Consider the following 67684-nt stretch of genomic DNA (forward strand, 5'->3'; position numbering starts at 1 on the left):
CTCTATGCATTAATGCAGTCTGGGGGCCACCTAGTGGTGGAAATTAAAACTACACATGCCCCATAGAGAAAAAGATAATCTAGAGGGCTGAAACAATAAATGACAGTCTTTTATACAGTGATGCTGCTCCGCTGTGTATTTGTTCTTTGCAAATATGAGCATATGAGCCAATGGGTGAGACGGATGGATGGAGGATGGAGGAGCATCAGTGATCTGATTGATCCACAGAGGGTCAACAACACTGTTTAGTTCCAGGAACCAGAGGCTGATGGGAGATCAGATCAACTGTTCATTAGAAGAATCATAACCTCCACCTTTGCAGCACCATCCTGTGCAGAAAGGGCAGCAGCTCTGAAGCTTTCTCCTGTAAGAAGCTGTTCTTCTTCAGGTTGACAGTGATGGTCTGATCTGACGGCTCCTGCAGCAGATAGTGAAGCAGCTCCCAGTTCAACCGGCAGGAGCTCAGGTCTCCACCAACCTTATTCAAGAAGAACAACGTCAGGTCCTGGTCCTGGACCTCATGGAGGAGGACCACAAGCTGCTGGAGAACACCTTCACTCAGCCTGCAGAGATCACAGATCAAACCTGAACTTACCTGGGTTTGGTTCAGCTGATGGAGATGAAGAAGACATTTACCTGACTGTGAGAGGAGCATCATGAAGGAGCAGACTGAAGAGACTCTGAGCAGGAAGGCTGGACTCAGTCAGGTCTAACCTTCTGACTGTCCAGAACCTCAGCAGAGACGCCAACCTTCAGCAAGGTTCTCTGTGATGGTCCAGCTGAGGTGGACACCACAGAAAGCTCTTCAACAACCAGAGGAAAGGTCACTCTGCCTCTTCTCACCCACTGAGACAGGAACAAGGTCATAGTGTTGGACAGTCTGCAATCAGAAAGAGGAGCAGAGATGATGGAGATCAAGAATAAATGGTTCAATATGACAGCAGATAAACGGTGAAGAAGAGACGATGTTCTCCAGGTTCCTGCCTCAGACTGTGGAGCTGTGTTGTAGATCTGAAGAGAACAGAAGCTCCTCTGACAGACATCTTTCTGGCTGTGAGGATCAGATCCACCGTAGATCCACACAGACGGAGAACTCTGCCAAGAGAGCTGCAGGTCTTCCTGCTCAACTGTCCTGTTAGAGGCAGTTTGAAGTTCAGGAGCTGAAGCAGTGACACCAGCTGCTGGACCTCCTCTCTGGATCTGAATGGTGTGGATGAACAAACGATCTGGAAGAACCCTGGATCACAGCTGGAGCACAGAGGAGCCAATGAAACAAAAGAAAGAGACTGAGGGAAAAAGTAGAAAATACTGATGGACTCAGGGAGTTTCGCTATCTTAGCTTATATCAATCAAATCTTGTTAAACAACAAATATGATAATATATGATAATTAGGCTTTTCCCGATCCGATCCACGTATCGGAGCGGACGCCGATATTGGCAAAAAAATGCGTATCGGCAAGGCATGTAAAAATGCCGATCCAGACTGCCGATCCATTTTTAAAAAAAAAATCTGGTCCGTATTTTCCAGTTACGCCGATTGAAACGATCCATTCCACTATTTTGCGCCAGTGTTTCCTTAATACGGTCCGCATTTTCCAGAACACCTTCAACACACCCACAGGTCTTTTTGGGTCTGTGTCCCAGCCTAACTATTAAAACGGCCAGGTGAATTGGAAGATAGCGGGGAAAATGTCAGCCGTGTGTTAATCTGATCAAGCATCTAGCGAAATATCATCATAAAGAACATCAAGAGTTTCTATAGAAAACCGACGACAAGAAAAAGAAAGGTCCTACACAACTAACTCTTGCAGAAACATTTGGGAAGCGTGATATGCTGCCACTTCATAGTGCTAAAGCTCAAGGGATAACAACAGTCATTGCTGAGGAAATAATTCTGGATGACGAGCCGTTATCTCTCGTCAGTAAAGTGGGCTTTAGACGCACCATCCAACACCTGGAACCACGATACAACATGCCCAGCCGTCATTACATCCTCGAGAAAACGATCCCCCAGTTTCACAAAGACGTTCGAGGTTACATTGAAAAACAGGTAGAGATTGCAACTGCGCTTAGTTTCACAACCGACATATGGAGCTGTGCTCACCATCCTTTATCTTTATTAAGTTTAACTGCACACTGGATTGGGCCAGACTTCAACCCCAAAAGAGCGGTTTTACATGCGCGTGAGTTTAGAGGCTCACACACAGCGAATGCCATTACAGACGCCATGGAACATATGTTACTGGCTTGGAAGATTGATAAAAAGAGGGTCCATGTAATTTTAAGGGACAGCCAACATGAAAAAAGCAATGGATCAGCTCGGTGTGCCCAGCCTGGGATGTTTTGCGCACACTTTACAGCTGCTTGTCCGACACGGTCTATTGGCACAGCGAGCTGTAAGCGTTGCCATCGCTAACGGGAGAAAAATAGTAACCCACTTGAAGCACTCCCCCAAGGCATACTCGGAACTCGAAGATGTTGAGGAAGAGATGAATGTTGAACCGAAGCGTTTGCAACAAGATGTCAAGACCAGATGGAGCAGTACAAAGATGATGATTGACAGCCTAGTGCATTGTAAGCGGGCACTGCAGGCCTATGCATCGGATAGCGACAGCAATCTACCAGCCACATTAACAGGCAACCAGTGGTCGCTGCTAGAGAAAACGGCGACAGTCCTTAAACCCTTCCAAGAGATGACCGCGGAGGTCAGTGCTGCCTCTGCCACAGCAGCAGATGGCATCCCATCTGTCCGTGTCCTGACACGCTTTCTGGACAGTGAGAGCGAAGAACACCAAGGGCTTCAAACCATGAAGGCTACCTTACTGGATGCTGTGCACACACGTTTTGACTACGTGGAAATTGAACCCCTCTATGCCGTGGCAACAATGCTGAATCCACGCTACAAAGACAAGTGTTTTTTATTATTATTATTATTATTATTATTTGAGTGAGTTACAAGCTATAGTACAATAATTAAAATATTTTACTCTATAGTCGTCATTTATTTCTAAATAAAAGATTCTCCACTGTAAAATCAATAAAGTGTCCTACCATGACTATGAAGCTGACCCCAGTGGGAAATTAGTCCCTAACTATGTAGGGGAAGTGATAGACATGGGGACTAGAGACTGGCATTTTTTCAGGAATCCCACGGGTCACGGGATTCCCGTAGGATTCCCATGGGATGGGAGTCAGTATTAGTAACGATCACATGATTGGGACGGTACAGGATTAAACATTAACAGGAGCAGACGGGAGCAGGAGCAAACCAATAGTAACTAAAACACTAGGATCGATGCCAAAACATATAATAAAATAGAAAGAAAAAAAATCCAGTACTGGCGCAGCGCCGCCATTTTGTAGTTTTTTTCCTTTAAGCCTACACTATAATGCGAGTCATAAAAACTACACGACTCAAAAACCAACAGTGCTCCCGCTCTGAGTTTTTCACCCGCGCTCAAAAAAAAAAAAAAACAAGAATGGGAGTGGTGCAGGAGCGGGAGTCATTGTGAATGGGAGCGGGATGGGTGTGGGAATAATTTCACCAGGAGTGGGACGGGACAGGATTTAGATTTCTACTCTGGCCCGGTGTAGGTACCAGATTGACTCGGGGGCCTGCGCCTTTTGATGACGTCATGAGCGTCCGCCATCTTAAATGTGGCAAATCTGCAGTTTCTCAGTCACTTAAACAGTATCAGAGGGACTTTAATCTCTGAATATACTTTGTATTCGTAGTATTTTTGTTTTTGTAATATTACAAGTTTATTTTTTGTATCCCTTTAGCTTCATTCTCCTGAATTTATTCTTGTTACAAATGCAGACCGCGGGCTCAATGTAGTTTGTTTGAGTGGCGTTGCCATAATGTGACGTCATCGGGAGGCGCAAGGCCCATGGCGAATTCGGTGACGTCATCGGAAGGCGCAGGGACCATGGAGAATTTCTTCGTAAAATTGTCCGTTTACAAACCGCAATCCCGCTTTCGAATAAAACCTACACCCCGCTATAATTACTTTAGTAAGCTGTCCAGACCAATCAAAATGATTTGCGCAATTGTGCAAACGTTAAAACAATTATGTATTGTGACGTCATCAAAAGGCGCAGGCCCCCGAGTCAATCTGGTACCTACACCGTGATCGGGACGGGACATAATTTTTTTCTGTGGGAGTGAGACGGGACAGGAGTGAAAATCCACTCCCGTGTCAGTCTCTAATGGGGACTGACTGCAGTTCTACTGTAAGGTGCCTTGGTAAAGCTGACATGGAACAACCAGACCAGGCATAGTGCTTTAGGTTAATAGAATATATTAATTAGGCTATGAATTCTTCCAAAAAAAATAAAATCAATCGTCCCCATTCTTTTTTTACAACTCGACTGCTGATTATTATTATTATTATTGTTCAGCTATCTGATCTATGTGATCTATTTTGTATGTTACTTGTTTTCATTGAACATTAATATGTGGACACTGGCTGAAACAATATACAATTATTGATACATCTTTATTACATTTTAGCCAAATGTTAAGGTTCTTCACTGCTACCAACCTGGATCAGGCAAAGGAGGCAGTAAAAGTAGAGGTGGTGAAAATGGAACAAGAGCTGAAGACCATGCCCTCTAGAGAAGGTGTGGCTGAACCTGAGACAGCAAAGCAACCACCAGGAATGGAGGCTGGAAGCTCAACCAGCAGCCTGGGCTGCTACTTTGACGAGCAGCAGATCACCCCAGGGGCACTGTTTCAGTTGGAGAGCTACCTCAGTGAGCCTCCACTTGGGCGTAAAAACAATCCTTTTCACTACTGGAAAGACAATCAGGCTCGACTACCCACCCTGGCAGCAACGGCAGCCAAGTTCCTCAGTGCTCCTTGCACCAGCCTTGAAAGCGTCTCACTCATCATTGATGAACACAGGAGCAGGCTGACACCTGAGAATCTTGAAATGCTCGTCTTTGTAAAAAAGAATCTCCCCATCATGCTTGGACAGCAGTCAGGGCAAACAGTTGAAGGGAGTGTGTAGATGGAGACTAGGTGTGGAGGAGATTGGGGAGTATAAGGCATTTTTGTGTAATAGTTCACAATATTATTTGCACTGATTTTTTTCAAGCAGTGTCTTTTTTCAAGAGTAGAGTCCTGATTCTGAGTTAATAGACTATTTTCCACTCTTGTCTGTTTTGCATTTTTATTACAACTTACAGTAATACTTGCGCCTTTAACTGTTCACGGTTTTACTGTTCACTGGGCAATTTTCAGATTGCTATTCATAATTTTTTCCAGTTTGTGTTTATCTCTTAATAAACGGGTAAGTTTGTTGTTGTTACCAATAATTGTGTTTTATTCAATCTCACCTAATTCAGCTGGCTAGAAATTATTAAGAGTACTAAAAGCCTTTTCAACATGAGTCTTACAACTAAGGCTAAATAGTTTAACTTAAACTTAAATACATGCTCGGATAGGCTGGTATCGGCCAGTATCGGTATCGGATCGGAAGTGCAAAAACAATATCGGTATCGGATCGAAAGTGCAAAAACAATATTGGTATCGGATTGGAAGTGCAAAAACCTGGATCGGGACATCTCTAATGATAATATTTACCTGAGCTGTGAGATATAAGGCAGACACTGTAGGAAACTCCTCACTTCACTCTCTCCATGTGAGCAGTCTGTCAGCTCCACTGGTTTCTTCTCTGATTGGAGCTTCAACACTTCCAGGAGGATGGAGGTCTTTCTCTCTGAGAGCTTTATGGTCCAGACTGGAGGAGCTGACTGGAAAACTGACTTTAATGATGGAAGGAGACTCAGACCTGTTTTAGTCTCACTGTCCTTCATCTGGGAGTAAAGATCCAGCAGGAAGTCACTTTTTAGGTAGTTAATCTGGCTATAAACGTCAAACTCCTCCTCATCCTCAAAGTAATGTTCATCAAGTTCCTGAAATATGCGTTGCATCCAAGAGGATATATCAAACTGGCATACTGATACCAACATATCCAGAATCTTCTATCTTGTCTGCTGTTCTCTCTCAGCTGCTGCACAGAACAGATTCACTAAGAACCTGATTTGTTCAGGAGGAGTTAAGCTTTTAAGATCCAACCTGCAAGAAAAAAATACTGTTGATTCTGATTCAAGATAAATAAATTCAACAACATACTGCTGACGGATCATTTTTCCTTATAAAGTGTTTTACACACACCTAAAGTAAGCTTGTCTGCCTTGAATTATAAAACTTCTTCATAATTAATTTCCCAAACAAACCCAAAGTTGTGATGCCACAGTGAACAATTTACAACATTCAAAGAAAGCAGAACAAATATTTTTTTACTGATAAGAACTGTTAAGGTTTTAGCACAGTGGCTTTTTGGTTTACATTTTTAATTTCATCAAATTTGTGTGAACTTTGCTTTTATAGAAAAGGCTTGATTAAATACAACAATAAAAGGGCTATAACACAACGTTGTGTGTGTGTGTGTGATGCAGATGGAGTAATAAATTGGCCAGCAGCTACTTTTGGCTGATACTACCCTTCTTTTTGTGTATCAGTATTGGCTGATATGTACATGCAATGGCTCATGCATTTCTGCTCCCCTGACCTGCTATTCAATATTAACACTTTGTTTGATTTTTTTTAGAAAACATTTTTTTTCCAATTCAGTCTTGTGTAATGCTTTGTGAATTTTATAATTCGAGGAAGGAAAAGCAATATCAGCAGCACATAATGGGGATTGATAAGACTAGTGTCAAGATAATCTATCTCAGAATTAGCCTTAAAACAATCAGTATTAGTCTATCTCTGTTTCAAATCACTCATTTATTCATGACCATCTGAAAGTCATCATGTCATGCAAAATCTAATTTTGTAACACTCATGTGTGTCCAAAAGCCTGTGAAGGAGTTATTTTTTAACCTCTCATTGCCTTTATCCGCCTCTTAGCTAAGGTGTGCTTTAAATTATCTGTTTGGAAAGCATGCCCTTTATGTCATTTGAGGAAATAACCATTCCCGCTATCTGAACCTGCCCACTAGTAGGCTCTTTCTCTCTGCTCACCAACGTTGAGCATTCACACAGACATGGCTTAATCCGTTTACCGGTCAATCTCGAAAGAACGAGATCCCGGATAAAAGCAGCCGAAATAAGTTTTGTCCTCAGTGTGTCTGGTGTCTGCCTTAGAGATAGAGTGAGGAGCTCAGTCAAAATAGGAGGACTGGAAGCCTCCCTGGTGAGGTGTTCCAGGCAGATCTCACCATGAGGAGACTCATAGGGAGACCTAGGACACACCTGAGGGACTGTTTCTTGGCTATATATATATATAGATATATATATATCTATATATATATATTTTTGCACTGAAATAAATTTGCTTAAAGAGAAAGAGCTGTCTTTTCTACGTCAAAACCCTGTCCTGTGTCTGCAGTTTGAGATGATCACATCATGTCCAAACATCATAAGTATCAAAGCTATTTTGTCATTATCGAAGCATGGCTGGATTGATGCACTTTAGGTTTGTACAAAATAAAGGTATTTAGTGTGGGTTTGGGCAAAGCGTGCAAAGTAATGAAATAGTATTATAAAGTTCATTAGTGGCTCTGAGCATGTCTGGTGTTTACAGTGCTTTATCTTTTTTTTTTTGCTTGCCAATGCTGATATTCATCTTCCCCTCTCCCTGAATATCAAATAATATATTGTGTAACAGTTATATTAAATGCTCACCCAGCCAGGACGCCATAAGCTAAGCCATTTTGTTTAACTAGAAACTGTCCCTGATGGTGCCAGACCTGCAAACTTCACACTAAGGAAAAGGCATCCTTAGGAGTCTTTAACATCCAGTCCAGGTCTGTAAGTTCTGAAACTCAGAGAAAAATGTTGCAAAGTTCTGTTTTGCAGCAAGTTTGTTCTGAATCATAGCGACTTAGTCATTCTAGAGACCTTGGGCCTGGTGCCATGATGTTGTCTCGCCGATGTGAATCCCAGGGGAGTTTCACGGAAAAGAGAAAGATCTGTGTCCTGTGGTGTTTTAATGTTAAACTAGAGTTCTAGAGGCCAAGGCATAGCTCTGTGGCAGCTGTGCTGAGAGGGGGTTGAAGGCCTGGCAAAGTTAGAAATAGTTTCTAGGTAAAACATGTATTTGATGATTTGTATTAATTTCATGTTTACTGGTGAATATAGACAAAGCTAACAAGATGGACACATGGTATGCTATGCTAGCATGTTTCAGTTGTTTTTTTTTCTCAGAAGCTAAAACAAGCTTTATTTAAAGGTTTAAAAACTGATATAATTATAAAGTTTCATGCGATTTCTCATATGCTCATTACATTGTGATTACCAAATTATGACCAAAAGTAATTTAATGGAATCCTCATGTCTACTCATTAATAGCTATTTCAGAGGGGGTAAAGAATAATTTATCTAAAGGTTATTGGTTAGTGATTAAGAAAATCATTTAATATAGCATTATTTAGCTAAATAATGCTTTATTCACCTCATGGTTTTGTATTGTGAATTGGTTTGAAAACATTCTAAATGCTCTAAATTAGTTAAAAGCTAATTTGATCACATCCCAAATTCTTCAAGATAAGATACACTTTGAGCCTCCATTTTTACAAACTCAGACTGGTAGTCATGGTTGCAGAATGTGAGGGCGAGACCTTTGGGAGGCGTATTTGGTACACGCCGTCTGCCTAATCTGAACAGAATTTTCCTGCACAAATGGCAAATACATGCTCTGGGGCCATATTGTTAATGTTTTCTATTTTGCAACCAAGCATGATATAGGACCATTGATAAATATTATATATAGAAAGAAGTAATGCTGGACTTACCTGAGCTGTGAGATATAAGGCAGACACCTAACAAAACTCCTCACTTCACTCTCTCCATGTGAGCAGTCTGTCAGCTCCACTGGTTTCTTCTCTGATTGGAGCTTCAACACTTCCAGGAGGATGGAGGTCTTTCTCTCTGAGAGCTTTATGGTCCAGACTAGTGAAGATGACTGAAAAACTGACTGCAATGACGGAAGCACACTCAGACATGTGGTAATCTCACAGTCCTTCATCTGGGAGTACCAATCCAGCAGGAAGGAAAGACGATATTTGTAATCCCCGTATTTTTCCTCCAGAGGAAATGTTTCATATCTACAGAGTGATGCTAACAGCTCCACCATCTTCTCTCCTGTCTGTAGTTCTCTCTCTGCTGCTGCACAGAACAGACACACTAACAGCCCAGTTTGTTTGAGAAAAAAGGACCTCTGAGATTCCAAACTGGAAAAAAAAAACAAAACAAGAAAGACACAAATTATGATTTGATCTAAGCTGCATAAATTGGACCACACATTACAGATGGACTTCATTTAGGAATGCAAGTGATGACATTACATGCAAAAAACATGTTTGGTCGAAGACGCTTAACATTGATTTTAGACAGTGAATGACTCGCACAACAAACAGATCATATGATAAGATTAAAATGAGTTATACCCCATTTCCTATTTCTCACTGCCTTTTTGAGCTCAAATCTAAAATAGTTTAACTATAAATATAAAATTAGTAAAATGTAAACAGGGTTAAAATTTAAGGGTCTGTTGCTTTAAATTTGAAATTTAACCATGCTTAAGGCTCTTTAAGAAACCTCTTGAAACATATGGTCTATCAAGGCCAAACCAGCCAATGGTCAGAGTATTCTTTTTCTATTCTGCAAATTACACCATAGTTTTTAAATAATTTTTTCAATCAAGGAAACTTCAAGGAAATGCATAGAAGAACATGACTCGGCAACAAATTTCAATGGGTGCTGTCCATTTTCAATACCATTTGTGGAATGGTATTTTTGTTTGCCTGTTTGTACCGGTAAGTGATGTTAAAGTCTGTTTTTTCTCTCATCCTGAATAAAAATATTATCTTAGGCCCCGTCCACACGAAGTCAAACCCTGGCCTAAATGCACACATTTTTCACCAAACCAGCCTCTCATCCATACGAAGCTGGCGTTTCGGGGGTCTGTAAACGATCTTTTTTTTATTAAGCCTTCAGAGTGGGAAGATTTTGAAACGCCGTTTTCGCGTTTCCATCTTTAAGCTCTAACCGCATTTTTTTTCTTACACGCATGCGTCATAGCGTCGCCTCTAAACACGCATGCGCGACACAGTATCACAACAACAATGCATATTCTTTTCTACACAGAACCTATTACACACCCAAAACATTATATCCAATTAAACCTGTAAATATTCACATATGTGATAAATGCTATGCAAATGCTACAGGTATAGTCATGCATGTGTTGTAGCAGTGTAAATAAAGAATAAATATTCTCTGGAAAGTGGTCCCCAATAAATATTAATGTACGCAGGAAGGTCAGCAGTCAACCTCTTACATTTAACAAATGGCGGCTGGCCAATAGAGGTTGCTGGGTTACTCGTTACTCTTGGCTTCGGGTTATTGCAGAGGTCATGGATTAGCGGACTGTGTCGCTTCTCCTATTACTCCGAAATCCCATATCCTTCGTCTTCGCTCTGCAGCGCTCAAGACAGCTTGCACAATGCAAAGCCTACAGCCTCCGCTGTTTCTCCCATATTGCTGGACTCCGACTAAAGCATGCTCATTATTATAATTTAATTCGTAGGAGCAAAACATGCAGAAATGAACGATTCATTTAATATGACATTAAAAAAATCCCCATCAGCATCCAGCATATGTGTGGTTTCTGATGGAGATGAGAAATCTGCTTCCTGGTCTGTTGAAGTACCAATAGTTTGCATCCAATCTTTGAAATAAACAGTGTTAGTTTTTTGAAATATATAAGAATTATACTCTAATTTGTAGTTACAGATCTATTGTTTCTATATTTTAATTTAACAAACCGGATCTTGTCGTTGTTCTTTTTCCTGTTTGGTGCGATTGTAATAACAGATGTTGACCTGGCCGGACCGGAGCGGAACCTGAACATTTAGAGGATGTTTGGCTCAACTTGCTGCTGTGAAGCAGGATTCTCCACCATGAACAGAATCAAAAATAAATATGGATCCAGGATCAGAGTGAGCACCTTGATATGTGCTTGAGAATGGCTTAGTCTCCATTCAAACCTAGGTGTAAAGTCTTGCAGGGCAGCCTAAAGCCCACTGCTCTCATTAAGACAGAAAAAAAAACAAAAAAAAACAAACGATGAGTTCAGGTGTTTTAAAAAACACGTGAATCAGGAAATTGTCTATATACCAAACACAAAATTTTTCACTTTTACTTGAGTAAAGAGGTCAAGTAACCATGGCGCTGTGGAGACGGCTGCCTCTCCAGTAGCCCTCTAGTTTTTCCACCTCTTTTAAACTTTTTTTTTTTTAACCTTTTTTTAAGTTGCCTCTTCAACATTTTACTCTGTGTGTACTCCTCATTTATCCCATGGATAATCCCAACCTGAATACGCAACCAGGAGACTTTTTTCTCACTTATACGAGAGAGGAACTGCTGGCCATTAGAACAATGGGAAGAGCCGGCATAAGACACAACAATCCGGCGGAGCTGAGGAGGACACCAAGGGGCTGCAAGGCCAGGGCTACAAGCCATCGATTCCCACTGTAATCATGGAAAATGTTAACTCGCTGCTGAACAAGATTGATGAGCTGTCCGCACTGAACAACCAGCGGATCTACAGAGAGAGCAGCTTGTTCATCTTTACAGAGACATGGCTAGACCAACTCGTACCGGATGCTAACTTGAACCCGCGTGGATTCACCGCTGTGAAAGCCGACAGGGACATTAAAGCGAGTGGGAAAACAAAAGGTGGGGGACTCATCATGTAAGTGAACAACCGTTGGTGTAACCCAGGACATAAAACTGAAAAGTCTGTGTGGTGTTGCCGGGACCTGGAGCTACTAGCCGTTAGCCTGCAGCCATACTATCTGCCGAGGGAGTTCAGTCACGTGATCTCCATTTGTGTTTACATCCCACCAAGAGGGGATGCTGTCACTGCCTTTAAAACAATCCACTCTGTCACAGCAAGGCTACAGACACAACATCCTGACGCTTTATTATAATTTCTGGGGACTTCAACCATGTGACTCTGGACTCTTCTTTGGCTGTTTTCCATCAAGTTGTTGACTGCCCCACAAGGAATAACAGGACAATCGACCTCCTGTATACTAATGTGAGGGATGCATACAGAGCAACACCCCTCCCCCCACTAGGGAAGTCAGATCACAACCTAGTCCACCTACAGCCACTGTACACCCCCCTGGTCCAAAAGCAGGTTATAACAACTCGCTCCAGCAGGAGGTGGTCCCCTGAGATGGAGAGTGCTCTGACAGACTGTTATAACACCACGGACTGGGATGTACTGTTCAACTCGCATGGCAAGGACATAGATGGGCTAACACACTGCCTGACAGACTATCTGAACTTCTGCGTAGATGTGGTCTCTCCTGTTAAGACAGTCCGCTGTTATCCTAATAATAAGCCATGGGTAATGCGAGAAGTCAAAACTATCCTCAACAAGAAGAAGGCTGCCTTTAGGAGTGGAGACAGGGAGGCAATGAAGGCAGCACAGCAGGAGGTGAAGCAGTGTGTGAGGGAAGCAAAAGACAGCTACAGGAGAAAGGTGGAGCGGAAGCTGAGAGAGAACAACACAAGGGAGGTTTGGGAAGGTGTGAGGACCATCACTGGTCTCAACACAAAAAACAGAGCCGTTGGGGGAACAATGGAGAGGGCAAACGAACTGAATATCTTCTTCAACAGGTTCAACCAGCCTATGCCCCCCCAACCCTCTCTCTCACTGCAGACACCCCTCCCCCCCACTACACACCTCTCCCCATACAACACAACACTGACAACCCCCCGCAGACCTCAGCACAATCTCCGCCCCACATCACCACAGACCAGGTTAGAGAACAGCTGAGGAAGCTCAAGCCCAGGAAAGCAGCAGGGCCGGACCAGGTGTGTCCAAGACTACTGAAGACCTGTGCTGCTGAACTGGGAGAACCACTACAGAAGATCTTCAACCTCAGCCTGCAGCTAGGGGAAGTGCCCACCCTCTGGAAGACATCCTGCATCGTTCCAGTGCCCAAGAAGAACAGGCCCAGCGGGCTGAATGACTAACGGCCCTTGGCACTCACTTCCCACCTGATAAAGACATTGGAGTGGCTCGTCCTTGGCCTCCTCAGGCCTCAGGTGCAACATGCCCAAGACCGCCTGCAATTCGCATACCAACCAGATGTCGGTGTGGAGGATGCCATTCTCTACCTGCTGCACCGGGCCCACTCCCACCTGGATAAGGGCAGTGGCACAGCGAGGATCCTTTTCTTGGACTTCTCCAGTGCCTTTAATACAATCCAGCCCCTTCTGCTCCAGGACAAACTATACAGCATGGGAGTGGACCCGCACCTGGATCCACAGTTACCTCACCAACAGGCCGCAGTATGTCAGGCTGAAGGACATTGTGTCTGACACTGTGGTCAGCAGCACAGGAGCCCCTAAGGGCAGAGTGCTGGCCCCTCTTCTCTTCACCCTGTACTCCTCTGACTTCCACTACAACTCAGAGCTGTGTCACATACAAAAGTATGCTGATGACACGGCCCTAGTCGGATGCATCAGGGATGACAAAGAGGAGAAGTATCGACATCTGGTGGTGGACTTTGCCCTTTGGTGCCACACAAACCACCTGGAGCTCAACACCTCTAAGACAAAGGAGCTGGTTATAGACTTTAGGAGGCCCAGACAAAAGCCAAGACCAGTCGTACTAGAGGGAACTGAGGTGGAGGCCGTGGACTCCTACAAGTACCCTGGGGTGTGGTTGGACAGCAAAGTCCACCACGGTGCACATCCAAGAAAGACATGTCCAGACTGGACAAACTGATCAGGCGGGCCGGCTCCGTGGTCGGCATGAAGCTAGACTCTCTGGTGACGGTGGCAGAGGAGAGGACACTGAATAAACTGATGGACATCATGGACAACAGCAGCCACCCTCTTCACACCGTCATCAGCAGCCCGAGGAGCCTGTTCAGTGACAGACTGCTGCTTCCCAAGTGCCGGACCAAAAGACTTAAGAACTCTTTTGTCCCCCACGCCATCAGACTGTACAACGCCTCACTGGGGGCGAGGAGGCGACACCGGACAGGGGAAAGAGGAAAGGAGTAGCAACACTTTTTAAATTTTTCTGTAAAATGTGAACTCCATATTTATTTGTATTTGTATTTTGCTTAATTTTAATTTAATTTAACTTAATACTTGTTTGTTGCTTAATTTTAACTTAATTTAACTTAATACTTTTTTGCCCTGTAAGCTGCTGGTAACTTTAATTTCCGGAGGGAGCCTTCCCAAGGGATCAATAAAGTACTGTCTAAGTCTAAGTTGATACTTCAACTTTTACCAGAGTGTTTTTAAACTGCAGTATCTATACTTCTACTTAAGTAGTAGTAGTAGCTCCTCTGCAATGTAAAAGGATAGAAGAGCTTGGGGTGCATGAGAGCTGCACTGTGAGCAGACCAAAAGTATTGTCACACTCGTAGTGCAACTGACTGACGGAAGGGAAATCCCTTAAAGCAAATGTACCAAAGAAAGCTGGAGGTGAAATCTGTTTTTTTCTGGGACCTGGTTTAGCTACAAGGCTTGGCTAACTGCATGCAGCAAGGTTAATGCTTTATTCTGCTGCCTTGAGTATCTGCCTCCTTTTTCAAATGTCATGATCTGACCCAACATGGATAAAGACAGGTAGGACTGATTTAAAGCACTTTTTATAAAAAGGCAAAGATGAATGAACCATCTGGGATTCACATGGATAATAATATAATATAGAGTACTTTTTTTTCTTTTTTTGTGTGTCCTGTCCAGCATCATAGTAAGCAGAATGGTAGTCTGGTTGCTTTATTGTGTTGAACAGATTTTGCTTTGCCAAGGGGAGCTTGGGGGTTCCCCTTGAGAACCAATTTATAATTTTATTAATTAATTTTATTTCTTTAATTACACATTTTTATAGCAACATTTTAGATCATATCGCTGGGCTTGACAAAACGAAACTGAAAGAGGCAATGATAGAAAGTGGAACAGAGAGAGATAAAGGAAAAAACAAAAAACAAAACACTTTTTCTAGGTGTTTGTTAATTTGCATAGTTGCTCTTAAATAAACACATTCTCAGAAAATAAATATTTTCTAAATATTAAAAGAAATAAAACTGACAAATAGCTTCTTCATTATTAAACTGGTAATTTTTTTTTAGGTTTGTGACACAATATTGGACCATGCAAAACACAGATGTACCTTCACAAAGCCTCAGAAGAGCAAGATGTATGTACAAAAAGTAAACCTGTTTATGAAAATTGTTTTTATAATGTTTTTTGTTGCTGGCATTTATATAAATATACGGATTTGATAACTTTGATTGGTTTTTGGTATATGTCTATTTTGAATTTATAGCCCCTCTGGAGATAACTAAGACCATCCTGAAAAAGATCCATTGATTGGCAGTTTAATCAATAGCTTTACGACACAACAATAAGCAACATTATCTGGGTGGGCTCCATATGAAATACAAGACGTGATTTCAGGGAGATGCTTATCCACCCACCCCACACACGCACCGTAGACAACCACTTATATCATATGAGTGTATTTTTCACCAACCTTCTAATGAACTATACACAGTTATTAACATGGTAATTAAAAGTACCACTGTCTGCTTTGCTCTTGGTGTCGTGTTTATACGGCTCACCATCATGTTGAAATCTGCCATGTGTTGCGGTATAAATTTTGTCCGGTGCGGTCAGTCACTTCAGGATCAGGTGGGTTTAACAGGAATTTTTCACACCATTACATCTGCAAAGAGATGTCCTAGTCTACAATTGCGTAGGGGGCCGACCAGGTGTCAGTGATTGGGCCCCTAAGAGATTGTGGGCCCGTAAGCAACTGCTGTCTCTGCTTACCGATATATACCCCATTGTGTTTAATTAAAACTATTCATTCAGTTACAGAACAGAATTATTAGTATTCTATTTTGGGGTTTTCTTTACACCATGTTTCCTATTTCCCAGCCAGGTTGAACTTCATTGGTATTATTCAGTTAAAATATTAATATTTACCTGAGCTGTGAGATATAAGGCAGACACTGTAGGAAACTCCTCACTTCACTCTCTCCATGTGAGCAGCCTGTCAGCTTCACTGCTTTCTTCTCTGATTGGAGCTTCAACACTTCCAGGAGGATGGAGGTCTTTCTCTCTGAGAGGTTTATGGTCCAGACTGGAGGACCTGATTTGAAAACTGACTGTAATGATGGAAGGAGACTCAGACCTCTTTCTGTCTCACTGTCCTTCACCTGGGAGTAAAGGTCCAGCAAGAAGTCACTCTGTCTATAATCGGCCACATGTTCCTCCTGATCCTCATCCTCACTGTAATCTTCACAATAAAAATCCTGATCTGTGTCTTGTTCACAAGAGGACACCTCAAATGTACAGACTGATACTAACATATCCATCACTTTATCTCCTGTCTCCTGTTCTAACTTTGCTGCTGCAATGAGTAGATTCACCAAGAACCTGATTTGTTCAGGCGGATTGAAGCAGACAGGAGCGAACCTGGAACAAGAAAAAAATATTTTACTGTTGATTTGAACTGTATAAACTCAATAACAGTACTGATGGACTCTTTGAATATATGTTTTCTTTACAAAGCTCTTTACACACATTTAAAGTAAGCTTGTTGGCCCTGTACTACGAAATAACTTGCACATAAAAGGGGAGGGGATTCTTACATATCATGACAGGTGGAACATGAGAAACTTCCTGGTATTTCATTTTTAGTACTCAGAGTTAGGGGAAATAATGCAAAGTTTTGTTACAAGCCAAACAAGCTTCTGCATTACACAGTCTAATAATTGTCTTCAGCGTAAGAAGGCAAGGCAATGCATGAGACAGCAACAAGACCTGGCTGTAGACACAATGCAGGCTACAGGCACTCTCCAACGTCCAACGGGGGGGATGCCAACAGTCAGTCGCATAAACATTAATTTATATATCTCTCCCTCTCTTATATATATATGAAAACGTTCCTGGATTATTAGAAATAAAGACATCAATATTTTAACCAGTAGTAGTTTGTGTTTATTGCACAGCAAACGATTTATCACTCAGGTCTGACTCACCCTCCTCAGTAAATATCTGAATAAACGAAGACAGATTTCTTTGGTTGGTGCCTAATGACCCTGCTGATAGCCACAGTCTATTTTGCTAAATTGGTGAAAACAAATGGATTTTTTCAGCCGATCCAGGAGTCTGATCTTGGAGGCCAAAGACCAAGAACCCTGGTGAGTGAGTTACATTTATAATCATTCAACTAATAATAATTAAATGGTTTTACCCTCAATTTTGAATGGCCTATTAATTAACTACAACCTCCAGTTCTAGTTAATAACATATTCAAATATCACAACACCAGATACAAACAGACAACTTGGTTGTGGCCAGCCAATCTGACATTGTGATCATTGATCAAATCAAATTAACGTATATTAGACATTTTTTAACAACTTATATGGCTTCCTGTGCTAAAACATATAATGAAAATCATCAGATTACCTTACAAATCCAAATAATTATGACTGCTTTCCTGGTAAGCTAGAGTGATTTAAATTTTTAAGTTGGAGAGATAAAATACATTTCTAATGTCTTCAGCATATGGACATGAATGCACATATTTAGTTTTTTTGTCTTGTACGTTTTTTTTTTTACATCTGCTCTAAAGAAAAACTCATAATTATCAGACATTAATGAAAAATACTACAGCAGGTGCACAGTGTTACTATTTCTTGAGCTATTAACACTTTTTGATCACTGCTGCATTTTATAGAAAATATTTTTTTTTGAATAATAAGCGGCTCATTTACTGTTGAAAAGCTGTATGCATCGAAATTTAGTTTGTATACACTCTGTGTATACAAAATGATAATACATTTTGTCTAAGTTAAATACTGTTAGTTTTGAGGGTAACATTTAAAGTCAGAGCTTTTTTCCATCTGTTTAATTGACAGTAAAAAGTTAAATGACTGTACCTAAACTTTGAGATATAAGGCAGACACTGTAGGAAACTCTTCAGGTCACTGTAGTCATCATATGAGCAGTTTCTGAGCTCTACTTGCTTTTTCTTTGATTGGAACTTCAACACTTCCAGGAGGATGGAGGCCTTTCTCTCTGACAGGTCTATGATCAACTCTGCAGGAGCTGACTGGAAAACTGACTGTAATGATGGAATGAGACTCAGACCCGTTTTAGTCTCACAGTCCTTAATCTGGGAGTACAGATCCAGCAGGAAGTCAGAGTTATCTTTAACGTCACTATCATCATCAGGGTTAACATTGAATCTTCTATTGAATGGGTAAGCTCCATTAGGAAAAACATTGAGCAACAGCTCCAGCATCTTCTCTCCTGTCTCCTGTTCCGTCTTTACTGCCGTTGAGAACAGCCTTAGTAAAAACGTGTTTTTTATATGAAGAGCTGAATTCCAGAGATAAAACCTAGAACAAGAAGAAAAAAATATTAAATCCTGATTCCATCAAAGCTGCATTTACTGCATACAACCACAAACAGCTGATAGACTTTGGGTTGTGTATTTCTGTTCTGTTTCTGATTAAATTAAGATCAGTGCCATTTTTGCCGCAGAATTTTGTATTTAGTAGACAAACTAAGACTTATAAACAAATAACAAGACAACTGTGGGCCAGCTCTGTGCCTCAGGTTCTCATTAATGCATTATTAACCAGGGCTAAAAGATTTTTTTAACTGTCCTCCTAAACCCACTGAATGATTGGCACCCAATAACAATAACAACACAGGTGATTTAGACTATACATTCATATTTGTTATTTGTATAAAGCCACCGGCTTTAGACAGGACATTATAAATTACTTCTATAAGTAAATACATTTACTGCGATAAAGCAGTTTTAAAAATGTAAAAATGTTATACACTGCCTGGCCAAAAAAAAAAGGTCACTCACTCTAATACTTTGTTGGAGCGCCTTTAGCTTTGATTACGGCACACATTCGCTGTGGCTTTGTTTCGATTAGCTTCTGCGATGTCAAAAGATTTATTTCCATCCAGTGTTGCATTAATTTTTCACCAAGATCTTGCATTGATGATGGTAGAGTCTGACCGCTGCGCAAAGCCCTCTCTAGAACATCCCAAAGATTCTCAATGGGGTTGAGGTCTGGACTCTGTGGTGGCCAATCCATGTGTGAAAATGATCTTTCACAATTTGAGCCGATGAATCCTGGCATTGTCATCTTAGAATATGCCTGTGCCATCAGGGAAGAAAAAGTCCATTGATGGAATAACCTGGCCATTCAGTATATTCAGGTAGTCAGTTGACCTCATTCTTTGAGCACATACTGTTGCTGAACCTAGACCTGAGCAACTGCAGCAACCCCAGATCATAACACCGCCCCCACAGGCTTGTACAGTAGGCACTAGGCATGGTGGGTGCATCACTTCACCTGCCTCTCTTCTTACCCTGATTCACCCATCACTCTGGAACAGGGTAAAACAGACTAACATCTTTTCTACGACCACGGGATGTGTCTTTCGACATGGTTGTTTAGGAAATGAGAAGCAAGTCATTGCACCAGTTGGGGTTAAATAACTTGTTGCCAGCTTGTCGTTTCACAAAGGCTCGTACCTATATGCTTAGTTGAATCCAGGTGGCGACTTTTTTTTTGGCCAGGCAGTGTATTTATGGGATAAAACAAAAAAATGTGCAAGCTAGTTAAATACTGATTATAGGTATAATATCCCTTCATTGAAAAAATATATATACAATGCTTTTATTATTTTGTAAATAGCAATCCTCGGGTACTTTACCTTCAGAACAAGAAGCTGAAGAAAACAAGGCTAGTCTACTAATTTATTATTTAATGACTCACAAAATAAACAAGTCTTTTATTAAAGGATAGAGTTGTTTAAAAGAAGCACCACTCTTTGTATTGCGACATTGCCACGGCAACAGAGCAATAGCACCAGGCAGTCCCAAACACTTTTTCTTTGTTTAAAATAAACTAGAGCTTAAGGAATACTTCTATTAGCAATGTCTGTGATAAATGTAACAATTTAGATTATTACATACACAATGTAACACACAATATGTAATATAAAAACAAAACTATTTGGTATAAATTTCCATAACAACCATGCCCCATCTTTTTATAAATTACTTGAAGCAGAGTGTCCTTAGTGTGCTGAGCCAATCGCTCTCACACCTGGCCACATGTTAGGGGTGTAAATCACACCCATCATGGCGATTCGATTCAGTATCGATTTCCTGACCCAACGATTGGATTATTTTCGATACTCAAGAATACATCATCTTCTTTTTCCTCCGCCACGTCTGTCTTGCCTACCTCTTTTTTCACCTCCACCATCTCCGCCATGTCTGTCTTGCCTACTGTTAATGCGACTGTGTGTTTGCTAGTGGAAAGAGGGTAGTGGCTAAAGGAAGCGAGGTAGGAGGGCAAAATAGGTTTAGGGCCACCGAAGCACGGGAGTCAGAATTACGTCCAGGAGCAAATGGATAAAAATAGACATGGGGGGGAAAAAAACATGAATAGATACTCTTGCAGACTTTTCCATGCATCGGATCGTCGGCTGTTGGATCCTTGCATCGATACAAAACAAAATTTACACCCCAACTACATGTGAGGAAAGTTCTAGGTCACAGGGTTTTTATCAAATAAGATGAGAAAGCATGGTAAGTTAGAAATGTTAACAGTGTTTTCAGTGAGATATATGATTAATAGATCCACTACATATTTGAAAAGGAAACTATCGACAAGTGACAGCAAGAAAGAAAAAGTTATACAATCATAACTTAAAATGGAAAACTCTCCTGGAAATTAGTTTATCACTGTCAAAATGACCACATTACTGTACCTGAGCTCTGAGATGTAAGGCAGACACTGTAGGAAACTCCTAACTTCATCCTCTTCAAGTGAGCAGCCCGTCAGTTCCATTGGTTTCTTCTCTGATTGGAGCTTCAACACTTCCAGGAGGATGGAGGTCTTTCTCTCTGAGAGGTTTATGGTCCAGACTGCAGGAGCTGACTGGAAAACTGACTGTAATGATGGAAGGAGACTCAGACATGTTTTAGTCCCATGGTTCTTCATCTGGGAGTACAGCTCCAACAGAAAATGACACCGACACTGATATTCCACATGCTTTTCTTCATCAAATTCATAACATGTGTCTTCATTAGTTACAGTAAAGTTATATGAGCAGACTGATGCTAATTGTTCCACCATCTTCTCCCCTGTATCCTGCTCTGTCTTTGCTGCTTCACAGAAGAGATTTGCTAAGAGCCTGATTTGTTCATCAGGGTCTGAGCTCCAATGGTCAAATCTGGAATTAAAAGAAAAAATAATTAGTCACGATTATATATGAGCTTTATAATCTTATACACCAAACCGCAGCATATAAACCAGTTACCTAAAAGAAAAAAACAACAAGTTAAAACATTTTTCAAGCAATTACTGACAGCACAAATATTAATACAGCTGCCAAAATGAATATAGTATACATATAATAGTCTAACTAAATCTTCTATTCTCTGGACACATTCTTTTCTTGCTAAAAAGACTGACAAATTCAATTAGCTAATAATGTTATTATTTATCCAAAAATGTAATTAATTTCTCATGATTAAGGATCGTTGCACATTCATCGTTTAACTATAAAGTAGTCAAAGAAATACAATGACAGGTTTACTTTTAGCATTTACCACATTTGTATGTAATTAAATTCAGGATTTATTATACATTACTTGAGAATAATTCTAATTCTCTAATTAATGATTAGATTTTCTGAACTTTTAATTTATATAAATAAAATTACTCCCATCTAAAGAATATCTTAATTATTTTTGACGAGTAAAACTTTTTGTGCAGGTTCTTTTGATTAAAACAGGATGGCAAGATTTGAACATTGTCTTTAATATTTCAGAATGCGGTTTGTGGACAAGAGCTGTAATTTTTGTTTAAGAAATCTAAAGTCAGGGGTAGCGGCTATAATATTTTATTTCAATCTGAAAAACTCACAGAGAGAGAAAGATGCAATTAGAAGAGTTTATTGATACAATAGTTTGAACTTTGGCGCTCAGGCCTCGGCAGGAAACATAAACGCTGGTTTATACTTTAATGCAGATAAACTGATGTATGAGAATAAGGATATTCCCCCCGGGCCTGAAACTGGTGGTGGAGTTTAGATAGGTGAAGTTTGGTTAATCCATAGAGGCTGGTATACAGGGTGATACTTGAGTTAGATGTCACTGAATGAACAAAGTTTGCATAAACTGTCCATGAAGAGCAAGCATGAAGCGACTGTGGAGAGAAAAAACTCCCCTTTGGGAAGAAATCTCTGGCAGAACCAGGCTCAACGTGGCGGTCTTCTGCCGGACCGTTTAAAGTGACAGGGAACTCCATGGAGTCTGGAGGGAGTACACACTGGAGGTGAGGTTGAAGGAGCATCGAGGAGGAGTCGGATGAGCTTACTACAATGGTGGAGAAGGGGATGGAGGTGGGTTGTCTGAATCAAAGTCCGACATAGGAGCGATGGATCTTGCGCTTGTTGAAGAGCAGGCCTAGAGATGATTTGGAGTGGCTTTAAGTAGAGTGCTGGAAGATGATTGGGCATCCAGGAAAGTGGCTTGAAGCGGGTTGGCTGCGTCGGAGGCGGATCAGCCTCAGATTGAATGGAAGTAATCAGAGTTTCTTCAGTTGAATTTCCGCCTTAGCTTCATTTCAATCTGAAAAACTCACAGAGAGAGAAAGATGCAATTAGAAGAGTTTATTGATACAATAGTTTGAACTTTGGCGCTCAGGCCTCGGCAGGAAACATAAACGCTGGTTTATACTTTAATGCAGATAAACTGATGTATGAGAATAAGGATATTCCCCCCAAAAATTGCCGAGGTACAGGCCTGAGCGCCAGCATATGCAGAAAGCGGAGGGAGAAGGATGAGTACAGAAGGACTTCATTATGCACAGGCTGATACACGTGATAAATGAATAATCATGACAGGGATCATAGCAGTGAGCATGGCAGAGAGAAAATAAAGGAGTTTTGCAGAATGCTTAGCAGGGTGCATTGCAGGAAGCATAGGAACATGCAGGGAGCATAGCAGAAAGCAAGGCAGGAAACGACAGGGGATGTGGCGAGGAAGCAGGTTGGAAACACACAGGGAGCAGGCAGGGAGCAAGGCCAGGGACCACAGGGAGCATGGCAGGGAACACACAGGGAGCATGACAGGGAACAAGGCCAGGGACCACAGGGAGCATGGCAGGGAACACACAGGGAGCATGGCAGGGAACAAGGCCAGGGAGCATGGCAGGGAACAAGGCCAGGGAGCATGGCAGGGAACAAGGCCAGGGACCACAGGGAGCATGGCAGGGAACAAGGCAGGGGACCACAGGGAGCATGGCAGGGAACACACAGGGAGCATAGCAGGGAGCATGGCAGGGAACAAGGCCAGGGACCACAGGGAGCATGGCAGGGAGCACACAGGGAGCATGGCAGGGAGCACACAGGGAGCACACAGGGAGCATGGCAGGGAGCACACAGGGAGCATGGCAGGGAGCACACAGGGAGCATGGCAGGGAGCACGGCAGGCAGGTAAAGTGGCAGGGATCACACGGGGAGCGTGGCAGGGCGCATGGCAGGGAACATGACTCACGGGGAGCATAGCAGGAAAAACCCAGGGAGCATGGCAGAATGCAAGGCAGGGAATGAGGCAGGGAACACACAGGGAACATAGCAGGGTGCGTGGCAGGGAGCAATGATTTAGCAAAGATGAGAATATATTTTAAACCACCACCAGTATTCGAAGTTAGCTTACCTTACAGACAGAGAGAGCGTTGAGCTGCTAAGATTGAAGAGTGTTCAGGGAGGATATAGGATTTATAGGCTGAAAAAGTCTATCGGCCCAACTGCTGGAGAGAAGCCACAGAGACACCACGAGCAGCTGTTTTGTGGCTGCCCCTATCCTAAATGAGTGGCTGGAATAATGACTGGATGAAAAGCCACAGATTCTAATAGTATTCTGAGATGGTCTTGGAACCAGCATGGTGACGCGGGAGAACCCTTGCGCGTGACGAAGTGGCTTGAAATGAGGGAAAAACTTTTGGCGCTTGAACAGATTAAACATGGTGATAAACGGGCAAAGGGGCCATCTGTACGTAAGATAGAAATAAAACAAGGGCCTTTCCTTTAGAATGATTCAAGATATTTGTAAGATCGATGTGGAAACGAAGATCCGAAAGAGACAAATGCCGGGAAGGATCGAAACGACTATTAGTTGAAGTGAAGCTAAACCTGATTTATGTAGAAACTGGAGGAAGTAAGTACGAACGAAGAGAGTGGGTTAGTTAAGGATGAGTTCTTCTAGCGGAGGAACGGGGGTCGGAAGGAGATCGGCAGAAGGACGAAGATGTGGAAGGTCTGAAATTTAAAACGAGAAAGAGCATCAGCAGCATGGTTACAAAGACCAGGAACGTGTCGAGCAGAGATGATGGAGTTGTAAGAGACTGCTTGCCAAGTTATGCCTCTAATGAATGGCATGAGAGATTGAGAGGAGGAGCGACCTTAGAGATGGCGTCAGCGACTGCCATGTTGTCGCAGAAGCGGATATGCGCATTCTCCTCCAAAGCGGGCCCCACAGACGGCAAGCTACGGCTAAAGGTAAACCTCGCATAGCGCAAATGACTGAGAACTAGTAAAAGAGGGAGGCCATGAACCAGCAAACACCTGTCCTGAAAGAAACCCCCCAAAACCTACGGATGGGGCAGCATCCGTGAAAAATTGGAGCATGTCAGCGTTTGAATGATGCCATCGAAAATAATTGCCGTTCCATTTACAAGAAGTCTAGCCCAGAAGGAAGGATCGGAACGGCAACCTTCGTCCAGAGAAACCTAATCTAAGAGAGAGGGAACAGAGTTAGCTAGGTCAAGCAGTCGGGAAATGAAGGAACAACCATGATGCGCACAGCAAAATAAGGTGACCAAGCAAAGAAGCAACTGACGTTTGGAAATAATTGATGCAGAGCTATAAGACTGAGAAATCTCACGAATCTGAGACAGCTTGTCTGCGGGCAGGGATGCCATCATGGCCACTGAAACGAGAGCTATGCCTAGAAACACAATTTGTAACAGGGCCGATGGTTTTTCTTCGGACAGGGGAACACCAAGTGGTTAAGAGCTTTAGTTTAAGGAGTGACGAACTGGGCTAATGGAGGGAGGAACTATGCGTAGGAAACCATCCTGAGATGAAGAACGCATGGCAAATGAGTAACATTAAGGAGAATCCAACACAGAGCTTCTGAGATTGTCAAACAGACAATGACTGCTCCTGCAGCAAAAGGTGAGACGGACAGCAAAGTAGAACAGAGACTTCCATTTAGCTCCGAACAGGAGCCATTGAGAAGGGTGAATGAAAATAATTTTGTCTGCTTTGGCCAGCCAGGCCCCTTGGCCGGTGGTCTTAATGAGAGAAAATAGCGTGGTCTACAGAAGCGTAGTGAAGAGAAAAGGAGGAAAGAGGGAAGAGGCTATTTATGGAGGAGTGACGGCCAGAATGAGGGGCAGATAAGTCCAATATGAGCCTCATTTTCCCAGAATATAGCGGTTAGCTACCACTAGGGGGCTCACACGAAAGGGAGCAGACAGAGAATGTTTTGAAAGGACCAATCGTGAAACTCTTGGACGCAACTTGTGAAGCAGCTGATCTACGACGTCTGGTTCTTTGAAGCAGATTGGAGATTAGGGGAGGGGTGGGGGGGGGGGTGGGGGGTGGGGGGGTGGTGCAGACTCCGAAATGAAAACCTTGACACAGACCGGTAAGAATGAAGTTGACGAAGGTGCGGTCGGATGATGGGTAAGATAAATTGCCAATTCAGAAATAATGATGGGCGTAGAAGATGATGGGCTATTAATGTTTGAAGGTACGATTTCTCATGAACAGAACACGACGGGGACAGACGGACTTGGGATGCGCATCCTAGCAAAGCTGCAAATGTGGAGAAACTGCAATTAGGAAAGGTGCATGTACTTTCATTAAACTTATTACAGATGGGTCTGGAATTGAATATCTGGACGTTTCTACCAGAGTCTGTGGGCTGGGCAAGTGTAGAAGAGAACGGAGGAGGAATAGATTGAATGCTAGACTTAAAGGGTATAGATGGGCAAAACGCGCTCGGATGATTTGAAACAGCTGTAATGTCACCTGCTGAGGCGACTTGATGTTCAACTTCACAGGAGGGGAGGGTGAGTGAAACTAAATTAATATATTTCCCTTATATAATATTGCAACAGGCAAGGAGAAACGTTAGAATACATAGAAATATATAAACTGCCTGGATGGAAAGGGCGGGGGAAGCATAATGAGCAGAATGGAAAAAAAAAAAAAAAAAAAGAAAATTATAATAGAAACATGGTTAGATACGTCTTACCTAGAGCTGGCTCAGGGCGGGCGTAGGCGAGTGTGAATGTAGGAGGAGGAGGAAGGGGATCCCGCTGCAAAGCTGAAGGCAGTGATGACGTGGCAGTGTGGGGATTTCCCAAGGCTTGGACACGTGCAGACAGAGTCTGAACGGAGCGATTTAGAGAGTCCAGGGTGGAGCATAGAGAAGCCGAAAACTGGTCAACTGCGGGAGGATTGTGGAAGGGTGGAGCCGCTATGGATTGAGAAACTGACATGGTGGGAACATCTGAAGAAGGACCTGGGTTTGCGTCGGAACGGAGAGAGGGACCGGGCGCTATGGCGGCTGGAGCTGGGACGTTCTCTGCTGCGTTTGCATGACCGCTTACGAACCCTGGAGCGGAGTGCGGAGGACGGAGATGAGAGAGCGGCTAGACGGGAACTGCTTCGAGCCGGAGGATTGGAGGTAAGTTGATTTGTCTGAATCAAAGTCCGACATAGGAGCGATGGATCTTGCGCTTGTTGAAGAGCAGGCCTAGAGATGATTTGGAGTGGCTTTAAGTAGAGTGCTGGAAGATGATTGGGCATTCAGGAAAGTGGCTTGAAGCGGGTTGGCTGCGTCGGAGGCGGATCAGCCTCAGATTGAATGGAAGTAATCAGAGTTTCTTCAGTTGAATTTCCGCCTTAGCTTCATTTTACTGGCTCCTGGTTGCTTTCTCTGCAGCTTTTGGTCTCGCATGATCTCAATTAAGAATATGCATGTCTTTTATCTTCTCTAAAACCACCAACGACCTGTGGATGTTAAAGGGGAACAGCCTTGAACATGGGGCCCTTGATTTTACGTTATTACATCATGTCCTACTCACCCATATGAGTTTTGTCTCATTTGGAGCTGTTCTGAAGATATTCTGTTAGGTTATATCCAAGTAACGTCTTCCTATGGGCAACGACTTGAAGGCACAAACTAAACTGTTCATAATTTATTCTATATGGTACGCCAGCATTCATAACATGCAGGTGAATCACTGTCCCCAGACATCCGCGGTTATATTTTTTACATGTATATATATTTTTTAAAACAAAGCGGAGTGGGTATGACATCATCCGTGCTCCAGACTGGAGTTGTGACAGGCAGCCCGGGCCACTGGCGGCTACGCTCTACCCCTTCTAGTCATTCGGCGAGCTAATCTGAATAATTCAATTCCATTTCAAGAGCAAGATCATCTGTGGTAGCAGCACTAGACATCTTCTAGGCATGTGAGGAAAACTAGCAGCAGTTCGGCAGTCGGCTGTTGGGGCTTTGTAGCCAATGAAATAAGATTTCAAACAAGGCTACATGTGTCAAGGGTATTTAAAGGGGAACCATGTTACAGTCTTGTGTTAGAGAGAGAGACAGGCAGCTGCGGCTGGAGCCATGTGCGCAGCTTCAAGCTGAATGATAGCCGATTTTGTTTTATTACAATGCCTAAGCAGGGTTCCTACAGCATAAGGCAAGTTAAATTCAAGACTTCTTAATGCCACTTGAAATAAAAATTTAAGACCAAATTCACAAGAAACACAAGAAAAACCCACTTGTGACAATTAAACCAAAGGTTTATTTTAACATAAACCACTGCACTAATGTTTCAAATTTTGAAAAGCTTCCCATACAGGAAGAAAGCTAAAAACACACAAATGACAGATATATTTTAACAAATATTTAACTGAATTCACAAACTTTGTTTTAGCAGGGAACAAAACAAATCAGTTTTAAAGCCCCAACATAACCAGTGCTAAGTCTTTTTTGCAGCTGTTTTTCTTTGTATGGTTTTCTTAGTATGTTTGATTTGGTGATAAGTGGAGGCGTTGCAGAGACAAGGGTGGAACTAAACTGAGAAATACCGGCTGTTTCTCTGTAACTCCATTTTGACGCTTTGTGTTTCGCAAAGTGCGACTCCATTGCCTTAATTCCCATCCCCCTTAATTCCCATCGTTCCGAGCTTGAATGACTTCTTGCACAAAATCCACTGAGCCTTATGTATGTTCCCTGGTTTTAGCCATGGAGAAAACTCTTGGCTGGAGACAATTTTGGTTACATTTACACTTGCTCATATTTTCCAGACAGAAGTTAATGGTTCATCTCCCAAATGTTCCGGCCGCGACAACGGTTTTATTGGTTCCGCTATCGGGACGGAACCAATAATGGTGATTGTCAATTTTAACGTTTTATTTAGATTACAAAAATAAATCGTAATAAAAATAATCCTATTTGTGATGTTTTAAAAATTAAGACCTACGAAAGACTGATTTAAGACATTTTAATACCAATTAAGGCCTTAGTTTTATTTTGAAGAATTCAATGCCTTTGAAGACTTTTTAAGGACCTGCGGGAACTCTGCTAAGGCTGAAAAAAATAAATAAAATACAGCTCAGAAAAGGCAGTTGGGCTTATTTTAGCTTGAAAAACAGCAGTTTTACTATCTTTTATAGATTTTTATGTTATCTAGGTGAAGAATTCAACATTTTGTTATATACACTGATTCTGAAAATAGTGGAAAATACTTGCTTCATAAATGTTTTATGGCCATCAAAATGCTACAGTGTTATTCTATGGGACAAATAGTAAAGCAAAGCCAAGCATAGTAAAAGTATTTGGAACATTTTGGCACAATTTGCACATTTGGAGATTTTTGGAGATGCTAGGGACATCAAAAGTTCAAAGTCCCACAGCTCTGGAACTGTTGTAGCTAGAGGTCAGAAATGTTCTGCATTTGTGGTTGACATGATGTAGAACAAATGTAACACATGCCTTTTCTCAAGCATGTATTTATTACCGCTGTTCTAAAAAGACCTATCATTTTTGAGAATGAAAAAAATGAGCTTTGAGTCATGTTTGAATTGATGCAGCTTGGTCAATTGTCTACTCACCTAATTTTAGAAGGTATTAGCTTTCTAATAATGTATTTCACATTTAATATGGGCTTACAGTTCCTAAGTTATTTGCATTTCCATTTGGGTATGCAAAATAGGTGAGAATTTCCCATAATGAGGTGGATTTAAATTATGGAGTTATTCTTAAAGCCATTTATTTTCCTAGGTCCGTTGTCTTTTCATTTTTATTTAGAACAAAATAAAAACAACATAACTTCTAGCTAAGCACAGTAGAAAACAGTTTGTCTCTTTTCATTTAGCAACACCTGAGCAGAATGACACTTGACCTTAAATAACCCCATTCCCTTTCCAATGTATCAAAGCACAAAAGGAAATGCACTCCCTGGTGGAGATAAAAACAGAAAAACAAGGTAAAGTCCTCCTACACATGGAATAATCGAAGAGTTCGGTAAGAGAATTGTTAGAATTAGTTGGAAGGGAGATTGAAGCTTGTTACGCTAGCGAAACACCACTGCATTTTTGCCTGACTAGCATCAACTGCCAGTTGAGGAAAGTCTTCATCAGTCCTCAGTAGCTGTATTGAGTCAAAAGGACGTGGTGGCTTAAAGTGTTTAGGTCCTTTTAGATGACGAAAGATAGCTGTTCACTGATTGCCCATGAAATCAAGAGAAACGAAAAGACTTTCAACAGGGAATGGCAGGGAAATGTTAAACTCAAGGGTGATAACAACACTAAAATAATCGATTGAAAGGAGATAATAAACAGAGTGTCTCAAACAAAAATATAATTTTACTTTAACAAACTGTAAACCATTCCTGAAGGGGGAAAAAGAACACTAGAAATTGTTCTGAATTTAGAGGCAGGCTGCAACTAAACTGTGCAATCAAGGTAGGTGCTTCCTGAAGTGAGCTGGTTATCACATTTCTACGTAAAATGGTGATGGACACTCGTATTGGATAGAGAGGAGATACTGCTCAGAGAGCATATTTCCTGAGGAATACTCAGACATCATGAATCAAGCAAAATAGCACTCTGGATAAATATGATGAGAGAAAAGAACAACACAAAAAGGCTCAGAAAAGGTAATTTGGCATGATTTAGACCCTTAATCTAGTCCAATTTCTAAAAAATATCTTCTTTGACCACCTTCTGGAATGTTTCTTTGTTGTTTTTAATGGTTAAAAGGTGTTTTGTGACAGTTTTTCTGTCTTAAAAAAAAGCTGTTCACTGCATGAAAAGTGTGATTTTCGTCAGTATGCGGCACTGTAGATTGTCGTGGAAGTTCAGGTTAACGGCTGTTCACGGTAATTTGAAGGCATCGCCGAAAACTCCCATAAATTGTCAGAAATTGACGTGGGCTTTTTTAGGCAGTGTTCCCCCCATGCCTCCCCCCCATGGAATTCTAGGGGAGGCTTTAACATGTAAATGTGAATGCTTTGAGCTATACAAATGCAAATCAGGGATGGAGGGGGAGTTTTACCCCAAGTGACATTTTTCTAGAATGAGGGGTCTGCAGAGATCACAGTCTCCTAGAGCTCAACTACTGTGCATAGTGGCATGACTACCGTCACCTTTTCTTTGGTCTTACTTAAATGCACAGAGGATGTATTAACCACACATCTTCTAGCAATGCACTCAACTGGCAGTAATGATGCTGGGTATGACGTGTCTGTTCCCTGCAAGCCCCAAACTTCTATTGGCTTTCCATAAAAATGTCTGTCTGGATGGGGATGAAGCCATGTTTACATGATAGACACGACGATACACGACTCTTCCCAGACTGCCATTCATAACATCCCTGTTAAATCTGCCGTGAAATATCTTTGTGTTCACATCACCAAAGACAATAAATCACTGGAAAAACTAAACTGTTGGAATATTTTAGATAAATGTAAACTTAACTTAAATTTGTGGTCTCAACATGACATATCCATTTTTGGTCGAACTTGTTGAATATTGTTATAATATGGTTAAGTCATATTGTTTATATGTTTACTAAATAGAATGAAAACTAAATACAATTTGGGTTAAGATTGTAATGTTTGGTCATTTAAGTGTTTCTCCACTAGATGGCGTAGGGGCCATATGTCAGCCATGGTTGTTTAGTTTGTGATTCCTGACCAGCGAAGAAGTCAGTGATTTTTCTAGAAGATGTAGCTCTATGTAAATGCTGGAAGTTGCCGCAGTTCAGAATTAAAGTTATATATATAAGGAAATCGAATCTACCGTCGTCTTTTTCAGCAAGATTGGATGTTTCAGCTAAATCCACAACAGAACTTTCCTTACAAATATGGAATGTCACTCAAGATTTATCCATCCAGCTTATTCCATATCCCTTCCTAAACCTGCAATTAAAGCCATAAATCAAATTAACTTCAACTTTATCTGGAAAAACAAGACACACTACATTAGGAAAGGCGCAATGGTTAAAGAGTATAATGATGGAGGTCTTAAAGCAATAGACTTTGAATGTTTAGACGGAATGATTAAAATGAATTGGCTCAAATCTTTTCTGAAAAGTGAAAATAGTTTTTGGTGTCATATCCCCTCCAAATTATTTATAGAATTAGGAGGAATTAACTTCCTTCTTAAATGTGATTTTGATCCTAAGAAACTTCCTGTTAAACTTTCTTCTTTTCATCAACGCGTCTTACTTTATTGAAAACTAATATTTAAGCATAATTTTAGTCCTCATAACACCCCACTATGGAACTCCCGATATGTCCTATTCAGGAACAAGTCTTTATTTTACAAGAGCTGGCTAGAAAGTGGTATATGACCGATAATGCACATTCTTGATGACAAAGGGATTTTTTTACCTTTTGAAACTCTTTGCTCTAAATTCAAAATAAATATTAGAAAACAATATAATATATTAATCAAAGCCCTTCCTCAGCCTCTGATCATAATGTCATACAACCTACTCCTAAACCATGTCCAGGTAAAACTTCCCTCTCTGTTACTCAATGGTCAGTCTGTTATTGATAAAAATCTGACCAACAATGTCAGACGTAGTTTGTTTGTCAAGGAATTTCATGCCGATACATCCCACAGAAACCTAATCTCCAAGCATTTTCCAAAAGAGAAAGTGGGAAAACTGCGGAATACATATCTAGTTTCCTGTTGCTCCAAAGGTTAAAGAAGTCCGTTTCAAAATAATCACTGACATTTATCCTTCCAAGGAATTTCTGAGGCTCCATTTTGGTTTTTGAAGAAAATTATTGCACCTTCTGTGAATGTGAAACTGAGACTGTTGGTCACCTCTTTTACGATTGTATGTACATGAAAGTTTTCTGGGAAGATTTCTGCTTCTGGTGATCATCTAAATTTGATTCTCCTTCTCATCTGGACAAAGAGAATGTTTTGTTTGGACTAGAAATGAAAGATAACCTGCAGGACCTAGCCTTTAATGTTTTACTCATGATGGGGAAATTTTACATTCACAAAAACAAATACATGAGGACCAAGCCAAACTTCAACGTTTTTCTTAAATAACTTTATTTGTATTTTCAGTCACTTAAATTTATGAAGAAGAAAAATGGTATAAAATTATACACTTTTGTAAATGACCATAAACTCAATGTAAACCCCTAGCTATTATTATTTGATGTTTATTTTATCTATTTGTTTATTTATTTATATGTTTGTTACCCTTGTTTTATTTTTATTTATTTTTTACATTCTATGTCTCATTTTCTTTAAAGTCATAATGTCACCAACTGCTGTGTATCTTTGATTGATGTTTGAATTACTTTGAATTTGCTCGGAGCCATATCAGCAAGTCCAGATTTGCACGATGTTGATAAAGACGACATTGTGTGTAAGTGACTTGTTTTATTGTTTTCTCCTTCCTTGTTACTGTGACTTGCGTTTGATTTTTTTATTCATACCACTCTCATTTAATTGTTTTCCAGCTGCCTGTAAGACGTATTATGAGACGGTACGCAGGAGCTTCAGATATACGCTGCCAGCGAACACGTTGTGTGCGGAAGCTGCCAAGCATTCAGCTCGGAGTCGGGCTAGAAGAAAGAGGGTAAGACTTTATTTGGTGACTATTTTTCAGGTGCATTGATAGATGTGTTGTGTCCATACGCAGTGCATCCCATCGCATAGTGCTGATTCATTGTTTTTTACAGCTGCTGGAATCGAGGCAGAGTGTGCTAGCTGATGAGGAAGTGGAACTCTGGAAGTCCGCCACCGTCGACCTCATGTCTGACGAAGAAGATGGCGTAGTTGGCGGTGTCTCTGGATGGATTGTACGGCCGCCGCCATTTCGTAGGCCGGATCTCTCTGAACTCCCTTGTTAATCTGCAGTCCCGGTTAGGAGCGATGCCGAAGTACAGGGCCACGCACAGTAGGCGTCTGCACATCGGACCTGCCTCGGAGGGAATGCTGCCAGTTACCTCCAACCCCGAGGAGGCAAACGGACAGTTCACGGAGTTGTAATTTTTGGATACGCATGTGTGGGCAGATCCTCGCGTTGTATATAGTTGTGTATGTTTTAATAAAGCTCTTTCTTTGCATAAACATCTTCCTGGCAAATGTTCATTTCCTGTATAAATTCATTCATGTCCTTGATGGTAGCCTAATAATAGTGTAGTATAACATAAATATACAGTATATGAATAAATAAATATATGCATAAATAAATAAATAAATAAATATATATATATATATATATATATATATATGCCAACCAATCACGAGCGATTTTACTTGTTTAAAAAGAAGTGGTTCCGTCCAATACTCAGTAAGAAAATTAAAGCCTGGCGTGGCCACGTGTGGTTTTGCTGCCAATCACGAGCGATTTCATTTGTTTGAGAATAGTGGTTTCAGCCAATACTGAGTAGGTTATTCAAGCCAGACCTGGCCAGCCGCGCGGGTTTGCTGCATTCATATGCTAATTAGGGCCTTTAGTACAGCTAATCGCTCTCCACATACGTCAGAGTCCGTTTCCGACAATTTGTGGCACTGACAAACAGCGACAAGCGCGGGTTGCAAATTGTCTTTAACTGACGAAAATCAGGGAGATCTGCTTGAGTTTACGGGGACGAAAATCTCACTTTTCATGCAGTGGTTGAAATCAGCATGTAGGCTGTATTTTTAAATACCTAAAAACAAAAAAATTATGCATTTTCAGCTTTAGTTGGCCAAACGCATGTTGTTCTTTCTCTCATAAGTACATGTTTGTCTACATGAAGTCTGTATCAATAATACACACTATATAACCTATTAAGATTTAACAATAAAAAAAAAGATGGTCAAAGCAAATAACTTTTTTCCCAGTTTAGTTTTCTTTTTTCTAACATTACTAAGAACGTCTGTACCTGAGCTGTGAGATATAAGGCAGACACTGTAGGAAACTCCACACTTCACTCTCTCCATGTGAGCAGCCTGTCAGCTTCACTGGTTTCTTCTCTGATTGGAGCTTCAACACTTCCAGGAGGATGGAGGTCTTTCTCTCTGAGAGCTTTATGGTCCAGACTGGAGGAGCTGACTGGAAAACTGACTGTAATGATGGAAGGAGACTCAGACCTGTTTCAGTCTCATGTTCTTTCATCTGGGAGTACAGATGCAATAGTAAGACTAGACGATATTCATCCTCTTTTTCTTTTAAATGGAATCTTTCAATAGTTTGTAGATATGAATGATTCCTTTTTAAAGAAAATCTTTCATATCCCAAGCCTGATGCTACCAGCTCCACCGTCTTCTCTCCTCTCAGCTCATCTCTCTCTGCTGCTGCACAGAGTAGATTCACTAAGAAGTTTGTTTGTGTTGAATTGTTGGAAGTCTGGAACCAAATTCTGCAAAAATTAAAAAGGTGAAAATGTGGCAATTATTTTTTTTTTAAACCTCATCAGTTCAAAATTGATCAGTAAAAATAGCTTGGACAAAACAGAACACACTAAACCGATACTGTACCTGAGCTGTGAGATATAAGGCAGACACTGTAGGAAACTCCTCACTTCACTCTCTCCATGTGAGCAGTCTGTCAGCTTCACTAGTTTCTTCTCTGATTGGAGCTTCAACACTTCCAGGAGGATGGAGGTCTTTCTCTCTGAGAGCTTTATGGTCCAGACTGGAGGAGCTGACTGGAAAACTGACTGTAATGAAGGAAGGAGACTCAGACCCGTTTCAGTCTCATGGTCGTTCAGCTGGGAGTAAAGATCCAGCAGGAGGACACTCTGATAGTAGTCATTCAATGTACTTTCTCCTAAGGGGAATGTTGTATAACTACAGACTGACGCTAACAGCTTCAGCATATTCTCTCCTGGTTGCTGTTCTGTCTTTGCTGCTTCAAAGAACAGCACTGCTAAATCTTTAGATGCCAGGAACCCAAAACTGCAAATTAAATAATAAAAAAAGAAAAAGAATGCATCATTTAACTTTGTTTAAAACCTTGTGTGTTCACAAATTTAAACTGATTAAAAAAATAAATAAACAGATACTGTACCTGAGCTGTGAGATATAAGGCAGACACTGTAGGAAACTCCTCACTTCACTCTCTCCATGTGAGCAGTCTGTCAGCTTCACTGGTTTCTTCTCTGATTGGAGCTTCAACACTTCCAGGAGGATGGAGGTCTTTCTCTCTGAGAGCTTTATGGTCCAGACTGGAGGAGCTGACTGGAAAACTGACTGTAATGATGGAAGGAGACTCAGACCTGTTTTAGTCTCACTGTCCTTCATCTGGGAGTAAAGATCCAGCAGGAAGTCAGTCTGATATTTGGCATACATTTTTTTTTCCCCCAAAGGGAAGGTTTTATATCTGCAGGCCGATGCTAGCAGCTCCAGCATTTTCTCTCCTGTCTGTTGTTCCTTTTCTGCTGCTGCACCAAACAGATTTACCAAGAACCTGATTTGTTCTGAATTGTTAGGTGCCTGTAACCCAAACCTGAAAAAATGTCAAATAAATAAAGGGACAATTCAGAATTTGATTTTCTTTGGAGCCTTTCTTGTCTGTAAAGAAACACTGACAACATTTACAACAAAACAGAATCGACAAAAATACAGGTGCTGGTCATAAAATTAGAATATCATGAAAAAGTAGATTGATTTCAGTAATTCCATTTAAAAAGTGAAACTTGTATATTATATTCATACATTACATACAAACTCATATATTTCAGATGTTTATTTTGTTTAATTTTGATGATTACAAATGACAACAAATGAAAATCTCAAATTCATCATATCAGAAAATTAGAATATTGTGAAAAGGTTCAAAATTGATGGCCCCTGGTGCCACGCTCTAATCAGCTAATTAACTCAAACCACCTGCAAAAGCCTTTAAATGGTCTTTCAGTCTAGTTCTATAGGCTACACAATCATGGGGAAGACTGCTGACTTGACAGTTGTCCAAAAGACGACCATCGACACCTTGCACAAGGAGGGCAAGACACAAAAGGTCATCGCTAAAGAGGCTGGCTGTTCACAGAGCTCAGTGTCCAAGCACATTAATAGAGAGGCGAAGGGAAGGAAAAGATGTGGTCGAAAAAAGTGTACAAGCAAGAGAGATAACCGCACCCTGGAGAGGATTGTGAAACAAAACCCCTTCAAAAATGTGGGGGAGATTCACAAAGAGTGGACTGCAGCTGGAGTGAGTGCTTCAAGAACCACCACACACAGACGTATGAAAGACATGGGTTTCTGCTGTCGCATTCCTTGTGTCAAGCCACTCTTGAACCACAGACAGCGTCAGAAGCGTCTTGCCTGGGCTAAAGAGAAACAGGACTGGACTGCTGGTGAGTGGTCCAAAGTCATGTTCTCTGATGAAAGTAAATTTTGCATTTCCTTTGGAAATCAAGGTCCCAGAGTCTGGAGGAAAAGAAGAGAGGCACTTCATCCACGTTGCTTGAAGTCCAGTGTAAAGTTTCCACAGTCAGTGATGGTTTGGGGTGCCATGTCATCTGCTGGTGTTGGTCCATTGTGTTTTCTGAGGTCCAGGGTCAACGCAGCCACATACCAGGAAGTTTTAGAGCACTTCATGCTTCCTGCAGCTGACCAACTTTTTAGAGATGCAGATTTCATTTTCCAACAGGACTTGGCACCTGCACACGGTGCCAAAGCTACCAGTACCTGGTTGAAGGACCATGGTATCCCTGTTCTTAATTGGCCAGCAAACTCTCCTGACCTTAACCCCATAGAAAATCTATGGGGTATTGTGAAGAAGAAGATGCAATACACCAGACCCAACAATTCAGAAGAGCTAAAAGCCACTATTAGAGCAACCTGGGCTATCATAACACCTGAGCAGTGCCACAGACTGATCGACTCCATGCCACGCCGCATTGCTGCAGTAATACAGGCCAAAGGAGGCCCAACTAAATACTGAGTGCTGTACATGCTCATACTTTTCATGTTCATACTTTTCAGTTGGCCAACATTTCTATAAATCCTTTGTTTTTATTGGTCTTCAGTAATATTCTAATTTTCTGATATGATGAATTTGAGATTTTCATTTGTTGTCATTTGTAATCATCAAAATTAAACAAAATAAACATCTGAAATATATGAGTTTGTATGTAATGTATGAATATAATATACAAGTTTCACTTTTTAAATGGAATTACTGAAATCAATCTACTTTTTCATGATATTCTAATTTTATGACCAGCACCTGTAGATACTGTACCTGAGCTGTGGGATATAAGGCAGACACTGTAGGAAACTCCTCACTTCACTCTCTCCATGTGAGCAGTCTGTCAGCTTCACTGGTTTTCTTTTTAATTTCAACACTTCCAGTAGGATGGAGGTATTTCTCTCTGAGAGCTTTATGGTCCAGACTGGAGGAGCTGACTGGAAAACTGACTGTAATGATGGAAGGAGACTCAGACCTGTTTTAGTCTTATGGTCCTTTACCAGGGAGTACAGATCCAGCAGGAATTGACACTGATGCAGAGCATCCACATGCTTCTCCTTGTCATAATAATAAAATGTGTCTTCTTCATTTACAGGAAATGTATATGAGCAGACTGATGCTAATGGCTTCACCACCTTCTTTCCTGTCAGCTGTTCTCTCTTTGCTGCTTCATAGAACAGATTCACTATGAAGCGGGTTTGTTTTGATTCGTCGGCTCCATTGGAAACAAAACTGAAGAAAAAGCAATAAAAAACGTTACAAATGTCACAATTTGTTTCAAGATTCTTTTCTGTGTAAAGAAATATGTATTGACTGAAACAACAAAACGGAAATGTATAAGAAAATTTACCTAAACTCGTCAATATGAGGCAGACAATCTAAAAAACTCTGCACTTCGCTCTCTTCATGCGAGCAGCCTGTCAGCACCAGGCTTTTTTTCTCTGACTGGAGCTTCAACACTTCCAGGAGGATGGAGGTCTTTCTCTTTGAGAGGTCTATGCTCCAGAATGGAGGAGCTGACTGGAAAACTGACTGAAATGATGGAAGGAGACTCAGACCTGTTTTAGTCTCACTGTCCTTCATCTGGGAGTAAAGATCCAGCAGGAAGTCACTCTGATATTTATTCCTGTTTAGGTGATTTGAAGGCAATGTTTTATATTTCCAAACTGGTTTCAAGAGGTCCAGAATCTTCTTTCCTGTCTGCTTTTCTCTCTCTGCAGCGGCACAGAACAGATTCACAAAGAACTCTGCTTGTTCTTGCAATTGTGGCCTGTGAAAGCTGAACAAATGAGAAAGAAATATTTATCACAGATTTAACACACATTTTAAGACACATCATGCAGTAACTGAAGTCATATGAGTAAACACTTTAAAATAAAATAGATCATTGCAATACCTCCAACTCATAAAGGAGCCAGTATTTCACCAGCCAGTAATAAAGCTTCACGATCAACTAGGGCTGGGCGATATAGAAAAAAAGCTTATTGATAAAAAAAAATGCATATTGATCTATATCGATAATTATTGAAAAGATTTGAAACCATACTTTATGTGCAGCTCTGCCTGGACTTTTTATAATATTGCTAAATGATTTAATTTTAATAAAGAACACAAACACAGACTTCCAATTAAATATTTATTTAACAAACTTTTTTAACCATAACAATTGTTTTAAAGAAAAATAACTTAAAAGACCTGAGTTGTTATTAAATACTGACAAAGAATAAACTAAAGTGACCAGAAAAGTGACCAAAATAAATATAACAAATAAATAAATAGAATACCCTATTTGGGTGGTAATAGTACACCACCAGCTTGTGGTAATTAAAATATTGTAGGACTAGACTACTATGTAAACTCCACTCAACAAAAACCCAAATCAACTCACCCTTTAGCCTAGCATTTCTATGGGGTATTTTTTCTCACCCCTATTCTTCTAGAGGTGCTGCTGGCACCATGTTATGGTTTAGCTTCGCTTCCTGCTTTAACCTGAGCTATTAATTTGAAGTTTCTGGCCCCTCAGCATTTTTCTCTCAATTGTTAGAAGTACGTGGAAAACAGCCCAGAACTGAATATATATATATATATATATATATATATATATATATATATATATATATATATATATATATATATATATATATATATATATATATATATAAAAAACTGTTTTCTCATCCCTCATGGGGTGGTATGTGTCATCCTCAAGCTCGGGTCCTCTACCAGAGGCCTGGGAGTTTGAGGGTTCTGCGCAGTATCTTAGCTGTTCCTAGGACTGCGCTCCTCTGGACAGAGACCTCTGATGTTTTACCTGGAATCTGCTGTAGCCACTCTCCCAGTTTGGGGGTCACAGCCCCCAGTGCTCCAATTACCACTGGCACCACTGCTGCTCTTACTTTCCACATCTTTTCTAGCTCCTCCTTCAGTCCTTGGTATTTCTCAAGCTTCTCGTGTTCTTTCTTCTTGATGTTGCTGTCGCTTGGGATTGCCACATCTATCACTACTGCCTTCTTCTGCTGTTTGTCGATCAACACGATGTCTGGTTGGTTAGCCATCACCTGTTTGTCAGTCTGGATCTTGAAGTCCCATAGGATCTTAGCTCGGTCATTCTCAACTACCTTAGGAGGTGTCTTCCATTTTGACCTTTGGACTTCCAGCCCATACTCATGGCAGATGTTCCTGTACACTATGACAGCTACCTGGTTGTGGCGTTCCATGTATGCACTTCCTGCCTGCATTTTACACCCTGCTGTTATGTGCTGTATTGTTTCAGAGGCATCTTTGCACAGTCTGCATCGGGGGTCCTGCCTGGTGTGGTAGACCCTGGCCTCTATTGATCTTGTACTGAGTGCCTGTTCTTGTGCTGCCATGATTAGTGCCTCTGTGCTGTCCTTCAGTCCAGCCTTTTCCAGCCACTGGTAGGATTTTTTGATATCAGCCACTTCTTCTATTTGTCTGTGGTATACGCCGTGCAGCGGCTTGTCCCTCCATGATGGTTCTCCTTCTTCTTTCTTGTCCTCACTTTCGGTTTTCTCCTGCCTGAGGTACTCACCAAGCCATTTGTCTTTGGGGGCCATCTTTCTGATGTACTCCTGGATCTTAGTTGTTTCATCCTGGACAGTGGTCTTGACACTCACTAGCCCTCGGCCTCCCTCGCTACGCTTGGTGTACAGTCTCAGAGTGCTGGATTTGGGGTGGAACCCTCCATGCATTGTGAGGAGCTTTCTCGTCTTGATGTCAGTAGCCTCTATCTCCTCCTTTGGCCAGTTTATTATACCAGCGGGGTATCTGATGACTGGTAGGGCATATGTGTTGATGGCTTGGATCTTGTTTTTCCCATTCAGCTGACTTTTCAGGACCTGCCTTACTCTTTGTAGGTATTTAGCTATGGCAGTCTTTCTTGCCATCTCCTCGTGGTTTCCGTTAGCCTGTGGCACCCCAAGGTATTTGTAGCTGTCCTGAACATCTGTTATGTGGCCTTCTGGTAGTTCAACCCCCTCGGTTCTGATCATCTTCCCTCTCTTTGAGACCATGCGACCGCACTTGTCCAGTCCGAATGACATCCCAATGTCGTTGCTGTAGATCCTGGTAGTGTGGATCAGTGAGTCGATGTCTCCCTCACTCCTGGCATACAGCTTGATGTCATCCATGTAGAGGAGGTGACTGATGATTGTTCCGCTTCGGAATTGGTATCCGTAGCCAGTCTTTGTGATGATCTGGCTGAGGGGGTTCAGGCCTGTACAGAACAGCAGCGGGGATAGTGTATCGTCCTGGTATATGCCGCACTTGATGGTGACTTGTGCTATTGGCTTTGCATTGGCTTCCAGACTTGTTTTCCACAGCTTCATTGAGTTCTTGATGAAGGCTATTAGAGTCCTGTTGATCTTGTACATTTCCAGGCATTCCAGTATCCATGTATGTGGCATTGAGTCATAGGCTTTCTTATAGTCAATCCAGGCAGTGCACAGATTTGTCTGCCTGGTCTTACAGTCTCGGGTGACTGCTCTATCCACTAGTAGCTGGTGCTTGGCTCCTCTGGTGTTGCTTCCTATTCCCTTCTGGGCAGGGTGCATGTATTGAGCCATGTGCCTATTCATCTTAGCCGCTATGATGCCTGACAGGAGCTTCCATGTTGTACATAGGCAAGTTATTGGCCGGTAGTTGGATGGGGTTGTTCCCTTCTGGGGATCCTTCATGATCAGGATTGTCCGTCCTTGGGTTAACTATTCTGGGTGGGTCCCATCCATCAGCAGTTGGTTCATTTGTGCTGCGAGGCGTGCATGAAGTGCGGTTAGTTTTTTCAGCCAGTAGGTGTGGATCATGTCAGGGCCTGGTGCTGTCCAGCTCTTCATACCTGCGGCTCTTTCTTGAACATCTGCCGTTGTAATGGTTACTGGTTCTTGTTCTGGGAGATATATCTCTATATCTATATATATCTATATATCTATATATATATCTATATATATATCTATATATATATCTATATATATATCTATATATATATCTATATATATATATATATATATATATATATATTTATTAGGGATGGGACGATTTATGAAAACCGTCCGAACCGTTCGGTTCGCGTGTGTTGCGTTCGGTTCATGCGCTGCTCCTTTTTCTCATAGGCGAAGCGTTTACACTCCAGAGCAGAAGGTGGCGGTACTGCGACCAAAGCCAACCACCAGTAGTAAACAAGAAGAAGAAGAAAGCAAAGCAGCGTAGCCGGGTGTAGCAGGGGAAAAAAAATAAGTTGGTGTGGAGAATTGTGTGGGTATGGCGAGTGGGAAAGAACAGGAGTTTGAAGACGCGCCAGCAGCACTTTATAGGTCTGCTGTATGGGACCACTTTGCATTTAGAGTGACCTACGATGACGGCGGAAAGAAAGTTGGGGATAAAAGTGTAATAGTGTGCAAGCATTGTGCAACACGTTTTGTTTATGCTAACAGCAACATGACCAACATGTCATGCTAACCCCGAAATCCCACATACTCCGTCAGCGCTCCGCCCCGCTGCGCACCAGACCGGCTGCACAAAGCAAAGCCTACAGCCTCCACTGTGGCTCCCGTCCGCTCCCCTCTGAGTCCCTTGGAGATGGTAGAGAGCATGCGCGAGATGATTAAATTCAAAGCAGCAAAACATACGGAAATGATCCAGGGTTTCCGCGGATCATTTAAAATAATTACAATCCATTATTTTTGGGGGGATTTTTTCATTAACTTCATAAATTTTTATGGGATTTCAGTGTAACAATTAACATGTACCGAATCGAACCGAAAACCGTGACCAGAAACCGTGAATCGAACCGAACCGTGGATTTTGTGAAACGTTCCACCCCTATATATTTTATATATATATATATATATATATATATATATATATATATATATATATATATATATATATATATATATATATATACACTATATTGCCAAAAGTATTTGCTCACCTGCCTTGACTCACATATGAGCTTAAGTGACATCCCGTTCCTAATCCATAGGGTTCAATATGACGTCGGTCCACCCTTTGCAGCTAGAACAGCTTCAACTCTTCTGGGAAGGCTGTCCACAAGGTTTAGGAGTGTGTTTATGGGAATTTTTGACCATTCTTCCAGAAGCGCATTTGTGAGGTCGCACACTGATGTTGGACGAGAAGGCCTGGCTCTCAGTCTCCGCTCTAATTCATCCCAAAGGTGTTCTATCGGGTTGAGGTCAGGACTCTGTGCAGGCCAGTCAAGTTCATCCACACCAGACTCTGTCATCCATGTCTTTATGGACCTTGCTTTGTGCACTGGTGCACAGTCATGTTGGAAGAGGAAGGGGCCAGCTCCAAACTGTTCCCACAAAGTTGGGAGCATGGAATTGTCCAAAATGTCTTGGTATGCTGAAGCATTCAGAGTTCCTTTCACTGGAACTAAGGGGCCAAGCCCAGCTCCTGAAAAACAACCTCACACCATAATCCCCCCTCCACCAAACTTTACACTTGGCACAATGCAGTCAGACAAGTACCGTTCTCCTGGCAACCGCCAAACCCAGACCCGTCCATCAGATTGCCAGATGGAGAAGCGCGATTCGTCACTCCAGAGAACGCGTCTCCACTGCTCTAGAGTCCAGTGGCGGCGTGCTTTACACCACCGCATCCGACGCTTTGCATTGCACTTGGTGATGTATGGCTTGGATGCAGCTGCTCGACCATGGAAACCCATTCCATGAAGCTCTCTGCGCACTGTTCTTGAGCTAATCTGAAGGCCACATGAAGTTTGGAGGTCTGTAGTGATTGACTCTGCAGAAAGTTGGCGACCTCTTCGCACTATACGCGTCAGCATCCGCTGACCCCGCTCCGTCAGTTTACGTGGCCTACCTCTTCGTGGCTGAGTTGCTGTCGTTCCCAAACACTTCCATTTTCTTATAATACAGCTGACAGTTGACTGTGGAATATTTAGGAGCGAGGAAATTTCACGACTGGATTTGTTGCACAGGTGGCATCCTATCACAGTTCCACGCTGGAATTCACTGAGCTCCTGAGAGCGACCCATTCTTTCACAAATGTTTGTAAAAACAGTCTGCATGCCTAGGTGCTTGAATTTATACACCTGTGGCCATGGAAGTGATTGGAACACCTGATTCCAATAATTTGGATGGGTGAGCAAATACTTTTGGCAATATAGTGTATATATATATATATATATATATATATATATATATATATATATATATATATATATTTTTTTTTTTTTTTTATTTTTTTTTTTTATTTTTCCCCGAAGATTCCTCGAAGGAGAGCAGCTCGTACTCCTGCGGGTGTGAGCGGCTGAGATGATAAAAAAAAAAAATATTTGGTTGTGTTATCAGACTTGGTTTTCACTGGTTCCCGACACATTTTACAGATGACTGTGGTTTGTTTTTTGTCCGACTTGCCATGACCGAAATACTGCCAAACTGGCGAACTACAAAAACCTTTCTTTGGAACAATTTCCTCCGCCTCTCCTTGCTGCGACATCTTCATGTGCTCTGTGTTATGGTTTGAGAGGGCGGCGCTTTGTGACGGCGTGCCTGGGTCCGCGATTGCGATTGGTTGGGAGGAAGTAGTGACTAGTGACTAGCATAAACCTACATGCTAGGCTACAATGAGAAGGAAGGAAAAATGCCTTTCTTTATTGAACTTTTATCAAGCTTATTTTTTTCTATTGCGCCACACGTCTGTCGATCGATATATATCGTTATTGAATTACCGCCCAGCCCTACGATCAACTTCAATAACACAGTTCTGAGTTACTCTGTGAGATCATATAATAACTATAAACCCACATTTATCAACTACTACATTCAACTACATTTTTTAATCTATAAAATGAGTACAGAATAGTAAGAACTTTACCCTTAAAGCCAGATTAAAAATAGCATGAATTGTTCTGACTCACCGGATTAAGCTGATGTGTGACAAAGCCTCCAACAGGTATTCATGTTGAATCAAGCCTTGATCTCCACTGCGCCAATACAACCAGACCTCCACCTTAGGCTTTGCCCCCTTGATGAGCATCAGAGCTCTTTCAAAAAGGTGTTCTGTACCCCCAACTGGAAGATGTAGCTGGTTACCATCAAGGCGCAGCAGAACTTTAAAGTCCATCTGTGAAGAAGTAGCAGCAGATTTTATAGAAAAAGCAAACATCTGTGGTCAGGAAACTTTCCAGCAAAATGATTAATTAATATTTGCCTTGTTATTTAGGTCATCCATCGGTCCTTCATAGAGTAGGAAAATCATCCAGAGCTGCTTTCGAAGATGGTCATCTCTGAAATACAGAAAAATCTCAACTGTTTGAGCAGCATCTTTTGAATAGTTTAACAATATATGTGATTGTGAGCATTAGCAGATCCTAATAATATATGTCCCCATACATTTGAAAATGCTGAAGGCATCCAAACAGTCGTCTCACTCCTTGGTCTGCTACGGTTACATCCTGAAGGTTCAGGTTTATTTTTTTTTCCTTTGACTGAGTGACAATAAAGGCCACAGCTTGGCAGGAATACGGGTCCAGGTTCTCTCCACTGAGGTCCAGATGGAAGTCCAGTTTGTTTAGAAAGTATTTGCACTTTTTAACGCTCTGGGACTCGTACAGACATCGGTACTGGAACAGTCTGTCAACGTTGGGCTCGCTGCAAAACGTGTCGATCATCTCTTTGAGGAACCAATCAGATGTTTCCATCAGCTCCAAATCTGGAATCAGACAGCTCATCAAACGTGGATTTGTGTCATTCAACAAGCGACACATGAAGGGGATCAGATGTTTCATGTGTTTCATCTCATCAGTGAGGCTCTTCTGAAAAACCTTCCTGATCTTCTCTGGATCCTTTAAAGGCCACAAAGCAGCAAAGAACTCCTGCATGATGTAATGGAGGAAAGTGTGGACAGTTATGGTTTCAGTAGGAGCGACTTTTTCATCAAGTGAGTTCAGGAAGGAAAGGACACAGCTGTCCTCACAGGAAAGTTCTTTCAGGTTCACAGTTTTACTTTGAGTTGCATAAAAAGCAGCTTCAGCCAGAGACATGATTTCATCTCTCTTGGTTCTGATGAACTTATTGAGATCCTTCCACTTTATGTTGCCGTTAATCTTGAGTGTAAACCGAACAATATTGATGTATATTTCAGTGACAGTTCTGGGCTGCTGTGAGTCACCTGATGAAACGGTGGCGGCCACCATCAGAGCATACATTGGAACATAAGAAAGAGTGACCAGCTCCACGTTACTCAGAACCTCCTGATGATCGTCACCCAGTGCTTTAGACAGATATGTTTTTATTGCTCCTTCACTGAAGCCTTTCACCTCCACTCTGAGCCAGTCTTCTAGACAGAGATCTTCCTCATCATCTGGTCTGCAGGTGATGATGATTTTTGCATCAGACAGCAGATCTTTTTCTACCAGTTTTTTTATCACAGAAGAAATATCAGTGACTCCATCTAAAATGACTGTGACAAGATTCGAGAAGCTCCTCATATCCTCTAAGATCTCATCTTTGCCCTCATCTGGTTCAATGTACTGAAGAAGATCCTCTGATCTGATTAGTGGGACGTTGTTTTCCCTCATATCAAAGTAAAACATGTAATCCAGCCTCTTGTCATCTCTCTCTGACCACAGTCTTAGTATTTCATGGCACAGAGCCGTATTTCCAATTCCAGGTTTGCCAACCAAGAGGAACCTTTCACCAGTTTCCAGCAGGTCACTGGGGGATATCTTTGGTTTATCCCTGGGAATGTAAGTCCTTAACTTGTCAGGACGACTTAATTTGCTCTTCATGTTTTTAGATGTCGTTATTTTGGACGGGGGAGCTTCTGTATCTAGCACCAGTGGAATAAATGATAGCTCAGGCTTTTTATCTTCTTTAAAAAGCCTTTTACCTCCTTCCCAAAAATGTTTAGATTTTTCTTTTGCTTTTGACTTCAACTTTTCTTGATATCTGTAGCAGGAACTGGATCCTAAGATCAAAATAACAACAAAATGAAATTTACTTCCTTGTACCTCAATTACAAATTGAAAAAAAAATATATGACATAATGCAGCAATAATATTAAACACATGCACTAAACTAAAAAAAAAGAAAAAGTAATTGTCAGTAAAATAGATGTTAGTTATATACCTTGCAAGAAGTTTGTATCCATTTCTGCATCTTCTTTGAAAGGAAAGCAGCTGATCCAGTGATCCAGGTCAAACTTTTTAGCCTCAGCTCCATCATGGTTCTTCAAGAGAGAAGCTGGTTTCTTTTTGGTCCTCTTGCTTATCATGTAAATAATCCACAGTAAGTGGTAGCAGGCTCGTTCACCCTTTCTAATGACTGAGTCCAGTATATTTCTGTCTTTCTCAAAGGGTTTTTTCTCTGCCTCTATCTCGCTGACCTCTTCATCATGGAGAAATTTTTGTTGAAGCAAGTTCTCTAGAATTACTGAGTGATTCCTTAATTTCCCAACAAGGCAATCTCTGGCTTCCGTCAAATAATCCGAGGCAGACTGTGATTCTGATGCAGAAGCCATGACTCCAAACTTCTGTTTGTCCTGTAAACAATGATAAACACTGATAAAGACTCTTAAGGTGCGTTCAGACCGCGATGATTTCCGCGAGCCCCGCAGGTAGTTCAATTCTCTGCATTTCAGATGCAGTGTTTACACCCTGGACCGCATCAAATGGGAGGAGCTTCAGCTGTGTGAAGCTGACACCCCACTGACATGAAAAGAACTCAGCAAATAGAATGGTTACTGCTTCTTTTTTTCTACAGCACTAGTGGCTCGTTTTTTCGACAGTAGACTTATAGGAAAGGGGGTATGAGATAGGAGGAGAGACATGCGGGAAAAAATCACAGGCCGGATTCAAACCCGGGTCGCCCGCGCTGACCACTGCTCCACCTGCATACCCAGTTACTGCTTCTTGGGTGCAGGTTTTTGCATTTAAAATGGTAATTTGTAAAAAAGAAAAATAAATTAATACACAAATAAATATAATAATAAAAAATATAATATGTGCTGCTGTTTCTTTCAGAGATATTAAAGATTGTTTTTTTTTTAGGTCAACTACCCCCTTGTTAAGCTCCGAAATGAATAAAAATTACCCAGCCTACTTTTTCAGTGCTGCTTAATTTCTGCAGGTAAATTTTTCGTTTGTGCTGATTTGGTTTTTAAGATAGCATTATTTTAAATTATGGCTGATGACGTCGCCATCTCAGCAGACATTAATACTGCGCTCGTTTCCTGATATAGAGTTATTGCATAACATCGCATCTCATTCCTGTGCTGGCATTGAATATAAAAGTAGGCATATTTACCTTATTAAGTGGCTGGAAAGGCTGTTTAATAAGTTATAAATCATCAGTATCCCAAACCCTCTGCTTAGGACCTACTGCTACCCATGGCAACCGAATGTAATTTTAAGTCAAGGACTCATTGTAGTTATTTCACAATAAAAGGGCAGGAAAAACTTAACATCACGGACTGCTGTTGAACACCCTCACCGCATGGAGTTTACCCCTGGCCTCTTCATCGCTCTTCACTGCACGGTTTAAATAGGAGCCCTATGTGAATCCACCACTGTCCCAGCTGCTAATGCCTCTGGTCTGAACACACCATCACTTCTCCTTTTTATCAAATTAAATATGAACCTAAACATTAACGGTGGAAGCTGAAATGTAAGACATGAGAAGTGATGGATTCATGTTACTTTTTTGTCTGCGTGTGTAGGGGTTTAAGCCTTTGACTTTAATCAAGAGGATTCAGGATAAAATCCACATTATGTCAAGAAGGGCATCTGGTGCAAAAACTTTGTTGCGTTCACTTTTTTTGTTACACATCCTGTCAATACTTATACAGACGTGGTAGGAATAGCAGGTTTGAAAGTAAAATGGAGAAAAAAAGTTTATCACTTTGGTTCATCCATTAGGTGGTACTTCCTTATCATAGGCGGATCTACTGGGGTGGCATAGGGTGGCAACTGCCACCCTAAATGACAGCCTTGCCACCCCAGCTGCCACCCCAGTTGGCGGTAGGGGTGGCGAGGCTTATAAATTATGGATCATTTGAGAATTACGACCGCTAATTTCCAATGTCGGACTGCAGTGAATGCAGTACGAGATGACGCGGGAGCGACTGAGACTGATTGTTTTGAAAACCGAATGGGGCAAAGCGAGGGAGCCAGGGGTCATGGGGAGAGGAGACACGGGATGAAACAGGTAGAAACTGATTAAAGGAGAAGTTCGGTTTTTTACACTTTAAGCCCATTTTCTGTAGTGTCCATGATGAAATCGAATGATCGACACCAAAAGTTTGACAATTGGTCCTGTCTCTGCTTTTTGGCTCATTTAGAATCAACCCCTGGCTGCTTTAGAATGGCTTGCATAGAGCATGTCCGATAATGTCCTTAAAACAACCTTAAACGTTCTTTTTTTTAAATATGCTACTCACCGGGTCGTCAGCGCTGTTCAATGACGTTCCAAAAAAAGTTTCGTGAAGAAAAAACGTTCCTGTAGTGTTTTATTTAGCATTTTGTAAATCCCATTGAGTTCTGTAGGAATAGTCAATATTCCCCTGCCACCGGAAAAGGAAATGGGGCCTGTTTACACAGTTGTAGTCTTTTCGCTTCACTCTGTGTACTCCGACGTCGAGGTGCTAACGTCTCTGTTAAACACTTTAAAAAACTCTGAAAATGGAATACGAAAGGTGGATTCTTGATTCTCGACGTCGGAGTACACAGAGTGAAGCGAAAAGACTACAACTGTGTAAACAGGCCCCATTTCCGTTTCCGGTGGCAGCGGAATATGGGCTTACGTTTAAGGTTGTTTTAAGGACATTATCGGACATGCTCTATGCAAGCCATTCTAAAGCAGCCAGGGGGGGATTCTAAATGAGCCAAAAAGCAGAGACAGGAGCAATCGTCAAACTTTTGGTGTCGATCATTCGATTGCATCCTGGACACTACAGAAAATGGGCTTAAAGTGTAAAAAACCGAACTTCTCCTTTAACTATCTATCGAGAAATGAAATCATAATGAAAGCACAATGTTGCTAGCATAGCTGCAATGCTGAATTTGAGATGATAAAAATCAGGTTGCAGAACGTTATTTCTCTATCTATGATGTTAGTTAGGCCTGGCGTCTCAGGCTCATAAAGACATATTTGCGGTCAACTATGACAGAAAAGAGACGATCAAGTTTGGTTTAACTCAAATCAAAACGCACAAAGGCATTGGATCTAAATAAAGTTGTGAAGCGTTTTGCTGAGCAACATGGAAATCACTGCATTCAGCTGTTATAGTCATGTTAACTTTATGTTATGCTCTCTGGTGAGCCTTTACAGAGCTGTTACATTTTGTTTTGGCACCTGAGAAAATCTGATATTTCCTTTAATAAAACCAAAAGTGTTAAAAGTTAAAAATGTGATACTGGTGTGAATCCTGCTTAATATGAAGCAGTGTTGTTGTTTCTTTTTTGTATATATAGTATGAAGCTATACAGAAATGACCCGTATGAACCTACTCACAAGCAAAATGTATTTTTATGTTGCTTCTTTTCAGATTTGTGGAGATTTAACATATGTTATGTGCCCCCAGGCACATTATAACACATACATTTGTAACATACAGTACCTGCCTTTTTGTTGATTTGTTGATACAGCAGTATGGAGGACCAACTCTGCCATATTTAAAAATAAATACAGAAATAAATAAATGCTTAATAAATAAATAAGCATACAATTAATTGCCACCAAAAATACAAACAACAAATAAATGTAAGTAGAAATTAAATTATACAGTCAGTCATAAAGGTATATAACTGTTTTTATTTTTTTGCCTTTTTAATATTTACCTTATTTATTGTTTTGTCATTTATTATCTTCAACTTCATTTTTTTATTACTTATATTTTTAAGTATTTATTTATGTGCATGTTATAATATTTTTGTCTGTTTTATTCTTCCTTTGTATTTTTTTACCCTAGTTATTTCTTCGCCGCTATTTCTTTCTGCCTGCCCTGTTTACATTTCTGCCTGCCATTATAATATAATTTCTAATTACATTTATTTGTTGGTTGTATTTTTGTTGGCATTTAATTGTATGCTTATTTATTTATTGAGCATTTATTTATTTCTGTATTTATTTTTAAATATGGCGGAGTTGGTGCTCCATATACAGCTCTATCTACAGCATATTTACATGCATGAAATGTCCCTTTCATGTTGCCTTAACTGCTGTATGTCAAGTTACTGAGGAACAAATGGGGTGAATGTGTGTTCAGAGTAAACAATACATGGATGTCTGGTACCTTGTTTGGTGCCCTGACCCATTTATTTCTACTGTGTAGTTCTGCTCACTTTAGTACAGCTCAGTCCATAGATCTCTGATGGGTAACTTTTTCTTTCTATCGTTTCTTCTTGGTCAAATGCTGCAAAGCTGCCTCTCTGACAGTCAATCTCACACATCTGCGACTCAGCACCTGTGTCTTACCTTAATACCTTTCCTGTCATAATGCCCCTCTAGAAGTAGTGTTATCATTCTTCTATCTCCTATTAAGTGAGATCACATTGTACGATGTATTTCTAATATCAACTCTTTCACATGAAACACTAGTACTGTACATACTATTCTCACCAAACTGTGATAACTGTGATTAAATTCAGTGTAAACAAATGCCATATGTTGCCACCCCTCAAAAATTCCTGCCCCCCTCTTGCCACCCCATAAATATTTTTCTAGATCCGCCCCTGTTCCTTATAGATCTACCGACACAGACAGCACCAACGGGGCCTGTGCTGGAGGTAAGGGAGGGTAACAAACTGTCCCTTTAGGGCTAAATAAAAACAGCTTTTTAAAGCCATGTGATAACCTCTTCAGCGCATTCTTTATTGAACATCTTTTCCTCTATATTCCATTTTAACAGAAAAAGACTTCACCTCCTGTATCTATCTTCGGAACATCTCCAAATGACACAAGACTCAGATGGGTGAGTAAAAAAACTGGCATTACCCTTTAATGTCAAATTCATAACCTTAATCCTTCTAGTAGTGATGGCTCCAGCAACACACGTGCATCGGCGCCTAAGTCAAGCCCATAGAGAAAAACCCTGTGTCGGTGTACGTATCGTTTCAAGAAAGTCACGTGTCCTATAAAGGAGCCATTTCAAACGGGCTGATGCATTAAACTGTGTTTATAAGGGCTTCTGTCAAGGGGATGCATCAGCCAAAATAATCTATATAAATAATAAATATTCATGCTATATGTTCACATTACTTATTGACTGCATCTAAAAATGTCAACTGGTGCAAATGGTTGCTCGACTTCTTGACCAGCCGGGCCCCAACATGCCCGGCTGGACAACCACTCTCTAACTCCGGGGCTGCATGTGCGGAGTCTGGGACTCCAAAGTGTAAACATAAAAATAAAATAAAAAAAAAATCTGCAGTAATAACACTTTAAAACAATTGTTAAAAGCATGGGGCAAGGAAGTAGTAAGAAGGAAGTGCCAGGTGATGTTAGATGGATGGTGACGTGTTGTGGTGGTGATCCAGAGTTTGCCAGAAAGAGGATTAAGAAGGAAGATTGGAATGGACAGTTAAGAGTTGAGCCACTGACGAATATTCAGCAGAAGGTGGAGATGAAGTTGGTGTGTAAATCAGGAAATAAGCAAGCTATATACTGAAAAGAATTAGAGGAGTTAAAAAAAAAGTGGATTGTGCAAGCTAGAAATAGAAAAGGCTATGAAGTGTAGTTTGGGCCATAATTAGGCTCAAGTGAGGGGCCGGTGGTCACAGGAGAAAAACAAGGGGCCACGTAGAGAGCACAATAGGTGCTACAATTGTGATAAGGAGGGCCACTTTGCTCGAGAATGTCCAGAACCCTCACAGAGTAACCCTCCCCGTTGCCAATATTATGACCAGCACTGACGCCAGGAGTCATGTGCGCCAGCAAAAAGTGTAGAGCAGTTAATTGTGGACCCAGTGGAGGTCCTGGACCTACAGCAAATTTTCTTTTCTTTTTTAAACACATCAGAAAAATCATACTGGCATTTAAACATTGAAGGGGTAAAAGTGAAATTTTTGTGTGACACCGGAGCTGATATATCTGTCCTGAGGGATGAACTACCTCAGGCTAAACTGGGACTAAAATGGATCACCAGTAGTCTGCTGAGGGGAGAATGGAGGTTCAGCACATTTCTTAAAAACAACTGGTCACTGATGAAGGGGGATTTACAGTGGAAGCCGATTTTGTGCTGATCCCATATTGTCCAGTTAATTTATTAGGCAGAGATTTGTTAAGGGAATTGCAATTAGCGCTGGTGCCCAAAGACAAAGGGATGGGAGTGAAAAGATGTACAGATTTTATGCTACAAGGGGAAGTTACACCAGAACTAGAAACAGCTGACACACATGTTGTACATTCAGGTTCATTCCCAAAACACATTTTACTCCCTGGATCTAACCACCCAGGGGAAAAGATGAACCACAGGAGGGTTATAAAAATTTGTATGTGGATGGGTCAGTTTCCAGATCATAAGAAGGAAAGAACTTAGTTGGTTTTGCAATTGTATATGATCAATAAACCCTTTACACTGCTGCCTTAAAATCATCATATTCTGCGCAAGCTGCAGAAATTCTTGCACTAACAATAGCATGTGAAATGTCAACAGGCCAAGATGTAAATCTTTTCACGGATAGTCAGTATGTTTTTTCTACAGTCCATAATTTTGCTGCACAATGGGAGCGTAGGGGCATGGTGACCAGTACAGGGAGAAAGGTTGACCATGCAGACTTGTTAACAAGCCTGTTAAAAGCTGTGTTGTTACCCCGGGCTAAAGCCATATGCAAATGTGCAGCACATACCAAAAGCCAAGATGTGGTAAGCAGAGGAAACAATAGAGCAGATGCTGCAGCAAAGGCAGCAGCTAGAGCACAAATCTTTCTGTCAAACGAAAGCACAATAATTCCTACAGAAATTCTTATAGATATGCAGAAAAACGCTCAAGCACCTGAAAAAGAACAATGGAAAAGAGAAGGAGCAGTTACAAAGTCTGATGGCCTAATTATGATAGAGGACAAACCAGTTTTACCATGAAGCCTGTTTAGAACAGCAACGGTGATGAGTCATGACCAGGGCCATGTCTCAACAGGAGGGATGATGAGTATAGTTTAAATAACTACTTTAAAATTTTTGCAGAGTATGTCTCACATTTTGTGAATAAAAAATTGTTCGGAAAACATGTAACCTGCCCAGTACTCCTTTTGTTTCCCCACAGGAAGGCCTGAAGCCTGGAGACCGAGTGCTGATTAAAACCATCAAGAGGAAAAATTGGGCGGCTCCAAGGTGGGAAGGACCCTACATTGTGCAACTAGCAACCCCAACCGCTGTGAAGATCCAGGAGAGAGACACTTGGATCCACTAGAGTCATTGTAAGCTGATTAAAGACTTTCCCCAGCGAGAAGCCCAGTTACCTTCACAGGGACCCCACGACTAAGGTAGGGATCTGTGTTGAAGCCCAGCTACAAATGGGGTTAAGCAATTTAGAGCTTTTCATCTCAACCCTGGTGAAGAAACCAACCTAACCCAGTCCTTTAGAGTCCTGGTTATTGGGCGCTTTCTTGGAGGAACTGGTGAAGATGGGAAAACTAAAGTGGCTTTGCTGCCTGGTGGTGACCATTGGACTGGTGTTCTTAGGGACTCAAACTGACCACCTGAAACAAAAGAAAACCAGAATGGTTTTTGATGGATCCACAGCAAGTCATCCCTATGGCACCAATATGTGGTGGCAGCATTCCAAGCGTGTTGCTGAAGGTTTGAGCAAAACAGACTTATGTTTGTTCCTCATATTTTTCCTTTTTATTTGTTGCTTAGCACCATGCCTCCAGTTAATGATTTAGAGAATGATAGGATCCACTCTAATCCAGTATTCAGCTGTTATTTATGCACAACTCTGCCAAGATGCTGGTGAGGATACTGATGATGTTGCAACTGTGTAATCTGTTACAGGGATAATGATCGCGTCTAAGGGAAGGGTCGGGTAGGAATTTCCCTCTATTGGAGAGGGTTTGCCTACTCAAGGGACAGGTTTTTGAAGCTTTTTACATTCTTGATCAATTTTACATTTTTGCTTAAGTTTAACATTTTAATCCTTTTCATATTTTTGTGTTTTGCATATTGATCTTTGATTACTGAATTCCCTATCTGCAAAGCATTTATGATATGTGTAGTAAAAATCTTTTTAGAAGTGCTACATGCTGATGTTTATATGCACAACAGGAGGGAAATGTAAGGTTTATTCAATGATGATTATAAAGGTAATGTCTGTGCATATAAAACATTGAGGAAATGAGATGTTTCACTTGGTTACTGCGAACTGTCATGCAGCGGTGGTGGAAAATTACTGATGTTTGTGCTGATTCAATCAGAGGAGCATTATGTCCTATGACCTGATCAATTGCCTTGTCAGAAGAACACTCTGTTTTAAAACCCACCCCATGTGTTATGATCTGCTAATAAAAAGGCTCTGCAGAGGACGTCCGTCAGAGAGTTAGAGAGTTGGGTGTAGCTCTTTCCTCCTGCAGGAACTACTAAAAAATCACTTTCCTGTGTGGACTCAGTTCCTCTTTTACGAACCTACATTTTTGAACCTAATACGTTCTTTTAGAAATACTTGAATATTTTGTTGGAATTAAAGTATCAGCACTAGAGGGGTTTAAATCAAATCTATGTGACCGATTTCAGTTTGTTCACATCAATGATTAAAGGAATAGTACACCCAAAACATGATTAGCCTTCATTTTCTACTCACCCCCATGCTGAACAACACTCTGGAGAACTTTTTTGATATCTCAAATGCATCTGGAGATCTGGGAGGCTTCTTGCTGTCTGCTGACATTCAAATAATGGAGGTCTATGGCGCCCGAGGCAGAAAGGTCCATAAAAGTCCACAAAAAACGTGTCACTATTCCTCCATACTGCTCGTCCAATGTATTCCAAGTGTCCTGAGTGGGAAGCGTCCACAATTTACTCGAAACAAAGTCATTTAGAATGTTTTTAGAGCATAAACAGTAGTGTATAGGATTTCCTAAAAGCGCGCGCTTGCACGTTCACGACGCTACGGAAACCGCGGCAGACCAAACCAGATGAAAGTGCGCATTCAGCGTCTGCTCTGCCGATAATGCAAGTGTAGAAGAAGAAATGTGCTGTTTACCTGTGCAAAGAAAGAAACAACGAAAGAAAAATGTCTGAGGACTTCAGTGTTGAGGAAGAGCATGAGTTCTTTGCCGAGCTGAATGCGCACTTTCATCTGGTTTGGTCTGCCGCGGGTTTCCGTAGACTCGTGAACGCGCTTTTAGGAAATCCTATACACTACTGTTTATGCTGTAAAAACATTCTAAATGACTTCGTTTCGAGTAAATTATGGACGCTACCCACTACCCCTGGGATCAGGCAACTGGGCCCATGAAATACTTTCCTCCACATACCACGTCACTGCTACCCGATCTGTACCGGAGGCACAATCCATAGCATCAGCTCAATTGCGCATGCTCAACCAGATATAAATCAAAGTTCCCCTCGATTCTGTTTTTGTAAAAAAAAAGACCTAAATTACTTTTTTCCCTCTTCAAAAATAGTAAGCATAATACACTATACTGTGTTTAGGTTTAATAATTATGTCCTAAGAAAATAAATGCATTAAAATCCTGTTTCATTACTCGTCTCTGCTCAATCTGTACCTGAAATTGGATCCTGGGCTATTTCCAGTAGCTAACTTTTTCAGCTTTGCATTGAAACATAAATATAGTGTTTTTGAGTTTCATGCTTTAGTTTCACATTAACCTTATGGTTTATAGTGTGTAACCTAAAGAAAGAACGAACTAAAATGCAAATAAAATTGTATAATCATATTTTGCTGGACTACTCTGAGCATGTCATATGATCACCTGGGATAAGCAGTTGTTGAATATGCGAATTGTTGCAATTACAGAATTGTTACAATTGTTATATTTTTTATACATACATTGTTTAGATTTACTTATATCTTTCTATCCCTTTTATATCTTTATATTGGCTTTTATTTTTTCATGCTCCCGATGGTTGTCACCTTTATTCCACTCTATATTCTCATGAGTATTCTTTGTGTTCACTAAAATAATAAAATAATAAATAAAAGAAACAGCAGTCAGAAATTTAGTATTCATTCTTTTCCTGCTTTGTGTGTCAACTGTCATGGTTACTAAGCGACAGAGGTTAGCGCATGGCTGCCCCTATGGCAGGCCATTTGGTCTTTTAATAGAAGCACTGTTCTCTCAATTGTCCCATTTGTTAATCTCTAAAAAAAAAAGATTCTTCCAAGTCAAAACTACATTTCAACTAGCCAGAAATTACATTTTTACTAGCAATAATTACATTTCAGGCTGCAAAAAATATAATTGTACTAGTAAGAATAAACTTTTAAATACCTAGAAATCTTTACAAATTTTAAGTGGCTCTTTTGGCATTTATTAACTTGACTGAATATATGTTTCTTGATGTCTCAAATGCACTTATACCTAGTCAAAATGAACATTTCAGATATCTAAAATAAACATTCTTCCTATCTAAAAAGGAACTCTGATGAGGATGAATTCTAATAATTGAGTTACTGCTAGTCAAAATGCTAGTAGAAATATAATTACAGATATCAACTATTGATATATGACTAGTTAAATTGGAATTTCAGATATCTAATTTTTAATAATGCCTATCCAAAATACAGTTTTAGATACTTCAAAACATATTTTGACTAGGGGTGTGCAAAATAATCGTCATGATGATGCATCGTGATTCTAATTTTCGTGATCTACTGCATCGATTCTTGACACCAAGTATCGATTATTAATTAAAAAAATTAATAAATAAAATTGCATGAATGGTTGGCGAACATCAGCCAAAAACAAGTGTAATACAACTTCCAGTCCAGTAGATGTCGCTGCGGATGTGTTGACGCACGCTGCCTTGTGTCACAAGCATTTCCGGCCACGGGATACTGCGCAGAGTCATTCAAAAACAAAACATGGAGGAGAAAATATTGCAATGCATGGCAATAATTCAAGTATCGTGATGAATCGTGATTCAAATCGAATCGTGACGTCTTTGGCAATACCCACCCCTAATTTTGACTAACATTCAAAAAAGAAATAAGGAGCCAATTTAACATAAAATAAGCAGGCTGACTAGTCACATTTCTATTATAGATTGCACTTAAGTATTCCACCTAGTCACAACTATAATACTACTAGTCAGAATTGTATTTTAGATATTACTAATTACATTGCTAGCAGTAGAAATAAAATTTTAAGTACACTGGAATCAAATTTTTACTGGTAAGAACTACATTTCAGATATCTACAAATCTTTACTTAATAAAAGTGGCCATTTTAACATATACTTATTTGTATTTCCGATATCTTTAATAGTATTCCTCCTTTCTAAATGAATATGTAATTTTTACCAGGAAAAATGACTCACTTTTCCCCATTAACGTGTATTAAGCCGTTACTTTTAGATGTCCAAAATGACACTACTCTTATCTAAAATAAACATTCTGGATGTCCAAAAATTAATTTCACATCTCCGTAATCCAATCGATATTGGTCATAACTTTTATTTCATATATTAACAAAAAGTTAAAATGTAATTTTTAATGGTAGAAACGTAATTAGTGATATCTAAAAGACTTGTGAATAGGTAGAATGCTTTTGTGCCATCTATGATAGAAATTTGACTGGTCAGCCTGCCTATTTTATGTTTAAACAGAGCCTCGTTATTCTTTTGCAAGTCTCTTAAACTGTATTTTGGATAGGCATAATTAAAATAGGGATCTTTAGAATTAAAATTTAAATAGTCATAAAATAAGTAATATGGACATTTTCATTTTTGTCTAGGAAAAAATGAATTTTTGAAATCTGGATTACTCAGTCAAGCTAATAAATGTGAAAACGGCCTGCCATACTGCCACAAACGGCTAATCTGTCACACCGGCTGGAAGCTAACTGCAGCTTCGTCATGAGAAAGTTAAACAAAAAAATTAATTATCAGTGTACAACATGAACCCTTCTTCGCAAGGACTTATTTTTCTTTTCTCTCCCTCTCTTTTTTTCCCTTTACAAATATCAAACCTACGACATCGAATTCAGCCTAGCTACACTACAGCAGTCATAGGAGACTACAGAAAGTAAAACTTATGACTTTAGAGAACTCAAACTAAGGCTTCTCACCAGCAAACTTGCTAAAGTTTTACATGAAGATAAACCGACAGAGTCCAAAAAACGAGTAGAAAAACGTTTAGTAAACTAAAACTGGTAATTCAATGCTCACCAACACAGGATAAGTACAAACTCATGTCTTCCTCTTCATCAGCAATCAGAGTTTTTGCTCAACTGCTGCTAACGTCAAACAGGCGGCGATTATGGCAGGCCGATTTGACATTTATTAGAAGCAACGTCCTCTATTTTGTTCCATATGTAGATCTCTAAAACATAGTTCCTGGTCAAAACTACAATCCTACTAGTCAGAACTGTACACAGATATCCTAAATGACATTTATAGCAGCAAAAAATACATTTCAGGACGCAAAAAATATAATTGTATATTATATAATAAGAATAAACGTTCAGATACCTAGAAATCTTTACAAATTTAAAGTGGCTGTTTTGACATTTATTAGCTTGACTGAATATATATTTCATATCTCAAATGCATTTCTACCTAGTCAGAATGAGCATTTCAGATATCTAAAGTAACATTCTTCCTATCTAAAATAAACCTTTCAGGTATCTTAAATGTAATTCTCACTAGTACAAATGACGTCACCTTTCCGTTTCATGTGTATTGAGCTTTTAATTCCAGATATCTAAAATAACATTGTTCTTATATAAAATAATCATTCTTCCTATCTACTGAATTATGTTGAGGATAAACTCTAATTTTGGATCTCAATAATGGACTTACTATTAGTCAAAATTACAATTTCAGATATCAGAAATGAATATAATATTGTAGATATAAAGAAATCCAGTTTTTGACATCAAAAATGTCTATATTAATTACAAATTTTGACTAATAATATATGACTATTTAAACTAGAATTTGAGATATCTACATTTTAATAATGCCTATCCAAAATATTAAATACTTAAAAACATATTTTGACCAACTTTTAAAAGAATAAAGCAGCTCCATTTTAACACAAAATAGGGAAGCTGACTAGTCACTTTTCTATTATAGATAGTACCAAAGCATTCTACCTAGTCACAATTAGAATGTTCCAATCACTAATTGCATTTCTACCAGTAGAAATGATATTGTAAGTTATCTAGAATCAAATTTGTACTAGTAAGTGCTACATATCTACAAATCTTTACTTACTTTAAGTAGCCATTTTATAATAAATTTGCTTGACCCAATATGTAATTCATATATCTTTAATGGTATTACTCCTATATAAAATGAACATGTCAGATATCTGAAATTTAATTCTTACTAGGACAAATGACGTCACTTTTTCCCATTCATGCGTATGTTCACAGTTTTTATTTCATATATCAAGAATGACTTAAAATGTAATTTTTAATGGTAGAAATGTAATTAGTGATATCTAAAAGACTTGTGAATCGGTAGAATGCTTTCGTGCTATCTATAATAGAAATATGACCAGTCAGCCTGCCTATTTTGTGTTTAAACAGAGCCTCGTTATTCTTTTGCAAGTCTCTTAAACAGTATTTTGGATAGCCATAATTAAAATAGGGATCTTTAAAATTCTTATTTATCCAGTCACGAAAATAAATAATTGATATTTGGAATTCAACATATTAATGGAAATATTCATTTTCATTGCTAAGCTGTTTGTAAAGAAATGTTGTTTTGTACTGGCAGAAATATATCTTTGATGTAAATAATTGGATTTCTGGATATCTGTAATGTTATATTTATTTTTGATATCTGAAGTTGTCATTGTGACCAGTAGAAACTGTACTATATAGTTCTGATATTAGAGTTCACCCTTGTCAGAATTCAGTTTTAGATAGGAAGAATGTTTATTTTAGATATGTGGAAGTAAAATCCCAACACACATGAATGGGAAACGTGACGTCATTTGTACTAGTAAGAATTACATTTAAGATATTTGAAAGGTTCATTTTGACTTGGAAGAAATCATTTTGAGACTTCTGGGCATCGGCGTCGCCAGACCCCATTTACTGGGGCACGTGCCCCAGTATAAATGAGCTGTGCCCCAGTATAAATCTCATGAATATTTGCAACAGTATTACATTTTTTTAATGCATCAATTTAGATATTTCCAACGGAAGGAGACGTATATTTCTACTCAAATGCGCAGCAAGTGTGTTGGTAACTCCAAATTGAGGATGTATTAGCGCCCCCACGTCACCGCATGTCACTGCATGAACTGCAGGTAAACTAACACGCCGCTCTCAACTGAGTTGGATGGGACACTGTGCAGCCACGACGCATTTTTAGTTCTGGTAATGTTTCTTACCTGTCAATTTTATTATTTTCCCAGTGAAACCACATGATTTATAGGCTACTAACTGAAAATTACTGTATTGGTTTGTAGATGGATATCAGGAAATTCCTCACACGAAGCAGAGACAGGGAAGCAGTAAAACAAGATGAGAGAGAGGGAGGTAAGGTCCCGTAATGAATTAGTGATTTAATGTAACCAGTTACATTAGGAACGTTATAAGTAATATGATAGATATTTACATAATTATAAATTTGCGTTTTTTTTTATGTTTGCTGTAGAGAATGAGAATGCAGGTGCTGGAGTAGGAAAGGGAGGAGGAGGCGAGACTGACTGGCAAGAGACAGGTGAAAGACAGGAGAGACAGGACCATGAAGGTGATGAGGATGCAACAACCAGCTTCCACAAACAAGAAGGGGACATTAGGGACTTAGGGGGAAAGCATGATGGTCCTAAACAAGTGAAGTTGTCCCACTATCCCCTGGGGCAAATTTGGAGTAAAAAAACGTTCATTTAATTCAAAATGGTTTGAGCTTTTCCTGGTTAAAAAAGAAAGCCTTGTTATCAAGGATATGCAGTGTGTTTTCAACTTGCTTGATAACATCATATTCCCAACACTAAAGCAGGTCATCCAGATCTCCCTCACAATCCCAGTCTACAGATGGAGTTGTGAAAGGTCATTCAGTGTGTTGAGAAGGCTCCACACTTGGCCGAGGTGCACAATGGGACAAGATAGGCTCCATCATCTTGCTATTTTATCAGTTGAAAAGGAAGAACTTTCTAAGCTGAGTCACAAGTGATTGACCACTTTGCAAAAATGAAAAATAGGAGGTACACTTTAATGCTCAAAAAATAAAAGGAAAACTTAGTTCGGGTTGAGTTAAACTTTCCCCTGAACTAAAACTCGGAAACCTAGGAATTAATGATTACTTCAGAATGTGTATAAGGAAACTTTTTATTTTTAAAGTTGTTGATGTCTTATTTTTTATAGCTGCAATGTTGAAAATGTTCATGTTTGTTAAAACAAATATGCTCTTATACTCATTAATATCTCAACTGGTAATTTTGGTAGGAATGTATCAGGGTTGGGCAGTGTGCTTGTCTGTATTTATGTATGGAAGGAGGGGCATATGCACTAGGGGGCCAGTGCCCCAGTAAAGCTTTGTGCCTAGCAACGCCCCTGCTTCTGGGTTACACTCAGTCAAGCTAATAAATGTCAAAACGGCCTGCCATAGACCTGAGCTCTCACCTAACGCCGCCTCGATTAGTTTTAAGCGTCATCTGGTTTATGACGTTCCCACACATCATTAGAACAGCAAGCATCTCACCATAGATATTTCTCTGATTTAGAGGAATCACTGACATAAATCATGAATCCTTTATTCTTCAGTTGCCATTTCGCCAGTAACAGCACAGCATTTCTTTGCGCAGCCTGATGTAGAGCTTAATAAATATGTGGCTGAGGTTTTCCACTCTCTAAAGTTTATGTCATCACAGAATAGTATGATTATTCTTGTCTGGTTGAATATAAACCTGCCTTGTGGTATCAGTAAACACAGATATGATGACAACATTAAACCACGACCATATATTTTGTTTTACACGGCAAACCTGATCTAAAAAATAAGTTAAATCCTAAAATAAATGCAATTGCCCTTAATTTGAGCAGATAAATAAAAAGCAACCTACCAGTGGAATTATAATTTCTGCCCATCAGATATACACTTGAAATAAGTTTTTTTTTTTCTTATTTTAGAGGTAATTCATCTTGGTGAATTCTGATACTTACCTGCATACAATTATTTCAGGAAAACAATTACTTAGATTTAGGAAAATAGAAATACCGAAAAATCTAACATTTTATTAGTTATTGGTTTCTACACATATTAATACTTGCAAAATATACACACACACACATATATATATACATATATATATATTGTTGTTTTAAAATAAAGAAATAGGTAATTCAAGCACTTTAAGAAGCAAAGCAACACATTTTTTAAAAATACAATATTTTATTTGTTTCATTTCAACAAAATTCAACAACAAATAATTCAATCTAATCCTCTCTCTGAATAGGAAGTTACAAAAATATCTTTCTGGTGTTCTCTGAATAACTTAACAGAATATTTGGGCTAATAAATATCAAGGGATAATCAAAATACGTCTAAAACAAAAAAAATGCTTTTAATAATATTTACAAAGCAGGTAGAAACAATCTAGAACATTTTAACGTCTTCTTCAGACATGAAAACAGGTCAGGGGTGAAAATGTGGGAAGTATTAAACCCTTTGAGGAACAGGACACTATGATGTAAAGTATTTATACATTATCAGGAATAAATTCTTGCCAGTTATATTTTTTTCTCACTCCCCTTCAAAAGTCACAGATATTCTTTATCTTAATATTATTTCTCATAATTCCAGCATTTCCTATTTTCATAATCATTTCTCTAATATTAAACATTAAATGCACGGTTACCACTCATTCACTCCCTTTAGTAGCAGATAAAGCATTAATTGGCAACATTAATATGAAACACACTAAGCATAGTAATCTTTTTAGCTGAACAGTAACTGCTGGTGCAACACCTTCAGAACTTCATCTGTTTAAAGAAAGAAATGTAAATAAATAGAATATATTTCAACTCAAGATGAACAACAACTAAACTTAAATGATCATAGCAGTTTTTCTTCTGTGAATTTCTGAATCACCTAATATGGTCAAATAATACAAGTTACACAGACTCTTCAGGGCTAACCAAGGCCATGAAGATTCAGAACCTGATCTTAAAAAATGTAAACTAAAACGTGAAAATCTAAAAGGAAAAAAAAATAATACAAGGAACTTTCAAATCGACTAAATGGATATAGAGGAATTATTAGAGAGGACTAGTTGAAGAAGGTCTAAATGCCTTTTTTATTTGGGTGTATATTCAAAATTCTACCATAAAATATTCTATATTTATTTGGAATATATTTTGGTTTGAAAAAAAAAAAAAAAAAGCTTTGCATTAGGCTATCCCTCAGAAGCTGAAAAAATAAAAATCCAGTGACCAATTTTTGGATTTAAAAATGGAAAATGTTGCCTAAAAGTAAGCGAAATTTATATCGGCTTCTTTGATCTGAACTTTAAAGTATCAAAATAAAGGTGCAATTACAATATTTGTTTCTCAACCAATCAGATTTCATTTTTTTTTTACTGGTTAAAAATTCCGGGAAGACCCGCTGCTAGCTATTTAATGCCACAGACTTCAGCGTAGAGTTACCAATTTAAACACCCAGTGAGACAGCTGTGCAGTGTTTAAATCTCACGCCCACTAATACTTATTGAATGCTTGTCTGATGCGCGTCAAAATCTGGCAATCTCTTCTCCACCAGCTGTACTAATGTGCAAATCTGTCTTTGTGTCTGTGATTGCTGCTCTGCGCTGGTGTGTTGAACTCAGCAGCTCATTGCGCCTTGAGCATCATTTGTGCGCTTGGCTGTCTCTGCCAACGCAATAATTATTAATAAACTACTTTAGATTGAACAACAGCAATGCCTTCGTTTTACTTTCAGGATTTTATTTCTTTTAACTCAATTGAGGTGATGCAAAGCTTTATTTTCCATCCAAGGAATTCCTAAATCATATCTTCAATAAATAGTTAATCAATTAGCTTTTTTGGAGAAAAACCCAAATAAAAAGACGCATTGACCATCCTGAAATATTTCTCTCTCATAATTCCTCCCTTTCCATCTATCTAAATAAGAGATAAATGTTTTCATATTTTTCAATAGAAATTTTTCCTAATTTCTTTTCAATATTTTAACACTTTAGTTTAGATAATTTTTCTGGATATTATAAGGCTGCGTTAGAGGTTGTCTGTGTCACTCATATGAACCCTATAAGAGATCTCTCTGGGTTCTCTCAGCCTAACTATAGTTTTAAAAAAAAACAATTATCTCTGAAAAGTTTCATTGCCACAATATCAATAAAGATTTTATTATTTCTTCAGAATAATTTATTAAAGGGTCAAATTATTCTGAAGAAAAATAATGTCTGCGCATTTTTTATTTTATTTTTCAAAGTATAACATTCAAAAGTGTCATTATTCTGTTCTATATAGATGATATTGTTCTATATATAAATGAAGGAAGGGTGTAATAAAACAAATATGAGCTAATATTTTTTCAGTATAATAATGGAAAGTATTTTAAACTACTTTCAACCCTTTAAAAAACACTTGATACAGCAGATGGAATCTTAAGTTTTCTTTGCAGTAAACATTTGAACTTATTTTTATTTGACATTTAACAACATTTTCTTCTAGACAGAAGCAAGAAGCTGCTGTACTTGCTATGACTTCAACCTAAACTAAAAACATGATCTAAAATCACAGTTCTCTGACCATTCGGTCCAGTTCAAGTACCAATTGGTTATTTACTGCATGGTTCCTCTGAGATTCATAAACTGAAACACAGAAAAGAGGAAAACAGATGAACCTCACTGTTGACCAGCTCAGAGTCATCAGCTGGACGTCCATCTAAGGATCCTGAGGAGACAGGGACTTCCTGTTGGTCACATCACCAGCTAACTGAAAGCATCTTCACCAGATCTCAAACTTCCTGTTGTCCATATAAGGAGTTTTATCAAGGATATTGTTCTTGAAGAGTCTAGAAACAGAGAAAAGCAGAGAGAAGAAAATAGAAATTTGACTTTAGCGGCTGTGAAATCAGCAAGGATTCCTCTGAGAGCTGAGATTTCAGGAGATCGTTAACAGACTGCTGCTCCAGGATGGTTTAAATGTCCAAACATCAGCTCTGGAGCCAAGAGAACTACTGAAATCTGTCTCTGTAGTGCAGCCTAAACAATCAGGGTTTATGAAACTGGATCCTTCAGTTTCACCTCTAAGCATCAGTTATTTATCTTTTTAATCCCAGCAGAAGAGAGGAAACATTTTGTATCTAAATAAATGAAAGATAAAATGATGGATGTTGATGAATCTGCTGAATGTTTGCTCACCTCACAGAACCAATGGAAGGGTTGATGGAGACCAGGAGGAGCAGCTGATCAGTAGAAGCATCAGTGATCTGATTGTGACTCAGACTGGAAGACAAACACAGCACTCTACATTATGTTAGGTTCTACTGGAACACGTCCATCAATCATCAGAACCACAGAGAAGAGCAGCAGGTTCCAGATGTCCTGCTGGACAGCGTCCTCTACCAGAAGTCTGTCCTCATCACAGAGACGCTAACAGGGACAGGAGTCTCTCCTGGACCTGAATTCAGCGTCACGGCTCATTGAAGCCTGATTGGCTGAGATTTAATGCTGTGGATCAGCTGATCCACTTGATCTGGATCAGAACCGAGGGAATGTTTGGGTTTGTCTCCCACAGAGGGACGGTCTGGGACACTTACTCCAGGACTTGGACCTTGTGCAGATGTGTGATGAGTTGAAGCAGCAGCAGGTCGGTCAGCTGGCAGTGACTGAGGTCCAGCTCTGTTAGACCTTCAGAGTAGTCCAGCATCAGAACCAGAGCTGCACAGAGCCTCTGATCCAGTGTGCTGTGACTCAGGTCCAGTTCTCCTCCCAGGGCTCTGCACAGGAACACCGCCCGTCTCACCGTGTCCCTCTCACTTCCCACAGCCAGCAGGGACAGCAGCTGGACCTGGACCGTCTTACTGACCCTAAACAGCAGGAACAGAACAAAGAACTTCAGCATAAATGTGAAGCAGCTTCTCCCTGCTTCAGCTTCATCCTCCCTCCTCATCCTCACCTGAGACGGACCCTGTCCAGGACAGGAAACAGCAGGTCCAGCCCGCTGTCCTCCACCTCACAGTCTCTGAGGTGGAGCTGTGTGTCCCTGCTGCTGTGTCTCAGGACGGAGGAGACGGCCCTGCAGTCAGCAGCCGTCACCCTCAGAGGCTCCTTCTGCTCCTCCTCTGCTAGCTCCACGCAGGAGGAGCAGGACAGGTCCAAGCTGTGCTGCAGAGTCCTCAGCAGGGCTGCTGCTGCCTCCTGCTGGCTGTCAGAGGCAGCGCAGCAGTGGATG

At 40.3% G+C, this 67684-nt stretch overlaps 1 protein-coding gene across 1 annotated transcript; it reads right to left on the reverse strand.

The window, feature by feature from the left end:
- Positions 1–1132: 1132 nt before the first annotated feature.
- On the reverse strand, positions 1133–59560 carry LOC119791427. The gene is made up of 15 exons (XM_038297500.1): positions 59481–59560; positions 47268–47679; positions 45569–47106; positions 45056–45261; positions 38486–38914; positions 38033–38367; positions 35731–35860; positions 35199–35618; positions 34604–35080; positions 20874–21338; positions 18005–18466; positions 16041–16532; positions 8807–9244; positions 5589–6083; positions 1133–1248 (listed from the first exon to the last, which is right to left on the reverse strand). The coding sequence occupies exons 2-14, from the start codon at positions 47656–47658 to the stop codon at positions 5990–5992; spliced, it is 5877 nt and encodes a 1958-aa protein (XP_038153428.1). The 5' UTR covers positions 47659–47679; positions 59481–59560; the 3' UTR covers positions 1133–1248; positions 5589–5989.
- Positions 59561–67684: the final 8124 nt, after the last annotated feature.

The sequence above is a fragment of the Cyprinodon tularosa genome, unplaced genomic scaffold, assembly GCF_016077235.1.
Source record: "Cyprinodon tularosa strain WSP-4 unplaced genomic scaffold, ASM1607723v1 ctg39, whole genome shotgun sequence".
Taxonomy (NCBI): Eukaryota; Metazoa; Chordata; class Actinopteri; order Cyprinodontiformes; family Cyprinodontidae; genus Cyprinodon; species Cyprinodon tularosa.

Excerpts from the sequence above, each read along its gene's own strand:
- LOC119791427 (XM_038297500.1), bottom strand. The coding sequence starts at position 47,658 with ATGGCTTCTGCATCAGAATCACAGTCTGCCTCGGATTATTTGACGGAA. Across the intron at positions 35,861-38,032 it reads CATAAAGCTCTCAGAGAGAA|AGACCTCCATCCTCCTGGAA; the intron begins ATACCTCCATCC and ends TCTCAGAGAGAA. Across the intron at positions 9,245-16,040 it reads CCTTATATCTCACAGCTCAG|TTTGGAATCTCAGAGGTCCT; the intron begins GTAAATATTAAT and ends TTTTTTTTCCAG.